At 46.1% G+C, this 72089-nt stretch overlaps 1 protein-coding gene and 1 long non-coding RNA gene across 2 annotated transcripts; both read left to right on the top strand.

Annotated features, from left to right (window-relative positions):
* Positions 1 to 39642: 39642 nt before the first annotated feature.
* Positions 39643 to 45088, top strand: LOC125556474 (homeobox-leucine zipper protein ROC6-like). Its single transcript, XM_087523066.1, has 9 exons — positions 39643 to 39713; positions 39979 to 40256; positions 40349 to 40466; positions 42256 to 42834; positions 42932 to 43027; positions 43105 to 43335; positions 43744 to 43921; positions 44020 to 44417; positions 44573 to 45088. The coding sequence occupies exons 2-9, from the start codon at positions 39985 to 39987 to the stop codon at positions 44972 to 44974; spliced, it is 2274 nt and encodes a 757-aa protein (XP_087379192.1). The 5' UTR covers positions 39643 to 39713; positions 39979 to 39984; the 3' UTR covers positions 44975 to 45088.
* A 4528-nt stretch (positions 45089 to 49616) lies between these two features.
* LOC147972441 (uncharacterized) lies at positions 49617 to 50284 on the top strand. The gene is made up of 2 exons (XR_015603415.1): positions 49617 to 49808; positions 49947 to 50284. It is a non-coding gene; the product is annotated as an uncharacterized LOC147972441 (long non-coding RNA).
* The last annotated feature ends 21805 nt before the right edge of the window (positions 50285 to 72089 follow it).

Below are 72089 nucleotides of genomic sequence, written 5' to 3'. Positions count from 1 at the left end.
CACTAGACAGCAGTCAAAATTATCCTTAGTGGAATAAGGATATGTTTCTCGATTATGGAGGTGACAAAAGGTTTGTCATATTTTTCATCCAATGAGCTCACAGTTCCATCACTTTCTTCTTCCATATACTCCTGCAAAATGTTAATCTCTTCTTGGACAATGGAGATATTCTCAATAAATGCATCAATATCACAATTGTATTTATAATTATAATAGCAATATTTAAGAATAGCAAGATTTTCAGGTCTATAGTCAGCATCATCATCATCATCATCATCTTCATACTTTAAAAACACAGATTCAATTTAAGAAGCACCCTTAAAAGCAACAAATTCTTCTATTCGTTCCACATCATAGTAATCATATATACCATTAGCATAAGAAGCTAAGGTTTCATTATCATTAAATTTGTATGAAAAGGCACTACTACAGGATGCTGCTAACGCAACACTACGATCAGAGACCCTTTGAGAAACTGTGTGCGATGCAACGATCGCAAATGGTGGTGTAGGAAAACAGTCAGAAATGTATAAAATGTTTGCGATGACGGATGCATCAAACACGGTACGGGTTTTAGTTCCGTGTGCAATGAAGGGCATATGATTCAGTTCAATTAACTGTTTGTGATGAGGAGGAACAAAAGAAACGGGCAGCCAAATGAAGGTGTGTGCGATGTACAACATACAGTTCACTCGGATGGACTATTTGTGATTAGGCAACACAAAAGAAACGGATAGCCCGATCAAGGTCTGTGCGATGTACAACATACAGTTCACTCAGATGAACTGTTTGTGATTAGGCAAGAGAACAGAAACGGTTCAATATAACAAGATGTGTGTGATACGCGGCAAACGGGTCTGTAATTAGAAATGTGTGCGAAGACCGATAATAACGCAGACAATTGCTTCTAATAAGACGTAGATATGCTCTGTCTACACAACATCTATTGGCCATTGTGGGACGGGCGGTCATCTGGATACGTGGCATACAGTTGATCCATCCGACCTATTTGTGATGGAATAGGCCGTGTGTGTTGTGGGTAAACGCTTGCTAGTATTCAACTGCTTGGGATTGATGAATTCATCACCAACGGGATCCCTAGTGTGGTCCGTGTTCATCTGATCATCATCTACTTCTTGTGCTAGCTCGATGCTAAGTTTCCATTAATTGATGGAGTTTTATGAACACGCCACCGTTTCCTGCCATTTCCTCACCTGTTTCCCGCCACCCTGCTATATTGCGCATAGGGGGCATGTGACGCACGGAGGCGACAAGAGCAGCCTGTAGGACACCCACCTTTTCCAAGCATGCCAACCCACCAAAGCGCCGCCTCTGCGATCAACCTTGTCGACAAGGAAAATGAGTAGGCGCCATGGCCCGTCGAGGCGAGGCGCTCCCCAGCAACGCGATGGACGACGCTGTGATGCGTGTCATTGTCGGGGTTGAGCAGACCTTTGCCGCATGGCGCTTGAGCGCCGCAGATCAAGATAGGCATGTCAGCGCCGACAGGCTGCAGCTCGCTGCACAACATGATCAATGGCGCGCTACAGAGCAAGCTAGGCGCGTCTGCGCCGATAGGCTACGGCTCGCTGCACGGTGAGACCGTTGGAGCGCCGTAGAGCGAGAGGCGCGGGGCGCCGCACATCAAGAGTGGATCCATCGGCACTTGCCTGCTGTCGACACGGCGTTGCAGCTGGGTACACGTCCTGTCAGTACCCCCATTCCTTGCCAGGAGTAGGCAGAGGCCCTCAGCGCCGTACTTGCACCACACGCCCACCGCGCCGTTCCCATGGGTGCCGTCGTTCGCCTTGTCTGCGACCCGCTAGATGCCAACGCGCTGGTCCGTAGGCTTGACCGCCTCCTTGGCCCAGGTGTCCACCTGGGCACAGTAGAGGAACATGGCCGTCGCATCCTCGAGCTGGTGATCTCCGATGAAATAGCCAACTTGGAGCTTGAGGTCGCGCTCCAGATGTACCGCGAGCATGTCGACCGCTTAGACGAACGCCTACACGAGTTCAGGCAGAGCCAAGAGCTACCCTAGGCAAGGGCTGCTGGTCATGGTCTCATGGACGTATTTTATTTTGAAAAGTTGTTTCGACGTGGATAGCTTTGTATTCACAGCAATCATAGTATTGCTCTATTTATTGCTCTGTTTCAATGTGTGTACTCTGTTTTCCATTCTTATATGTTCTGTTTCAATGTGTGTATATACGCTTTCCATTTTGTATATGTGGATGATAACAGCTAGATTCAAATTAGTATACAAAAATAGATATAAAATGGAATTCATAATATATATATATATATTAATTGTTCATTAGATCATCACAGAATATATATATATATATATAATATCATCACATATACGTATGATACTTAACTACTAGATACAGTTCATAAAATTGAAAATGAACAATACTAAAACTAATAATCCCTCCTGGGGCCAGTATTCCAGCAGCCCCTCGCCAGTAGCTCCCTGGTGTGCGGCGTCTTCCCTGATCGGAGGCAGTACTCCAACTCCTCCGCCTCGCAGCGCCTGACGTGCTGATCTGCCTCTTGCTAGCGGACGCGCGCGGTCGATCTTGCTATTTCGTTGGGCGCCCAACGGAGCTCCTCGTCGATGGTACGCTGGAGCTTATCGGCCCACCTCCACGCAGCGACGAGGCACCCAACGCCTATGACCTTCCTCGCGAAGTACCCGTCTCCGTACACCTCATCGGCACGATGACGCGCCCGCCCCCAAAGCTCCGCCGCCTCCTTTTTCCAGGCGGTATCACAGGCTTCACAGGCCGCCTGGTACCTGGCTTCCTCCTCCGTCATCTCCTTCTTGAACGCCACTTTCCTGGCTTTCTCAGCCGACGGCAGCGACTTCCATAGACAAAGATTGTACTGGCCCCAAAATCAATCCAAAGTTGGGGGGTCCGGCACAACCTCGTCAGCGGCGCATAGGGGTCCTCGTCACTGCTAATCGAGTGAGCATCCTCGTGGGCAGACCAGCGGCGCCATGGCTGAGATTTGAGAGAGAGAGGGCGAGCGAGGGGAGGATGTAGATGAGAATGCAGGCGGGACGACATGAGCAAGGTACTATTAATTAGCGGCCGGAATATAGATCGACGGGGACAGTACAAACGCCGGTCGCCGGAATTTATGAGTATTGTAGTTTGAATTACACACTATTCCCGCAGCAAAATCCATATGTGAACATAATAGCCAAAATTCGTGTGTGAACATAATAGCTGACGGTTTCCAATGCAGAACCGTGTCTGATTAAAGATCCTCGCCATTCACCTACCAAACTCGAGCCGCGAGATGGACTGCCAATCGTGTGGGGGCTGGTTGTCTTGTCAGATCTTTATATTTTCTTTTTTGAACACGAGATATTTACATCATCTGATGATTTCTAACTCGCACACAATTACACAAAAATATGATTTTTCAAACCATTTAGGTTAGGCGTTGCATGTAGATGTAGTTCAAATTTGAATTATGGTCATTAAATAGTTAGAAAATCACTTAAATTTCTTTAAAAGGTCAAATGACCCCTGAAATTTACCAAATTTTCACATGACTGTTGTATTAGTGCATGTTAAACGTAGGAAAAAGATTGAAGGCCGTAAGAGGAAGCTATCTCCCGTTCGTCATCAAACATGCATTATTCCCTCTCGGAACGACGAACCTTCTAGCGAGTTGCTCCGGTTTGTGAGGGGAGCGTGTCCAAACGTTCGTCAAACATGCCAATTGCTTTACCACATCATCTTAGTGGCATGACATTACATCAACCAAGGTTTCATGTGTTTCTCATCATTTTTATTTTATTTTTGAATTAAAATGCCATGTCACTCCATGCATACATATGCATGTGTCCATGTCGTGAGACCAATATGTTTGAAAATTACTTCTAATTTACTGCACATGGAATTAACTCGCACACAAGTACACAAATATGATTTTTCAAAATGTTTTGCTTAGGCCTTCCATGTAGATGTAGTTCAAATTTGAATTACAGTCATTAAATGGTTAGAAAATCACTTAAATGTCTTTAAAAGGTCAAATGACCCCTAGAATTTTCCAAAATTTCACATTACAGTTGTTGTAGTGCACGTTAGACGTAGAAAAAAATTTGAAGGCCGTAAGAGGAAGCTATCTCCCGTACGTCATCAAACATGCATTGTTCCTCTCGGAACCACGAACCTTCTAACGAGTTGCTCCAGTTTGTGAGGGGTGCGTGTCCAAACGTTCACCAAACATGCCAATTTCTTTACCACATCATCTTGGTGGCATGACATTACATCAACCAAGGTTTCATGTGTTTCTCATCATTTTTCCATTTTTTGAATTAAAATGCCATGTCACTCCATGCTTACGTATGCATGTGTCCATGTCCTGAGATCAATATGTTTGAAAATTCCTTCTAATTTACAGCACATGGAATTAACTTGCACACAAGTACACATATATGATTTTTCAAAACATTTTGGTTAAGCGTTGCATGTAGATGTAGTTCAAATTCGAATTACGGTCATTAAATGGTTAGAAAATCACTTAAATGTCTTTAAAAGGTCAAATGACCCCTAGAATTTTCAAAAATTTCACATCACAGTTGTAGTAGTGCACGTTAGACGTAGAAAAAAAATTGAAGGCCGTAAGAGGAAGCTATCTCCCGTTCGTTATCAAACATGCATTGTTCCCTTTCAGAACCACGAACCTTCTAGCGAGTTGCTCCGGTTTGTGAGGGGTGTGTGTCCAAACTTTCGTCAAACATGCCAATTTCTTTACCACATCATCTTGGTGGCATGACATTACATCAACCAAGGTTTCATGTGTTTTTGATTTTTTTTGGAATGAAAATGGCATGCCACTCCATGCATACGTATTCATGCATATGTGCCCATGTCGTGATACAAATATGTTTGAAAATTCCTTCTAGTTTACTGCACATGGAATTAACTTGCACACAAGTACACAAATATAATTTTTCAAACTGTTCGGGTTACGCGTTGCATGTAGATGTAGTTCAACTTTCAATTACGATCATTAAATATCTAGAAAACCACTTAAATGTGTTTAAAAGGTCAAATGACCCCTAGAATGTTCAAAAAATTCACATTATAGTTGTAGTAGTGCACGTTAGACGTAAAAAAAAATTGAAGGCCGTAAGAGGAAGCTATCTCCCGTTTGTCATAAAACATGCATTGTTCCCTCTCAGAACCACGAGCCTTCTAGTGAGTTGCTCTGGTTTGTGAGGGGTGTGTGTCCAAACTTTGGTCAAACATGCCAATTTTTTACTACATCATCTTGGTGGCATGACATTACGTCAACCAAGGTTTCATGTGTTTCTGATGTTTTTAATTTTTTGGAATTAAAATGCCATGTCACACCATGCTTAATTGTGTCATAGCCGTTAGACCAATATGTTTGAAAATTCCTTCCAATTTACTGCACATGGAACTAAATCGCACACAAGTACATGAAATATGAGTTGTCAAACTGTTATGGTTACCTGTTGCATGTACATGTAGTTCAAATTTCAATTACGGTCATTAAATGGCTAGAAAATTACTTAAATGTCTTAGAAGGTGAAATGACCCCTGGAATTTCCCAAAATTTGACATGACAGCTGTATTAGTACTACAAAATTTCTCGTTCATTTAAAACACCATCCGTTGGCACTTTATTCCAAATTCGTCTTTCACAACTAACAAAAAATATCTACAACATCACACACAATTGTTTTCTAGGAACCATTTGCGATGAAAATATCCGGGTCTATTTAAGTCTCCCTCCTTAAGCTTCGCTGGCTCGTCTACTCTAGTGCAGGCAACCCCCGAATCCCCGAATCATGAATCCCGATCCCCATTCCCGCACCCCCTTCTGGTAAAGATGATGCCATGGAAACGCTTCGTGAAGGCCCGCACGATGGCCGCGTCCCCCTCGAGCGCCGCCGCCTGCGCCGAGAGCGCGGCCGCCTACGCTGAGAGTGTCGTCGTATCCGCATTGAGTGCGGCTGCTTCCGTTGAGAGGGCGTCTCCGGCAGCCGACAAGGCAGCTGCAGCAGCCGAGACGGCTGCAGGTACCGTTGCGACGGCGGCTGCAAACGCCGAGAGTGCTCGAGCTGCCGTCCGTGCCGCTGATGTCGCCCTGGCCCGGGTCGAGGCCATCCATGCCAAGATCGAGGATGCACATGCCACGATATTCCAGGCCACCTCGGACTCCATCATGCAACCCACGTCTGAAAAGGCAGCGGCGGCCATGGAGCACCTGCTTCCTCATGAGGTCGCCGAGCGGGAGTTGGCGATGCAGGAGGCGGCGGAGATCGAGGAGCGCCGGGAGGAGGAGTTGCGTGTGGCCGAGGTCGAGGTAGAGAAGAGTCTGTCCGTTGAGGAATCGACAGTGGACTGCCAACGCGAGCTCTGGCGTAGCCACTACTATGAGTACTACAACCTTGAGGACGGCATCGAGGACGAGGACGAGGACGCGGTCGACTTCAGCAGGGGGGCGCGGAGTCCACCAACGGCGGCATGTCGCCAGGACAAGTCATCCACGTCTCATCTCACACCGGCGATGCATAGGCTAGTGCGGCGACGGATTTTTAATTATGTCTACTTAGGCTTTGTTTTTAATGCCGGTCTTTTGTTAGAGCAATGTTTAGGTTAACTGGCTTTGTGTAATTACTGAAATTGCTCGATTCAGTAAGTGTGGTTTGTCTGCTGTACACTCTTTTGTTTGCCCAAATTAGCAAGCGATGCTAAATTATGAAATGAAGTACCTGGGGAAATTTCCACCAAAATTTGAATTATCAAACTCATCCCATGCGCGTAAAGTAGAAGAATCGTTTGTGATGCACACTATCGTTCAAAGTGAATGGTCCGGCGGCACCGCACGCGTTCAAAGTGAATGTGCCCATGCCTTGAGACGAAAATTCGAATTATCAAACTCATCACATGCACGTAAAGCAAAAGAATCATTTGCGATGCACACAATCGTTAAAAGTGAATGGCCCGGCGGAACCGCGCACAAAGTTTCCCTCCACATTTCCAAAATTTTGGCCTACCGTAAAAATATCTACCCCCGCCCCCTTTCCCCCTTCCCCACCCCCTTTTCTCCACGACCACAAGTCACATTTCCCCTGTTTCCTCTTTCCTTCCTTCCTTGTTAAGCTATAGCCGCTTTCTTGCTCTCGCCATCTCGCATCCTACCGCCGTGGTCGCCATGGTGTTCTTCAAAGACATCTCCAGTGGTTCCTCCTCCGGTGACTACTCCTTCGCCACCTGGGTATGGCCTCTCTTCTCTCTCTTGGGCTTTGACTTGAAATGGAGGCTTTTTACCCAGAGGTCGATTTGAGTCATTTCTTCCTCTTGTAGCTCCCTAAGACCATCAATGGCAACGAATGGAGAGGGGTGGCTAAAGATCTATCTTCTTGTTGTCACCATCAATCTCCATGCGTGAAGCTGCTTGTGTTTGATTCTGTGGACACTGGGAGGAAGTTTTCGGCATGTGCAGAGAAGGTTGGACCCTCTTCCGTTGTTACAAATCATTTGTTAGATGTGATTCAGACACTGTCACTGTCCCAACCCATTCATGCCACGCCTTCAACCAAACGAATCCTAAGACAGTGTCACAGTTTGGACCTAGTATCTTAAATTGTTGCCATCTCATCAGCGGTGCCATTAGAAAATTATTTGGCACCTCTTCAGCAGTTTGTGCAGCCAACTTTGGTCCAGACATCAGAGCAGCCAAGCAGTAAAATACTAAATCTTTATGGCACGAAGGAACTAGGCATCGGAGAAACTACGTGCTCCGGAGTCCGGGTCCCTGAATTTTTTTAAGCTGCATCGGCTCGCCAGTTCAGGGCACCGGTGCGAGATGTAGCAATAGTTGTCTTTACACCAGTTTTGGCATACATAGTGGACGGCCTTAGTGCTATTAGTTCTATGTTACTAAATTTGTGCATGCGCAAACCTGTTAGTATCAATTTGCTGTCATCCAAACACTGTCGCTATGCTGTTACAGTTATATTTACCTTCCTCATAAAATGTTCAATTTGTTATTTATTGTACAAGAGTAAGAACTTGTAGCGTCATTGTAGTTAATTATAGCTTCTGATGTTCTAGAATTTGGTTGTTGTCTCAGTACCAATTATTTCATTTGCACATTGATCTTTTTGAGAAGATGTGTCATAATTAATTAACATGTTTCTTCAGTTTTTCAAAATAAGCATTGGTTATTTTCTATGTTTCTATAAACCCATTTCCCCTACAATTGTTACTGATCTAGTTTTAAATATTATAGGATGAACGGAAGTGTTCTTACTTGGATTGGGTTGATCAAGAGTGGCCACAGTCTTTGAAGATGTGCCTAACGAAGCTCTGGAGCATGTATGAGGAAGTGAACACAGCTAGGTTAGAGAAAGTCTTGTCAACGCTAAAGCATATTTCAAGATGCGGGATAAAAAGTTGAAGGTGGAGAATGAGCTCAGAATTTTTTTAAAAGACTTTCCTAAGATGGTGTTGGCGAAGGAGGAGGCACTTTCCCGGTTGGCCAGTGCAAAACGGGTTCTTACTGAACTGAAAGCAGAGGTGGATAAGACGAGCCTGGATGATCTCGATTAGGGAAATGAATATATTGTTCTTATGAAGTTGAACTAGCTATATGGTGTACTGTGTTGTTTTCATGTAGCTACCATACTGTGATGTTATAATATATTTATGTGCCTGATATGAAATTGGCAAACATCTATTCGATATGAAATGTGAATTTGCTCAATACAAGAATTATTAATTGTAAACTAATAAACCTGCTAAATGTGTCTTGGACCTTTGCAAACGGTTCTAGCAGTAAAAGCGGTTGCGATGGATAGCCCAATGCCACACAGTTTTCTTCATCAAATCATGTGTGATATAGTTGATAAAAGCAAACAGTTAACCAAGGAAGGCCATGTGTGATAGTTACACCTTTCACACACGAGCCTACAGATAAAACTGTGTGGGATTTACGTCCGAACGGAAACGTTTTCCCTGGATTGACTGTGTGGGATGTACATAAGAACGGAAACGTATTCCTTGGATTGACGGTGTGTGATATACATACGAAAGGAAATGTTTTTCTGGGATTCACCGTGTGGGATGTACATACCTACGGAAATGATTTCTGGCATTCACTGTGTGGGATGTACATACCTACGGAAATTATTTCTGGGATTCATCGTGTGGGATGTACATACCTACGGAAATGATTGGGTTTTGATGCCTCGCCCGATCATACATGGCCCCAGCCTGGGTCCAGGGAGGGCCTATCCCTGACGATTTCTGGGTCGTGTGGGAAGGACACCCTATCGCACACACTCACTTGATGATGGTTCCAAATGCCGTCACGGAAAGGGGTAAAAAACCGTTTGTTTAGGACCGACACACACCATTGAGGGAAGATGTGGAGCATGCATCCTAGAGCAACAAGTATAATCATATCTCAAGCATAGATTCCAAGCATACCATTTCAACATATGAATTTGTTCCCGTAACAATTTCCCTTTATGAGTCAAGCGACAATCCCTGGTACCTGGCTTCCTCCTCCGCCATCTCCTTCTTGAACGCCACTTCCCTCTATGAGACAAACCAAAAGTTTTAGAGAGTCATTTATTTCTTTTGAGTGCTTTTATATAGTTTAAAAGCAAAAAAATAAAGAGGGGAACCCAAAACTTTTCAAAAAAGGAAAGTGAAAGTGAGAGAGACGAGCATTGTTGAAGTGGGGGAGCTCCTTGAACTTTGTTCATGCTCATGGAAACTTTGTGAATCTTGATTACAGAAACTTTTCAACAAAAATAATTATCCCCTTGTACAATTCCATTGTATTATAAAAATAATGTGCCAAGATTTGCCTTTAGGATGTTTACATTGCTTGTTGGTTTGTGCGGTGCAGAACAGAAACTTTGGCTGTAGTGCGCAATTTTACTTTTTTACTGGAACGTCAAACGGTTCTGAAACTTTTTACACTATATTTATATACAAATTCTTTATTTGTCCTAATTTTTTCAGAATTTTTGGAGTACCGTAAGTATGGTGAATGTTCATATTACTACATATTGTCCTGTTTAAGACATATTCTGTTTTGATGCATAGTTTGCTTGTTTTGATGAAACTATCAATTTCTATCAGTGGATTGAGCCATGGAAAAGTTATATTACAGTAGCTAAAATGCAAAAACAAAATATGAATTGGTTTGCAACAGTACTTAGAGTAGTGATTTGCTTTATTATACTAACAGATCTTACCGAACATTCTGTTAAGTTTTGTGTGATTGAAGATTTCAAGTTTTGGGAGAGATCACGATGGATGAAGGAATAAGGAGTGGCAAAAGCCTAAGCTTGGGGATACCCGAGGCACCCCAAGGAAATATTCAAGTACTCCCAAGCAACCAAGCTTGGGGATGCCCCGGAAGGCATCCCCTCTTTCTTCTAACAATCATCGGTAATTTCACTTGGAGCTATATTTTTATTCATCACAGGATATGCGTAAATCTTGGAGCGTCTTTTGCATTTAGTTTTCACTTTTCTTTGATGCACCATGCTGGTATGAGATAGTCCTTGGTTGATTTATAGAATTCTCATTGCACTTCACTTCTATCTTTTGAGTATGGCTTTATAGAATGCTTCATGTGCTTCACTTATATATTTTGAAGTTTGGATTGCCTGTTTCTCTTCACATAGAAAACCGCCATTTGTAGAATGCTCTTTTGCTTCACTTATATTTGTTAGAGTGTGGGCATATCTTTTGTAGAAAGGATTAAACTCTTTTGCTCCACTTATATCTATTTAGAGAGATGACAGGAACTAGTCATTCGCATGGTTAGTCATAAAATCCTACATAAAACTTGTGGATCACTGAATAAGATATGTTTGATTCCTTGCAATAGTTTTGCGATATAAAGATGGTGATATTAGAGTCATGCTAGTGCATAGTTGTGGATTTTAGAAATATTTGTGTTGAAGTTTGTGATTCCCGTAGCATGCACGTATGGTGAACCGTTATGTAACGAAGTTGGAGCATGAGGTATTTATTGATTGTCTTCCTTATGAGTGGCGGTCGGGGACGAGCGATGGTCTTTTCCTACCAATCTATCCCCCAAGGATCATGCGTGCAGTACTTTGTTTTGATGAATAATAGATTTTTGCAATAACTATGTGAGTTCTTTATGACTAATGTTGAGTCCATGGATTATACGCACTCTCACCCTTCCATCATTGCTAGCCACTTCGGTATTGTGGATTGCCCTATCTCACCTCAAGAGTTGGTGCAAACTTCTCCGGTGCTTCCAAACCCCGTGATACGATACGCTCTATCACACATGAGCCTCCTTATATCTTCCTCAAAACAACCAACATACCTACCTATCATGGAATTTCCATAGCCATTCTGAGATATATTGCCATGCAACTTCCATCATCATCATATACATGACTTGAGCATCATTGCCATATAGCTTCGCATGATCGTAAGATAGCTAGCATGATGTTTTCATGGCTTGTCCCTTTTTTGATGTCATTGCTACGCTAGATCATTGCACATCCCGGTACACCGCCGGAGGCATTCATATAGACTCATATTTTGTTGTAGTATCGAGTTGTAATATTGAGTTGTAAGTAAATAAAAGTGTGATGATCATCATTATTAGAACATTGTCCCATGTGAGGTTATCAAAATAAAAGTGGCCAAAGAAGCCCGCAAAAAAGAGAGAGAGGCCAAAGAAGCCTACAAAAAAAGAAAAAAAAGAAAAATGAAATAAAATGAAAGAAAAGAGAGAAGGGACAATGTTACTATCCTTTTGCCATACTTGTGCTTCAGAGTAGTACCATGTTCTTCATATAGAGAGTCTCTTGAGTTATCACTTTCATATACTAGCGGGAATTTTCATTATAGAACTTGGCTTGTATATTCCAACGATGGCCTTCCTCAAATGCCCTAGGTCTTCATGAGCAAGCGAGTTGGATGCACAACCACTTAGTTTCAGTTTGAGCTTTCATACACGCATAGCTCTTAGTGCATCCGTTGCATGGCAATACCTACTCCTCTCATTGACATCAATTGATGGGCATCTCCATAGCCCGTTGATTAGCCGCATCGATGTGAGACTTTCTCCTTTTCGTCTTCTCCACACAACCTCCACCATCATATTATATTCCACCTATAGTGTTATGTCCATGGCTCACGCTCATGTATTGCGTGAAAGTTGAAAAGGTTTGAGAACATCAAAAGTATGTAACAATTACTTGGCTTGTCATCGGGGTTGTGCATGATTTGAGTGCTTTGTGTGGTGAAGATGGAGCATAGCCAGACCATATAATTTTGTAGGGATAACTTTCTTTGGCCATGTTATTTTGAAAAGACATGATTGCTTTATTAGTATGCTTGAAGTATTATTGTCTTAATGTCAAATGATAGACTATTGCTTTGAATCACTCGTGTCTTAATATTCATGCCATGATTAGATTACATGATCAAGATTATGCTAGGTAGCATTACACATCAAAAGTTATCTTTTTAATCATTTACCTACTCGAGGATGAGCAAGAATTAAGCTTGGGGATGCTGATACGTCTCCATCGTATCTATAATTTTTGATTGTTCCATGCCAATATTCTACATCTTTCATGTACTTTTGGCAACTTTTTATACTATTTTTGGGACTAACATATTGATCCAGTGCCCAGTGCCAGTTCCTATTTGTTGCATGTTTTTTGTTTCGCATAAAATCCATATCAAACGGAGTCCAAACGGGATAAAAATTGATGGAGATTTTTTTGGAATATATGTGATTTTTTGGGAAGAAGAGTCAACGTGAGACGATGCCCGAGGGGGCCATGAGGCAGGGGGGCGCCCCAGGGGGTCAGGCACGGCCTGGGCTAACGTGGCCACCCTGTAAGGCGGTTGGTGCCCTTCTTTCGCCACAAGAAAGCCAATATCCGGATAAAAATCGTGTCCAAATTTCAGCCTAATCGGAGTTAGGATCTCCGGGAATTTAAGAAACGGTGAAAGGGGCAGAATCTAAAACGCAGAAACAGAGAGAGACAGAGAGACAGATCCAATCTCGGAGGGGCTCTCGCTCCTCCGCCACCATGGAGGCCATGGACCAGAGGGGAAACCCTTCTCCCATCAAGGGAGAAGGTCAAGGAAGAAGAAGAACAAGGAGGAGGGGGCCCTCTCCCCTTCTCTCCCGGTGGCGCCGGAACGCCGTCGGGGCCATCATTGTGTGACGGCGATCTACACCAACACCTCTGTCATCTTCACCAACATCCTCATCACCTTCCACCATCTATCTAAAGCGGTCCACTCTCCCGCAACCCGCTGTACCCTCTACTTGAACATGGTGCTTTATGCTTCATATTATTATCCAATGATGTGTTGCCATCCTGTGATGTCTGAGTAGATTTTTGTTGTCCTATCGGCAATGGGTGAATTGCTATGATTGTTCTAATTTGCTTGTGGTTATGTTGTTGTCCTTTGGTGCCCATCATATGAGAGCACGCGTGGATCACACCATAGGGTTAGTTGTATGTTGATAGGACTATGTATTGGAGGGCAAGAGTGACAAAAGCTTCAACCTAGCATAGAAATTGATGCATACGGGGTTGAAGGGGGGCCAATATATCTTAATGCTATGGTTGGGTTTTACCTTAGTGAACTTTAGTAGTTGCGAATGCTTACTAATAGTTCCAATCATAAGTGCATAGAATTCCAAGTCAGGGATGACATGCTAGCAGTGGCCTCTCCCACATAAAACTTGCTATCGGTCTAGTAAAGTAGTCAATTGCTTATGGACAATTTCGCAACTCCTACCACCACTTTTCCACACTCGCTAAACTAAATTTATTGCTTCTTTACCTAAACAGCCCCTACTTTTTATTTACGCGCTCTTTATTATCTTGCAAACCTATCCCGTTACACCTACAAAGTACTTCTAGTTTTATACTTGTTTTAGGTAAAGCGAACATTAAGCGTGCGTAGAGTTGTATCGGTGGTCAATAGAACTTGAGGGAATATTTGTTCTACCTTTAGCTCCTCGTTGGGTTTGACACTCTTACTTATCGAAAGAGGCTACAATTGATCCCCTATTGTCGGTGTCAAAACCGGTAGATCTCGGGTAGGGGTCCCGAACTGTGCGTCTAAGGCGGATGGAGGTAATAGCCTACTTCCTGCTTGATTGATCTTGATGATATGAGTATTACAAGAGTTGATCTACCACGAGATCGTAGAGGCTAAACCCTAGAATCTAGCCTATGATTATGATTGTCCTTGTCCTACGGACTAAACCCTCCGGTTTATATAGACACCGGAGGGGGCTAGGGTTACACAGAGTCGGTTACAAGGGAGGAGATCTACATATCCGAATTGCCAAGCTTGGCTTCCACGCAAAGGAGAGTCCCACCCGGACACGGGATGAAGTCTTCAATCTTGTATCTTCATAGTCCTACAGTCCGGCCAAAGTATATAGTCCGGCAGTCCGAGGACCCCCTAATCCAGGACTCCCTCACCTATACTTGTGGGTTATCAACTCCCTACAGGAATCAGGCACATTGCCGTCAGCCATGGCTGAAGGCAAAGGCATGGATGGCTGACAGCAAAGACCTTTGTCGTCAGCTGGCAGACGGCAACAGGTCCGGCTGAGTAGGCTATGACAAAGGCCTCTTTGTCGTCTGCTGGCTGACGGCAAAGCTGCAAAGGGATTTGTCGTCTGCTGACCGACGGCAAAGAGCATGGATGGCACACGTGGCAGTTCAGGTCCGTTAAGTGGTTAACGGCGTGCTTTGCCGTCAGCCAGCAGACGGCAAAGATGCAAAGGCCTTTGCTGTCTGCTGGCTGATGGCAAATCTGCCAAATAGGCCAGCCCCTACACCCCAGGTTGCACGGGTAGCTGCCACATGGAATATTTGATGTCAGCCAGCTGACGGCGAAGTGGCTATATAGCCCCTGTTTTTCCTAAATTCATTCAATTTGACAGAATTTCACATATATATATACACATTTCAACATAATTTCAACAATCATACCAACAATAAGTTTAAAACAACATATACACATTTCCAACAACATGAACATATATATACAAGCTTCCAACAAGTTTCCATAAATAAAAAGGAAGCACAAGTAAAAATTTGCAACAAGTTTCCATCAATGCTAGCTGCTTCCTCCTCTCACGCAGATTTGCAAATTAGGAAAGATGAAAGTTAGAAGAAGAAGAAGAAGGCTAGCTCGAAGAAGAAGAAGAAGAAGAAGAAGAACAAGAAGAACAAGAAGAAGAAGAAGGAAGAAGAAGAAGAAGAAGAAGAAGAAGAAGAAAGAAGTAGATGAAGAAGAATCTTCTTCTTTCTTCTTCTTATTCTTCTTCTAACTAAGGTAGGTAAAAATTCCATTTTTAGCTAAGGTAGGTAAAAATGCTAAGTGTGTAGGTCATTTTAGAGCTAAGCTAGGTAAATAGGTCATTTTGGAGCTAACCTACGTAGTTATGCCATTTTTTAGCTAACTAAGCATATTTATTCATTTTGTAGGACAAAATGGTAAGTGTAGGTCATTTTAGAGCTATCCTAGTTAAAATCAGTCATTTCGGAGCTAGGTAAGGTTATTTTGTCATTTTGGAGGAAAACAAACTAATTATATGATAGTTTGGAGCTAAACCAAGGTTATTATGCCATTTTTACCTAAGCATGCTAATTATGTCATAAATGAAGTATCTAAGCTAATTATAGATCATTATTGAGCTATCCTAGGTTGTTATGCCATTTTTTACCTAAGTGTGCTAATTATGTCATAAATGAAGTAGCTACGCTAATTATAGATAAATATTGAGCTATCCTAGGTTGTTATGCCATTTTTTACCTAAGTGAGCTAATTATGTCATAAATGAACTAGCTAAGCTAGCTATAGATCATTATTGAGCTATCCTAGGATGTTATGCCATTTTCTATCTAACAAAGCATTTGTTAAGAAAAACACTTGGTAAAACTTACCATAATCCGGGAGGTGAAGGACCGGTCGGGGTTGCGCCACCGCAAGAGGGAGAAGGATTGATCTATCCTTTGTGGGAGGCGTGCTGCACGAAAGATCATTTGCAATGTTTAGTTAGCATGATGCAACTGAAATGTGAATACTAGAAACTAATGGCCATTCAAATGAAACTCACCGTGTCCGTTATAGCAATCTAGGGCATCGGCGGAGGGGTCTGGCGGGTTTTCTCACACACGGACTGCACATTTTGTTTTCATGAGTCAGTCATATTAGTTAGTAATCAAACGAGCATTACATGCATGATTTGGCTAGTATGCGGGAGAAACTTACCACGAGGATCTCGTATAGGGCCCGGTGACCCGTGTCATTCCGGTTCCTCTCCTCCAACAGATTAGCCGTTCTCTCCTCCATCTCCCTCACTTTCTCCTCCGCCTGCCTGGTTGCCTCCGCCACAAGCTCCTTGGCCCTAAACTCAATAGTGAGCTCCATTGGCCGTGGTCAAGGCCTTATCTCGGGAAGAGACTTCGTCTGGTGCTTCTTGATCTCCGGGAGACTTCTAGGACAATGTATGAGTCCATCCCCAATGGCTACTGAGCCATGCTTCCTCCCATGACCAGATAACATCATGAGCTCAGGATCAAAAGGACTCTGGCTCGGGTTGAACTCCTCACCTTTCATCTTCTTCCCCCAGTCTCTGTACCTCACAAGCTTGTCGTGGGAGAAGATGTTGGTGAAGCTCTCTGGATGATCGAGTTCATCCTCCGAGAATGCTTTGGCCTTCTTGTATGGGTCACTATGGGACATGGCATAGTGGTCGTAGAGCGGCGGCACCTCCTTCTTGTTGTGTCGTGCCTGAAAGAGAGGAACAGGGTAAATTAGTAATTAAAGCAAGCATGAAGAATGAAATTGCATGAATCGTTAAGGGCTCGAACCACATACCCAGTGATCCCCGTACTCAAACAGGTTGGAGCTCCCTTGATGGTGCGGCACACCTTGCATCTGGGCACGCTTGTCCCTGTTCTTGTTGTGGACGACTAGCCATTGGGGAGAGCACCACTCATCCACAAACCTCTCCCAACAGTCCATCTTATCCGCACACCATCTGGGGGGCACCTAAGTTAGACAAAGAGAAATTTCAGCGCTACACCTACGAATCAAATCAAGGAAACTAGTGCAAGGCCTTAAGAATAGGTAATTACCTTCATGTACTTGTCCTTACTCAGATACTTGGCGCGGCACTTCTTCTTCTCCCTCCTGATGTTAGTCGAGGCGTAGTAGTCTCAGACAGCCTGCCCCCGAGCCTCGTGCCATGTGTTCTAAAGTAGGTGCTTGCACTCAACTTCGAGAATCATAGCCGCATCTGCCTCGTGTTCCTCAAGACACCTGTAGAAGGTCTGCGATCAGACAAGACAACACTGATCATTAGTACAATCACTAGGTACTGTTGATTTTTAATTCTGTAAAGGAGAAATTACCCAAAGCCGTCGTCTCACAATGTCGGCCACCATCTCGCACACGACACCATCGACCATCTCCCCCAGCAGGGCCGGGCTAGCCTCATACAGCTCCCAGGTTAGTGCTAGCTGTGGAAGCTCAACGTCACCGGGCAACGTGACCCACCCCGGGAAGTGGTGCCGGACTAGAGTACCAAGGACCTGGTTGGTCCTGCGGACACCATCTGCGTGTATCCAACCCCTGCAATATGACAAGGCCAACACATTAGATATTAATTTGAACAAACATGAAGGCAAAAAGGTTAAAAAGGAGTAAATGCACTTACTTCTCCCCGTTAGGCTGAATCAACCACCTCTGGTCACAGGTCGCCGACACGGATGGTATCTTAGTACCACCACGCTGGTAGACCTTCTTGCCCTCCTCAACCAGCTCGCCCTTGCTGTAGCTATCCTTAGATAAGGTCTCCTCAACACCATCAGCATGGTCGCTAGTCTCCGGTGTCAAGTGTGAGGAATACTATGGGACCCAAGTCTCCTGGGAGGAAGACACTGGGATCTGAGGCTTGGCGACCAGAGGCTCGTCGACCTGAGGCTCGTGGATCGGAGTCTGACACGGGTCTAGGTCGGATGGGTCCACCTAAGACGGAGCATGCCGGTGGTCCGGAGACTCAGCGGGGAGTGGCGGCGAGGAAGGCAGAACAACCTTCCTACCTCTCCCAGCGCCCCGTCCACCTCTACCTGCACCCCTGTTCTTCCCCCGACATCCTCTCCCGGCCGAAGAAGAAGCGCCTGTCGAAGGTGCTGGGGGTGTATGCATGTTGTCTACCTGCACTCTCCAAAGGTTCTAGGGTGCAATAATAACACCCCTCCCACGCGCCGAGGTAGGAGGCTCGGAGTGCTCTCGGCCCAAGCCCACCATCTGTCAACACCTGCAATGACAAAGAGTAAACGAAATTAGTACAACATAAACATAATAAAAAATTAGCGTGTATCATCATCATGAACATAATAAAAAATTGAATATATAATAACATAAACTAATTAATATCAGGGTGTCGATGTCGGGGGTGCCGTGTCGGGATCGCGGGGTGTCGTGTCGGGGGTCGGGGTGTTGGTGGTGTCGTGTCGGGGTCGGGGTGCCCCTCGGCAACCCTCGACCATTGGCAACCCTCGGGGGTCAGGGTGTCGTGTCGGGGGTCGGGGTGTCGGTGGTGTCATGTCGAGGGTCGAGGGTCGAGGGATCGGGGTGTCGAGGTGTCGTGTCGAGGGTCGAGGGGTCGGGGTGTCGTGTCGAGGGTCGAGGGGTCGGGGTGTCAGGGTGTCGGGGTGTCGTGTTGAGGGTCGAGGGGTCGGGGTGTCGGGGTCAGGGAGTCGTGGTCGGGATGGCAAATCCTCGACCCCTCAACGACCCTCGACACGACACCCCAACCTCTTGACCCTCGACACGACACCCTGACACCTCTTCTTCTTCCTCTTCTTCTTTTACTTGTTTTTTCATCTTTCTTGTTTATTCTTAAAATAACTACCTAAACTAATAGAACTAAATAACCTAAACTAATTAAACCTAAACTAACTAAACTAAAAAACCTAAACTAACTAAACTAAAAAACCTAAACTAATTAAACTAAATAACCTAGACTAATTAAACCTAAACTAACTAAACTAGAAAACCTAAACCAATTAAACCTGAACAAACTAAACTAAACAACCTAAACTAATTAAACTAAAGAACCTAAACTAATTAAAATAAATAACCTAAACCTAAACTAAATAACCTAAACTAATTAAACCTAAAGTAACTAAACTAATTAAACATAAACCTAAACTAAAAAACAGAACAAGAAAAAACAGAAAAACAGGAGATGGGGTGGCAGGGGCTCACTGTGGGGGATGGCAACGGTGACGGGTCGGGGAAGGAGCGGTGATGGGGCGCGGTGGCGACGGGGCGGGGAGGGGGCGGTGACGGGCGGCGCTCCTCGGGTGCGGTCCACCGGCGGCTGCGGCGGGGAGGCGGCAATGGGGAGGCTCGGGAGGGGGGTGGGGAGGCAGAGAGGGGGCGGCGACCGGGCGAGGGGGTGGCGACAAAGAGGTGGTGGGGCGACAGGGCAGTAGCGGAGGAGAGGAGAGGAGAGAGATAGGGCGACAGCAGGGGCGTGGGTCGTTAACTTAGTTTGAATATTTGTCGTCCATGTCGTCTTTGTCGTCTGCAAGCTAAGGGCGACAAACGCTTTGCCGTCCGCTGGCGGACGATAAAGAGGGGGCCCGTTAGGGCTTGACAGCCACTGGGCCAAACACCCTCTTTGCCGTTAGCTAGCGGACGACAAAGAAGATTTGCCATCAGCTAGCAGACGGCAAAATGTTGGCTGATGGCAAAGCCCTCCTTCAACATCTGCTGCCTCTTTGTTGTCCGCTTTCTGCTGGCTGATGGCAAAGCCATTCTTTGTCATCCCCTAGCTGATGGCAAAGAGGGGGCGGATGGAAAATCTTCTGATTCCATTAGTGACTGGGACAATGGATCTGTTGGGGAACGCAGTATTTCAAAAAAAATCCTACGATCACGCAAGATCTATCTAGGAGATGCATAGCAACGAGTGGGGACAGTGTGTCCACGTACCCTCGTAGACCGAAAGCAGAAGCGTTAAGTAACACGGTTGACGTAGTCGAACGTCTTCGTGATCCAACCGATCTAGTACCGAACGCATGACACCTCCGCGATCTGCACACGTTTAGCTCGGTGACGTCCCTCAAACTCTAGATCCAGCTGAGGCCGTGGGAGAGTTTCGTCAGCACGACGGTGTGTTGACGGTGATGATGAAGTTACCGACGCAGGGCTTCGTCTAAGCACTACGACAATATGACCGAGGCGGAAAACTGTGGAGGGGGGCACCACACACGGTTAAAGATCAACTTGTGTGTCTATGGGGTGCCCCCTGCCCCCGTATATAAAGGAGCAAGGGGGAGGCCGGCCGGCCCTCATAGGGTGCGCCCAAGGGGGGCAATCCTACTCCAAGTAGGAGTTGGATCCCCCCTTTCCTAATCCAACTAGGAGAAGAAGGAAGGAGAGGGGAAATGGAAGGAAGGAGGGGGCGCTGCCCCTCCCCTTAGTCCAATTCGGATTAGGCCCATTTGGGGCGCGCGGCCAGCCCTTGGCTGCCCCTCTCTCTCTCCCCCTAGGCTCAATAAGGCCCATAACTTCTTCGGTGGTTCCGATAACACTTCCGGCACTCCGATATTTATCCAGTGTCCGAATAACATCATCCAATATATCATTCTTTATGTCTCGACCATTTCAAGACTCCTCGTCATTTCTGTGATCACATCCGGGACTCCGAACACCCTTCGGTACATCAAATCATAAAACTCATAATATATATCGGCATCGAACGTTAAGCATGCGGACCCTACAGGTTCGATAGCTATGTAGACATGACCGAGACTCATCTCCGGTCAATAACCAATAGCGTAACCTGGATGCTCATATTGGTTCCTACATATTCTATGAAGATCTTTATCTGTCAAACCGCATAACAACATATGTTGTTCCCTTTGTCGTCGGTATGTTACTTGCCTGAGATTCAATCATCGGTATCATCATACCTAGTTCAATCTTATTACCGGCAAGTCTCTTTACTCGTTCCGTAATGCAACATCCTGCAACTAACTCATTAGTCACATTGCTTGCAAGGCTTATAGTGATGTACATTACCGAGAGGGCCCAGAGATACCTCTCCGACAATCGGAGTGACAAATCCTAACCTCGATCTATGCCAACTCAACAAACACCATCGGAGACACCTGTAGAGCATCTTTATAATCACCTAGTTACGTTGTGACGTTTGATAGCACACTAAGTGCTCCCCCGGTATTCGGGAGTTGCATAATCTCATAGTCATAGGAACATGTATAAATCATGAAGAAAGCAATAGCAATAAACTAAACGATCAAAGTGCTAGGCTAACGGTTGGGTCATGTCAATCACATCATTCTCTAATGATGTGATCCCGTTCATCAAATGATAACTCATGTCTATGGCTAGGAAACTTAACCATCTTTGATTAACGAGCTAGTCAAGTAGAGGCATACTAGTGACACTATGTTTGTCTATGTATTCACACATGTACTAAGTTTCCGGTTAATACAATTCTAGCATGAATAATAAATATTTATCATGATATAAGGAAATATAAATAACAACTTTATTATTGCCTCTAGGGCATATTTCCTTTAGGATCACCCTGCCGTAAACCTCTAGTGGGGAAAAATTCTTCTGTCTCAGTGTTGTTAAATCTCACCTTATGGTTGAAAGAAGATACACACTCCATTATCATTTGGACCCACTGCTCATGAAAACCCATTTTCGAATTATTCTCTCTAGGAAACTCCATTCAACCCTGTCATAGGCCTTGCTCATGTGCAGTTTGACAACAAATAAGCTCCTAGACCATGGGTTTTCTTCTTTATTGTGTGAAAACATTCATATGCCACCAACACATTGCCTGTGATGAGCCTTCCTGGAACAAAACCACTCTTTGTTGGGGAAATAATCTCTGGCAAAATTCTCTTCGGTCTTATAGCCATCATCTTTGAGATAATTTTATATACCACATTACATAGGCTAATGGGTCTATACCATGTAATGACCTCCAGGTTGTCAACTTTTGGAATCGGCACTATGTTTGTAGAGTTCCAACCAAAGGGTATTTTCCTCTGACTAATAGCTTCAAGAACTTCATTAGTTAATTCAACTCCCAGGATATGCCAAAAACGTTTGAAAAATATTGCATGCAAACCATCTGGCCCCGGGGCTTTAATATCCCCTATCTGGAAGAGAGCCTTCCGTACATCATCACACGTATACAGTGAAATAAGAAATTCATTCATCTCAGGAGTAACAAGAGGTTTAATAGAAGACATCAGTCCTTCATCTATCTCTCCCAAACCATAAGTAAAAAGGTTCCGAGAATAGTCGGTATCAAGAGGCTTGAGATTATTGTCACCTCCTTGCCGAAGAGAACTGTTGGAAATAAGATGAATTCCTATCTCCACGTCAAAGCCAATTAACTCGCCCCCTCTGAGCCCAATATATCTCATCTAGCTCAAGTAAATTTTCAATAAGAATTGACAGCTCCTTCTGTTTCATTTTGGCTTCAGTGGTATATGGTTCTCGCATCGATGCCTCAAGTTTGTTCTGCGCCTTCCGGAGCCTCACTTTAGGTGCCTTCAAGACACGGCTATCCCATGTATGCAAGTCCCGGTGCACTGAGTTCAGCTTGTCCCTCACCGTAGGATAAAGGCCAAGGTGTACAGATTTTTGTCAAGCAGTGACAATTTCCTCCGTAGATTCTTCAGCAAGCCACCTTGCCTCAAACTTCATCTCACGCCTCGACCGAGTTTCTGCCACACAAGCAAGATGTTCAATGTCTAGCAATATGGCATGTGGTCAGACTTCCCCATCTCTAAATTACATAGTGCGGCGTAGGGGTGGGCTTGCGACCATGTAGCATTGGCCACTACCTTGTCGAGTCTTTCCTGTAATCCGCCATGAAACCAAGTTAATATATCCTCTTCATATCCAACATCATCAAGTGAGCACTCTGACAGTGCATCCTGAAATGCCTTGAGGCGTGAGTGGTGCCGGGGAGCCCCTCCGTACTTTTCCAATGAGTAGAATTCCGTTAAAACCTCCTATGACGATCCACGGCAGTGCCGACTAGGCATAAAGATCACGCAAGTTTCGGTAGGTCTGATCCTTATGTTCCTAGCTGGGCTCGCCATATATCCCTGTCATCCTCCACATTTTCCCATCTGATTCCTCAACCGACACATCAATGAATTCCAAAGTGGTAGCTCGGGAGTATATCCTAACCTCCTTCTTTCAAGCTAACAGGAGCCCACCTTTTCGTCCATCCAAACATGGTACCACCAATTTGTGATCCATATTTAGCTTTCTCCTCAAATCATCTGCCCTAGCTTCATCCAGGTGCGTGTCGGATAAAAAAACACATCTGGGTTATAACGCCTCTGGAAATCAAAAAGTGACTGAACTGCCGAGGAGTTGAGAAGGCCTCGGCAGTTCCAGCTCAGAAGTTTCATTGCTCCCGGCGACCCTCCAGATCGGAGGGTGCCGATAACATGTTAACATCTTTATTCTGAGAAGCAGACCCTATCTGAATTCTGCCCGCCACAAGCCCATCAGCAACAGATGTGAGGGTTGGTTCCATCAGTACCAAGTTGGAGATGTTGTCAGATTTCGGGTTCCGCAGACCCTTGAGAGGTTCAAACTCTGGGGTGCATGCGAAGAACTCAACCCCTCCCCAGTCTGCCTACTCAAATCTCACGGCCTAGCTTGATGAACTGGAAGGAAACGGGACACAACAGTTGACCTAGGTTCGGGCCACCTTGCGGTGTAAAACCCTACTCCTGCTTTGTGGTGGATTGGCCTCGAGGGGCTGAGGGTGAACTAGTACAGTGGGAGAACAACCTCAGGAGGAGGTGTGTTCTTGTGCTCGAGAGAGCTGGTGAGCGGGTGAGGATGAATGGATCCGATCCGGTCTCCCTCTCTATGGTGGTGGCTAGGTCCTACTTATAGTGGCCTTGGTCCTCTTCCCAAATGAAGGTGGGAAGGGATCCCACAACGGCCAAATTCAAAGGGAGACAACTAGTACATGCTATCCTCACAAAAGTAGTCTTTGCCTGCAAAAAGCCTCTGGTCATGACGCCGCGGTGGGCTCGGCGATGACCTCCGTCCTGCCGTCCTGGCGGTCTTGGTCTTGTTGCACGAGAATGGAAACCTTTGGCTAATGTCGTGGTTCTAAGTTTGACGGTAATGTAGGGGGGTAAGTATGGAGAGGCAAGATCTTAGCTATGGAGAAGTTGTAAGCACGTGGGGTTTACGAGTTCAGGCCCTTCTCAGAGGAAGTAATAGCCCTACGTCTCGGAGCCCGGAGGCGGTCGACTGAATTATGCGTGTATGGTTTACAGGGGTGCGAACCCTTTACACTGAGGAGGGGGGTGGCTTATATAGAGTTCGCTGGACCCCTCCGGCCCTCAGTTATGCAGGGTTTTAAATACATTAAGGTCGGGCGTTACTGGTAACGGCCTTAATAAAGTGCTATGATGACCATAAAGGCTACTTAATAACCGACGGTTAGCATGCGGAGTGCCTTTAGGTCTCCTGGCCGTCGAGTGGTTTGGTCTTGGTCGAGTGATCGCTTCTTGGTCGAGTGCCTTCGAGTCTGCCGAGTGGAACACCTCCAAGTCGATTGAAAGGTGATTTCTTCTAGAGATGTCCTTGGGTAGGGCAGTTTGGATAGGTCCATGACCCTACCCTAGGTACATAGCTTCGTAATTAGCCCCCGAATGGATCGAGGTTTGAGCGGGGAAGGAGTTGAGAATTTTCCCCGACTCATTTTTCATGCCATGAGTATATCTGGTTTCGGGTCAATGAATCCTGTGTGATGACAGCAACTTCCTTTTCAGTTGCCTTGATCCATTCTTAGCTTTTTTTCGAGTGAGTTCCTTTACTTGAAAGGTTCCGAGTTACGGTGCGGAGGAGATCTTTGGTCTGACAATTTGTTCTGCTGCCCACAGATTTCGTGGGATCCGAATTTTGGAAAGCGCACGGGACGGGGGAAGCCGCAGTAATCGGATGGGATAGAGCGGAGCCGCCTCGATCCCCGTGCCACCTTTTTCGCCACATATCATGCGCGTGATCGTTACGGGATTTGACAGGGCCGCCCGGGCCTACCAGTTAGCCACTCGGAAGCGGCCTCATATAAGGCGTCGGACCGGGGACTCTTCGAACTATGCGTCCTCATTATCTCTTCTCCTCTTCTCGCTCCCTCGCCGCGCTCGCTCTCGCCCCAGCGCCACCGCTCCGTACGTATTTCGCTGGCGACGATGGGGAAGGAGAAGACGGCGGCTCTAGAGCGGGCGAAGAAGGCGACGGCGAGGTCGAAGGGGAAGGCGACCAGTCGGGGCGGATCCTCCTCGCGAACCGGCCTGCCGAAGGGCTGGATCCAGGGGACTGGATCCGCTCAACGATCACCCAAGAAGACCTCGACGACCTAGCCGAAGGAGGGATGATCCCCTATGAATCGGCGCGGCTTCCGGGGAAGGAATCCGAGCCGCAACCTCGGGAGGGTGAGCGCGTTCTCCTTGCCACCCATGTCGACCGTGGATTCTCCTTGCCTCCTCACCCTTTCTTTCGGGGATTTCTGAACTTCTTTGGGGCACAACTTCACCACTTCACTCCCAACACAATCGTTTATCTCGCCGCTTTTGTTTCTTTGTGTGAGAATTTCCTGGGTTGTCGGCCTCACTGGGGCCTTTTCAAGCACATTTTCACTTGTCGCTCCCAGATGGTGAAAAAAGCTAATCTGAGTGACGAGAGGACTCAAGTGATTCAGATGTGTGGGGGTCTTGGTGTCCAGATGAGAGGGAAAAGCTCCTTTCCGGCCATGATTCTTCCCGACTCAGTTTGTGGATGGCAGTCGACCTGGTTTTACTGCAAAGACCAGTCGACGCCAGGGCAGTCGACTGGCCTCCCTCCTTTCCCCATGGACCGAGTGAGGAAACCCTCCCCTTTGAAGGTGCTCCTAGAGGAGAAGGCGCAGGTGAGGGTGCTGGTAGAGCGAGTGGTCCAGCTTATCTGTGACGGGGTCACTGGTATGGATCTCTTGGAGGTCTTCCTTCAGCGGCGCATCCAGCCTCTTCAAGCCCGAGACCATCCGATGTGGATGTATTCGGGTCTCGAAGACTCCACTCGGATTCACCCGGAGGAGGTCGATGACGACACACTGGAGAAGTGGCTGTCGGCCATGACCGAAAACAAGGACAACCCCAGGGGAGCCAGGAGAGTTCCTCCACTCGACCAGTCTCATGTACCAGAGAAGGTCCGATTTTGAGTTTTTGTTTGTAATCTGAATTCACTCGTGCAGCGGCCTATACTGAGTCGACTGACTTTGTTCTTCCTGCTTTCTTTCAGGCCATTATTGAAATGTATTCAATGCCCAACGGAGAGCAAGAGCAGGACCCGGAAGGAGAAGCGAGCGGCGGCGACAGTGGCGAATGGGAGTCTGATGGTAGACGAGATGAAGAAAGTGACGATCCAAGTGACGAAGAAGAAGTCGAGTCGCCTCCTCGCAGGGAGAGGCGGTCAAAACTTGATCAAGAACGACCGAGCGCCCGTGAAAAGGCGATTGCTCAAACTGGTCAGTCTTCGAAGTGTCCTCGGACCTCTTCGCCCACTCCGACTGAAAAAGTGTCAAAGCATCCCAAAGTCGCAGAGCCGAAGCTTCGGAAGGCGTTGCCGAAGATTAAGATTGACATCCCCATCGCTTCCGCGTGAGTGTCTCCCTTCATATTTACTCGACGCTCTGTGTTGTTTGTTTTTCTTGTTTTAACCGGACGAACTTTGGATCTGTCAGCCCTGCTACTTCTGAGACATCAGCTTACAGGGACGATGATGAGGTGATGGAGGATGCGGACACTTCTAATCTGGGTATGATTTCTGCCATACTGTCTTTATTTTGGTCGATTCAACTACAATGTGTACCATTGGGTGATGTGATTTTGTCGACTGAACTTTGAACAGCCCCTAACATTATTGACCTCTCTGACGACGATGATGAAGAGCCCGAGAGGCCTTTGGCGAGAAGAAATAGGCAAGCTCCCGCGAGCGAGGTGCCACAATCGACGCCGAGGGCAGAGCCAGTCGTTCAGGACGCTGGCGATGCTAATCGGGGTTCTGTTACCTTCGCCATGCCATTGTCGAGTACCTTGCCTTCCTCGTCGACTGCTCAGGCCCCTGTCGACCCGCCTTCAGTTTTTGTGACCCATCATGTCCCAGAGGACGAGGTGAATGCTGCCAGGGAAGCCATACGCCAGGCGAGCATTATGATGGAGAAGATGAAGACGGTGCGGGACGCCAGCCAAGCTGCCTACGATGCCAGCTCGGCTCTCCAGAGCAACATCCAGGTTAGTTGGTCGCCGCTTGTTCTGTTAGGATATGCTATCTGAAGACTCTTTCTGAAAATCTTTGCATCTGTACACCCACTAGGTGCGTCGATTGAATTTTTGAACTAGTGGGGGCACGCTGAGTGCACCCACTGGGTGTAGTCCCCGAGACTACGGTGGACTGCTGGCAGTCGACTGTAGTCTTTGCATTTTGTCGAGTGTAAACCGAACTGGTAGTTTGTCTCTTCCACTCGATCTGGTCGAGTGGGATCAGAACCGGTGGGGGCACGCCAAGTGCACCCCACTGGGTGTAGTCCCCGAGACCGCGGTCGACTGCTGGCAGTCAACTGTGGTTTGAGTTCTACTTTCTCTCTTTTTTTTACTCCCTGCACTCGACTCCGGTGGGCCGGTCGAGTGGGATCAGAACCGGTGGGGGCACACAAAGTGCACCCACTGGGTGTAGTCCCCGAGACTATGGTGGACTGCGGGCAGTCGACCGTAGTCTTAGTACTTATTGTCTTTGTCGTTTTTTGCTGTAAAATAACTTCTCCCCTTTGATTTCAGAAATCTTGTGATCTTGGAGCTCGCTTTGCTGACTTGGAGAAACAGCAGATTCAGCTGAACCTTGACTTGGAGCTGGCCAAGACAGAGCTGCAAAAGGTCAAGGACGGCGCCACTGGTAAGACGAGTTTGTCGACTGGTCTGTCTTAGGCTTGAATACCCTTCTGCTATTTTTGAATCAATCATCGTTTCTTTGCAGAAAAACTGAGAGAAGCTCTGGCGAAGAAGGATCAGGATTTGGCTGCTGCTCGAAAGGAGGCTGACGACAGGACCGCTCTGGCTGAACAGAAATTGGCTTCGGTCGGCCAGTTGGAAGAAGAGAATACCAAGCTGAAATCTGCTCTGAACGAAGCCAACAAGGAGTTCTCGCGCTGGAAGAAGGAGAACCTCAACCTGGGCGAGAAGATGGAAGGCATCGCTCGCAGGAGGGACGATCTGGAGAGCTACCTGAGGAGCCTTGCCAAGAAGTTGTTCATCAAGCTTGAAGGTGCACATTTTGTTCCGACTGATTTTTTTTGTGTCGACTCAGCGTATGAAAATTGACTAATTCTTGGATCGTGAATGCAGAGTTTTTCAGAACTTCGAGGAGGAGACTGGGCGGATCGAACCAGGTTTGGATCCAATCAATTCTCCCGTGAAAGATGAAACTGCCATGAATCTGCTCCGACTGGAATCCCGCATCGACGGTGCCGTGGACTACTTGGCTCGACTGAAGGTCGCCATGTCGCGGATCGACCCGGCACTTTGGCCAGAGGCCACGCTCCAAAATGATCTTGAGTCCCTGATGACTCGACTCAACGAAATCCCTGATCGAGTGCGGGAGTGGAAGAAGTCTTCTGCCCGGTGTGGCGCTGATGTGGCTCTGTCTTTGGTTCGCGTCCATTGTAAGGAGGTGCGACAAGATAAGCTGGCAGCAATCAAGGTCGCCAACAGCCAGAATCATGACTTTCGATCTTTTATGGAGACCTTCATCGCCACAGCCACTCGGATCACCGACGGCGTCGACTTAGACGAGTTCGTCGAGCCTGCTAGTCCTCCTCCCACGGAGTGAACAAACTTTTATGCCTCACCTTAAATTTGCCTCGGAATGCCGAGTGGTCTTTGTAACCGTTCAACTCTTTCGGGCTGAATGCCTGAGCACTTCGATCCGTGGTCCGGAACCTTTAGGATTTTATCAGAACTTGGTTTATCGTTGAATACCTTCATGAATCCCCTGCTGAGTGAACCCGTTCTTTATTCGAGACAACTTTTGTATTTGTAGCGCAGCTCCAAAGGAGAAGGAAGCAGTTGACCCACGCCTTGTTGCCCTTGCGGGTCGGCGATGGAGTGCCCATTGTATTTGTGACGAAGCTCCTCAAGAGAAGGTGGCAGTCGACCCGCACCTTGTTACTGCAGAGCAGGACTGAGCGCACATTGTATTTGTGGCGAAGCTCCCTAGGAGAAGGTGGCAGTCGACCCGCACCTCGTTACTGCAGAGCAGGATGGAGCGCACATTGTATTTGTGGCGAAGCTCCCCAGGAGAAGGTGGAAGTCGACCTGCACCTCGTCGTCCTTGAGGATTGAGATGTGTTTCATACTTAGGCGAGCACTGGACTGCAGCTAAGCCCCCGAGTGGGAGGTCTGCTCACCACTCGGTTAGATTTTCAAATACTTAGGTGAGTATCGGACTGCAGCTAAGTCTCCGAGTGAGAAAACTTAGGCGAGCACTGGACTGCAGCTAAGCCCCCGAGTAGGAGGATTGCTCTCCACTCGGTAGGATTTTTTCAAACTTAGGCGAGTGCCGGACTGTAGCTAAGTCTCCGAGTGAGAAGACTTAGGCAAGTACTGGACTGCAGCTAAGCCCCCGAGTGGGAGGATTGCTCTCCACTCGGTAGGATTTTTTTCAAACACTTAGGCGAGTACTGGACTGCAGCTAAGCCCCCGAGTGGGAGGATTGCTCTCCACTCGGTAGGATTTTTTCAAACACTTAGGCGAGTACTGGACTGTAGCTAAGCCCCCGAGTGGGAGGATTGCTCTCCACTCGGGAGGATTTTTTCAAACTTAGGCGAGTGCCGGACTGCAGCTAAGTCTCCGAGTGAGACAACTTAGGCGGGTACTGGACTGCAGCTAAGCCTCCGAGTGGGAGGATTGCTCTCCACTCGGTAGGATTTTTTCAAACTTAGGCGAGTGTCGGACTGCAGCTAAGTCTCCGAGTGAGAAAACTTAGGCGAGTACTGGATTGCAGCTAAGCCTCCGAGTGGGAGGATTGCTCTCCACTCGGTAGGATTTTTTCAAACTTAGGCGAGTGCCGGACTGCAGCTAAGTCTCTGAGTGAGAAAAATTAGGCGAGTACTGGACTGCAGCTAAGCCTCCGAGTGGGAGGATTGCTCTCCACTCGGTAGGATTTTTAAATACTTAGGCGAAACGGGTTCGCAGCTAAGCCCCCGAGTGGGAGGCTGACTCACCACTCGGTAGGAAATTATTTTTACAAACTTAGGCGAAGCGGATTCGCAGCTAAGCCACCCACTGGGGGATTTCTTACGCAAACAAAAACAATAACAATCGCTGAGAAAATTATAACGCTCTTGTCTTTGATAAATATACTACAGGAGTTTTTTCTTATTACATCTCATCCGAGTGAGAATTCATGTATAAAAGGGGCGGAGTAGCTCCGCATTCCAGGCTCGTGGCTCATCAATCTGGCGATCGACATTGTAGAGGTGGTACACTCCATTGTGGAGGACTCTGGTGATTATGAAGGGGCCTTCCCAAGTAGGAGCAAGTTTGTGTGGTTTTTGCTGATCCACGCGGAGGACTAAGTCTCCTTCTTGGAAGGCTCGACTCTTCACATTTCTGGCATGGAATCGACGCAAGTCTTGCTTATAGATGGTCGATCGGATCATGGCCATTTCTCTTTATTCTTCCAGGAGGTCGACTGCGTCCTGCCGGGCTTGTTCTGCTTCTTCTTTAGAGTAGAGCTCGACTCGAGGGGCGTTGTGAAGCATGTCACTCGGCAAGACTGCTTCGGCTTCCTCAATCCCCAAAGAACTGATGGAAGCTCATCGACCCATGCACCTACTGCGTGCTTGAGATCGCGCATCAATCGAGGTTTCAGTCCTTTGAGAATTAGGCCGTTTGCTCTTTCCGCCTGTCCATTCGACTGAGGGTGAGCGACCGAAGCATAGTCGACTCGTGTGCCCTGAGAGGCGCAAAAGGCCCTGAATTTGTCGGAATCGAAGTTTGACCCATTTGTCAGTGATGATGCTGTGCGGAACTCCATATCTGAATATCAACTCTCTGATGAAACTGATAGCAGTGCAAGCATCAAGATTCTTGATAGGCTTAGCTTCAATCCATTTGGTGAACTTGTCGACTGCTACTAGCACATGAGTGAAGCCGCTCCTGCCCGTTTTCAGTGGTCCAACCATGTCCAGCCCCCAAACAGCGAAGGGCCAGACGAGTGGAATGGTTTTCAGAGCTGACGTGGGCTTGTGCGACATATTGGAGTAATACTGACATCCTGCACATTTGTCGACTATCTCTTTTGCCATTTCATTGGCCCTTGGCCAGTAAAATCCCGCTCGGTATGCTTTAGCCACAATGGTCCGAGAGGATGCATGATGACCACAGGTCCCCGAGTGGATATCATCAAGGATCATTTGACCTTCTTCTGGTGTTATACACTTCTGACTGACTCCAGTCGCGCTTTCCCTATACAACTGCCCCTTTATGACTGTGAAGGCCTTGGATCGACGGACGATCTATCGAGCCTCTTCTTCGTCCTCTGGGAGTTCTTTCCTTAGGATGTACGCGATGTAAGGTACTGTCCAGTCGGGAGTGATGACCAAGACTTCCATGATCAGGTTGACCACAGCTGGAACTCCAACTTCAGTCGGATCCGTGGCACTTTTTGGCTGCGGGGCCTCTTCAGTGAAGGGATCCTCCTGAACTGATGGTGTGTGGATGTGTTCTAGAAACACATTGTTGGGAATGGCTTCTCTTTTGGAACCTATTTTTGCCAAATCATCAGCTGCTTGATTTTTCAGTCGGGGTATGTGATGAAGCTCTAACCCCTCGAATTTCTTCTCCAGCTTTCTCACTGCATTGCAATAACCAGTCATGGCTGGACTTCTGACGTCCCACTCCTTCATCACCTGATTAACCACCAAATCTGAGTCGCCATAGACCATGAGGCGACGGACGCCGAGTGAAATGGCCATGCGCAACCCATACAAAAGTGCTTCATATTCCGCCTCGTTATTGGAGGAATCAAAGTGGATTTGAAGAACATATCTGAGCTTATCTCCTCGGGGGGAGACCAACACTAACCCGGCACCGGAACCATTCAGCATTTTGGAGCCGTCGAAGAACATGGTCCAATGCTCCGAGTGAACCTGAGTCGGCAGTTGCTGTTCAATCCACTCGGCGACGAAATCTGCTATTGCCTGGGACTTGATAGCTTTCTTTGCCTCTAACTTGATATCTAGAGGAAGGAGTTCAATCGCCCATTTTGCCACTCAACTAGTTGCATCTCTGTTATGCAGGATCTCTGATAACGGAGCGTCGCTGACGACTGTAATGGAATGATCAGAGAAGTAGTGAGCAACTTTGTTTGTGGTCATATAAATCCCATATACAAGCTTCTGATAATGAGGATATCTTTGCTTCGACGGGGTCAAAACTTCAGAAATATAATATACTGGGCGCTGAACTTTGAAGGCTTTTCCTTCTTCTTCCCGCTCAACCATAAGTACCGTACTGACGACTTGTCCCGAGGCTGAGATGTAAAGCAGCAAAGGCTCCTTGCTGATTGGGGCAGCAAGCACCGGCTGGGTGGAGAGCAGAGCTTTGAGCTCTGCAAACGCTGCATCAGCTTCGGGAGTCCACTCAAACTTGTCGGACTTCTTCATCAATCGGTAAAGAGGCAATGCCTTTTCACCGGGACGGGATATGAATTGACTTAAAGCGGCCAAGCAACCAGTAAGCTTCTGGACGTCGTGCACTCGCACAGGACTTTTCATTCGGAGTATAGTACCGACTTTTTCTGGATTGGCGTCGATTCCCCGTTCGGAAACGAGAAAACCGAGTAATTTTCCGCCAGGAACCCCGAATGTGCACTTTGATGGATTAAGCTTGATATCATACCTCCTGAGGTTGGCAAAGGTTTCAGCAAGGTCAGCCAGCAGGTCGGAACCCTTCCGTGACTTGACCACAATGTCATCCATGTATGCTTCCACATTTCGACTGATTTGAGTGAGCAAACACTTCTGAATCATCCTCATGAATGTGGCTCCAGCATTCTTGAGGCCGAACGGCATGGTAACATAACAGAAGCACCCGAATGGAGTGATGAAAGCTGTTTTAATCTCGTCAGGCCCATACAGACGGATCTGATGGTACCCGGAATAAGCATCAAGACAGTCGCTCACATCCCGCAGTCGAGTCGACTATCTGATCAATGCGGGGGAGAGGAAAATGATATTTCGGGCAGGCCTGATTGATATGTTTAAAGTCAATGCACATGCGAAGTGACTTGTCCTTCTTAGGGACCATGACAACGTTGGCGAGCCACTCGGAGTGGTAGATTTCTCGGATGAACTCCGCTGCTAAGAGCCGAGCCACCTCTTCGCCAATAGCCTTTCTCTTCTGGACGGCGGACCGTCGGAGATGTTCCTTGACAGGTTTTACTTTTGAGTCGACTCTTAGGCGGTGCTCAGCCAGCTCCCTGGGAACACCCGACATGTCAGAAGGCTTCCATGCGAAAATGTCCCAGTTCTCACGGAGGAATTGGATGAGCGCTTCTTCCTATTTGGAGTCGAGTGTTGTTGAGATGTGAGTAGGAGCAGCGCTGGGATCGGTCGGGTGGATGTGAGCTGTCTTCGTTTCACCAGACGACTGAAAAGCTGATTCTATGGCGGGCTTCTTCGCTCGCAATAAATCACTCGGGTCTGTAGTCTTCTGGTATTCCTGCAGCTCCACCACCGCCATCTGAGCATCAGCGATCTTTGAACCTTTCTGAAAACATTCTTCCGCTTTCTTCCGATTGCCCGTAATAGTGATCACACCTTTGGGGCCAGGCATCTTCAACTTGAGATACACATAACATGGTCGGGCCATGAAGCGTGCATAAGCCGGCCTGCCCTGAATAGCGTGATAGGCACTCTGGAAGTCTACAACTTCAAACGTCAACTTTTCTTTGCGGTAATTCTTGGAATCACCGAAAACCACATCAAGAGCAATTTGGCCGAGTGATTCAGCCTTCTTCCCAGGAATGACTCCATGGAAACTCATGTTGCTGGTACTGAGTCTGGACATCGGAATGCCCATCCCTTTCAACGTCTCAGCATATAATATGTTCAAACCGCTGCCACCATCCATCAAGACTTTGGTTAGTCGAGTGCCTTCGACAACTGGGTCGACCACCAAAGCTTGCCTCCCAGGGGTGGCGATGTGCGTTGGGTGATCAGACCGGTCGAATGTTATGGCAGTCTGAGACCACTTCAGATAATTGGGTGTCTCCGGAGCAACCATATTCACCTCTCGGTTGATAACTTTTAGTCGACTTTTGCTTTCAACATCAGCAAAAATCATCAGGGTGGAATTGACCTGGGGGTATCCATCGTCGCTATCATCCTTGTCCTCAACTTTGTCCGACTCCTTTTCCTTATCTTTGGGATGCTTGCCCTGGAAGTGCTGGATCAAGAGTCGACACTGTCGAGTGGTATGTTTCGGGTAAATGAAATTACCCTCTTCATATTTCTTGGTGTGGACGAGACATGGCAAATCCAACACATCATTTTTGTCCTGGTCTTTAACTTTCTTGGCGTTCCAAGGTCCTTTGGGTTTCCCTTTAAACTTTCCTTGGCTTACAGCCAAGGCTTCCCCAGGAGCAGCTGGCTCAGCTTTCCACTTCTGTTTCCGATTGGAGTTTCCTCCGGTTTCTTGGGCGATTGACTTGAGCTTGCCACTTTTGAGTCGATCCTCATCTTCACCATTAGCGTACTTGGTGGCAATCTCCATCATCCGATTCAGAGACATATCTCCGGTCCAACCGAATTTCAGATTCAGCTCTCTCTACTTGACACCTTCTTTGAAGGCACAGACTGCTTGGTGGTCAGGCACATTCTCCACCGTGTGATGTAACGTGATCCATCTCTGGATGTAATCCCTCAAAGTTTCATTCGGTTTCTGCACGCAAGACCGCAGTTTCATCAGCCCTGCCGGTCGCTTGCATGTTCCTTCGAATGTGGTGACAAACACTCGGGTGAGATCTTCCCAAGTGTAAATGTTGCTGGGTGCTAACTGGTTTATCCACGCTCTAGCCGAGCCCTCCAACATGAGAGGCAGGTGCTTCATGGCCACTTCATCATTGCCGCCGCCAATCTGGACGGCCACTCGGTAGCCTTCAAGCCAAGTATCGGGCTTGGACTCATGACTGAACTTGCTGACTCTAGTCGCCAACCTGAAGTTGGGAGGAATCACAGCGGCCATGATGGCTCTACTAAAGCACTCTGGCCCCGAAGCATGTGCTCTGCTGCTGGTAGGTGCATCTCTGTCATGACCTTCTCGGTGAGCTCTGTTCCTGTCGACCAAACCTTGAACGAGAATGGATCTCGCATCAAAACCTGGCTCCCTGGAGTCGACTGGAATCCTTCGCCCAACACTACGAGGGCGCATGTCATCCTGCTATCGAGGCGCATATGACCCGCTCCTCGGGGAGGGGTGGGCACTCAACGTCGATCGTCACGATCGAATCGGTGGTCATATTGCTCACGGTTCCCATACTGATTATGCCGGTCCCCACGTCCCTCATGCCTCGGGGGCGATCTCGGGCTATGAGCCGACTGGACTGTGTCTGCAGCAACGGATCTGCTGTGAATCCTGTTCCGCGACTGAGAAACAGCGGAATTCTGGTCTCCTGGTGCCCGGAGTAACGCTCTGATCTGCAGCAAGCCTCTGCCAGCCTCCGATTGGGAAGGCTGAATCAACTCTGCTATACGGGTTGCAGCTGCTAAATTCTGAATTGGAGTTCGATATACCTGCGGGGGTGGGAAGAGCTGACGTCGACTGGATTCGGGAACCCGTTGTCGCGCACGCTCGTCGAGTGCTCGCTGGAGGTTCTCCAGTCGAGCGCGCTCGGCCAAGTTGCGGAGCCAGTCAACAGATCGAACAGGCCGTAGAGGGATTCGTCGGGCTCGATCGCCGCGACTTGAGGGATGGACGACTGGCGTGCCACCGCGTGTCTCACCCACCGCTGAAGTCTCGACCGACCGGAGCGCTTGCGCCGGCGGGAAACAGGGAGGGATGACAGCACAGGAGCCGACCGATAGTGGGTCGACGGTTGCCGCAAAAGGATGCCGCGGGCGCACGCGCGAAAGTGCGTCGCCCCACGGACAGGGAGCGCGTCCACGTCGAGTGGAGCCTCCTGAAGCCAAGCGGAGTCGTCGGCGATGAACGTGAGCGCGCCGAGACGGATCTCGCGGCCCTCCACCAAAACTCCGCCGGAAACCATGATGATTCGGATCGGAAAAGATCGCAACTCCTCCAACAAATTGCTAAAACACCGGCCCCAAGGTGGGCGCCAACTGTCGTGGTTCTAAGTCTGACAGTAATGTAGGGGGGTAAGTATGGAGAGGCAAGATCTTAGCTATGGAGAAGTTGTAAGCACACGAGGTTTACGAGTTCAGGCCCTTCTCAGAGGAAGTAATAGCCCTACGTCTTGGAGCCCGGAGGCGGTCAACTGGATTATGCGTGTATGGTTTACAGGGGTGTGAACCCTTTACACTAAGGAGGGGGTGGCTTATATAGAGTTCGCCGGACCCCTCCGGCCCTCAGTTATGCAGGGTTTTAAATACATTAAGGTCGGGCGTTACTGGTAACACCCTTAATAAAGTGCTATGATGACCATAAAGGCTACTTAATAACCGACGGTTAGCATGCGGAGTGCCTTTAGGTCTCCTGGCCGTCGAGTGGTTTGGTCTTGGTTGAGTGATCGCTTCTTGGTCGAGTGTCTTCGAGTCTGTCGAGTGGAACACCTCCAAGTCGATTGAAAGGTGATTTCTTCTAGAGATGTCCTTGGGTAGGGCAGTTTGGACAGGTCCATGACCCTACCCTAGGTACATAGCTTCGTCAGCTAATTCCTCGGGACTCCGCGCCTGCGTTTTCCTTCTTAGCACCAAAGAGGAAACGGTTGTCCTGCGCCTGCTTGCGCCCGCCTGGCCTTGGTCTTCATGGCTCACGTCATTTGAACCTCACGAGGTGAGGCTTGCATGGATATCTCTGCTCCTTAGGAGCCAGCCTGAGGAGGCTGCTCCTTCTGGAGGTCTTGGTGTCGTCCTCCTCGCGAGGCTTGACCCCTCGCGAGGGTCTTGATTTGTTGATGCTGAAGGTGGGCCGTACCAGGCTGTCGATAGAGCCACGCCATGGGCCGCAGGCAGGAAAATCTGGGTACCCCCGTTCCTAGACGCCGACAGATGTATACATCACGATTAGGTGGTCTTTTCCTCATATGAGTTGACCTTTCCCCATATGCGTGGTGATCTTTCCAACCCAATGAACTGGGAAGTACAACATCCTCCAACAGTGCTAAGTTCTGGCCAGAAGTATTAACGTTTGTAGACGCACTTGTATATTGTCCATACAAGCCACGACCTTAAGAAACTGAATTTTATGCCATGTGCCCCATGATGTGCACAGGTAGTCATAATACAACGGGCCCCCGTAGATCTCATGGTTGTTCACTCGAGCAATCAGCAACCAGCAGGTTTCAACCATCACCAAGCTCACCCCTGCCAGTTCCGATGCCTCTCTGTCAGCCATCTTTTTCCTAACCCGAAAAACAGATCACCAGGTATTTTGAGAAACCCTAATCCACCTTCTACCCTTGTCGATTTAGCAAAAACTGGGTAGCCATCCAAGGATTGCCCCAAGATTAATCCGAGCCAACTCCTGTGAAGGATCTCCGACGGCAGGGGAGAGAAAAACTCAACGGCGGCGAGATTGCCCCGAGAGGATAAAGAACCCTAAACGAGAGGGTAAGTTTTCTGTATTCATGCAGGTATACCAGAAAGAACTCCTTAGTAGTAGGGGAAGGATAGAAGTGCACCATGGACTTGAAGTGATGATGCACCCAAGCCTCAACCTCAAGTCCAGGGGAGAAATCCCAGTGGAGTAGACCCTCCATGGGCGCCGCCATATTGGAGATCACTAAGAATCGCCATGTGTGGGGGTGGAGAGAGTGGGGGCGGGAGTCGCCATCGTCCCTAGCAGGAGATACAACGATGTTCGGGTTGATGAAACTAGCACATGAATGCTTCTTCCGCTTACAATTCCGAGTCAACAACCATAACTCAATCACTTAGCCCTAGCTCTTGCTCTTTCCTTCCTTGCAACGGGTTGCGTGTGTGCCTACTAATATTTACTTACCTCAATGGTGCGCTAACTTTAGAACGAGGATATGCCAAATTCGTATTGGGGGGGGGGGGCTATGCGGCAATTCGACCACTGTTACTGTACTAGATATCTCTGGCTTATACTGGAGAAATTATGGCTTTACTTCTCTTCTTGCTGGTGATGGATATAGTCTCGATGGCTTTCGTCAAGTATGGCATAAAAGTCAAATAGGATATCCTTCAAAAGGGGATTTCATGTGTGATCACCTTGCCTCTTTTAGGGAAGGCTATTTACCAAGTAAGTCTGCGCAGCATGCTACGAAACATAAGAATCATTTTGAATCCCATTCATGAACATATGTTAATAATATGAACTAGGAACATCGACCAGGAAAATACGAAATTATCTATGACCCAATTGGACACATACCTTGTCTGAGGGAAGACCATCTCTGGTGGATCGGACTCGCGATATGTGAAGCGTCAAGGATTGAGGGGCACAACATGCTGGAGGTAGCACATCCATTCAACCCACGGCATACCGAGGGCATGAAGCATACATGATATCGGTAGGGAAGAGGAGCATGGCGGGGTGGGCTAGCGAGGTGGGCCAGGGTGACGACGAGGTGCTATGAATAGGAAAATGAGGGAGTCGACGATGAGTGCCCTGTGGTTCTGGCATACGGAGAGGTGACAATGAGGGCCGATGCAGGTCTGCGGGCGGGCGCTGTTGCGGTGCTCGTGAGAGGCATCGATGCGGGCTAGCGGGGTGCCATGAATAGGAAAGGGGGGAGTCGGCGATGAGTGTTGTGTGGTTCCGGCGCAGGGAGAGGTGACAGTGAGGGCCGATGCAGGGGCGTGCAGGTCTACGGCGGGCGCTATTGCGGTGCCCGTGACAGGCGTCGATGCGGGCCGGCGGGGTGCTATGAATAGGAAAAGGGGGGTAGTCGACGATGTGTGTCGTGTGGTTCCGGCGTAGGGAGAGGTGACAGTGAGGGCCGACGCAGGGGCGTGCAGGTGTGCGGGCGGGTGCTGTTGCGGGCCCGAGAGAGGTGTCGATGCGGGGCGGTGGGGCGGTGACGTCGTCGGAGAAGACCGGAGCGGGGGACGGTCATGCAGGCTGGTGCCATGTCTTTTCTTTCTAGAAGAATTATGTTTACTCCACAATTAATTATGCCCTATATATACTGGTCCACATCCAGAGCTCTATATTTAGGTATAAATTAATATTTGCCAAACTTAAGCACGGTTCTCCAGCTTTAAATGCGGGTGGTTTCGCTCGGCATGAGATTCAGATCCAAATTAGAATGCAATAGTTGCTTATTCCTTACTCTCACTTACCACAGTGACTTCACGGGGATCTACCGAAGTTGACGGTATCGCTACGTGATAGATCATCTAATAAAAAATTTATCAGCTTTAACACAAATATTTTGCACCTGGTTCGCCCTATCGTGAGAACTGGGGCTGTATTCTCAATTTGTTGACTGCTCATTGATAGAAATTCTTAAGTTGTTTCACGGAGAACATTTATCTATCATGTGTTATACTTCTTTGCACTCATAACAAAGCACATTTTAATACCTCGCTTCTATAATTGGTAGGATTAGTTTCTGTCCTCATGATGTTTTACTGTAACAGGTCACCATGGACGGAGAGTGGCCGGAGCAGTACAATGATCTGTACAATTGGCTTGGCCTCGGGTATCCAGGCGGAGACAACCAGGTTATCCAGCATAACCTTGGTGCTGAGGTGAATGGCCTGCCTCGAGCCGCCGCCAACATGGGCAACAACACTAACGCAGCAGCTGCAGATCAAGGCAACGGCGGTGGACAGGCCAACGGTGACCAGACGGCGGGGACACGGGAACGGCATTTCAGGCGCCGTCACACCGTAGAACAGATCCAAATACTTGAAGCGTACGTACAATTCATAATTTGCAAATCTTGCTTCTTGAAGATAATAGACGTGTACGCATGTACTGATCCATTTTCATTGATGCTACATGCAGTGCTTTCAAAGAAGGCCATCATCCAGATGAGAAGCGCCGGCTGGAGCTTAGCAGGAGGACTGGCCTGAGTCCTGCACAGGTCCAGATCTGGTTCCAGAACCGACGCAACTCGGGGAAGGTAGACATCGTTCTCTTCCACGGTGAACTAGATGAGATTTCGTCATGTGATCACGATATGAAGTTTGGAAAGAGCTGTGCCGTTAGATACTGCTAGTCAATTTATTTTGTTAAATAAATAGAACTAGTAGAGTGGCCCACGCGCGCATCATCCTAGTCTTCTTTTCGCAGATTCACGTCCGTATCGAATTTGTGAGTCATAATTTTTTTCTGAACACACTCATACTTTTAGAGGGTATGTAGTAACAATATACTCCCTCTGTTCAAAAATATAAGACTTCTTAGATCACTAAAGTAGTACTCCCTCCGTCCCAAAATAACAGACTTAGTTACTCGTCCCAAAATAACTGACTCAGTTACTAGTATAAAGTTGAATCAGTTATTTTAGGACGGAGGGAGTATTTTGTAACTGAAAATAGTTATACCAGGCATGCCAGATGCCCTGCCATAAACCACGTCTATGAAAGAGGTAATCGTAGGGTAGTCTGTCAACAACCGTCTATATAAGTATTGCCAACGTTATTAGCAAACGGTTGTCACCGCCAACTATTACTAGTCATCGTTTGTGATGGAGTTCTTACGAGTCGTCTGTGATGACCGATGATGATTTTTGTAGTAGTGCATTTTTTTTGTAGTAGTGCATATTTACTCATACCACTAAGAATTGAAATAATTTTAAAATAATACTATAAAAATTATACAACATATAATCTAATTATGAAAGATGAATAAAACACAATGAAATAAATTAACCATACCATGTCCCTTGATTTAGAAAAATTCTCACTAAGATTTAATCAATTTAGATAATCATATATTTTTGTTTCCAATTTTTTTCTGGCATAAACATTTAATTACTAATAAAAGTAGTCATGCTATGTTAGGAGATCAATTATGAGCGGAAACAATTATATAGGAATAAGAAGTATACTATGTTAGGAGATCTAGTAACAACGCAAAGAATCATTTTTTTTGGAAAAGGGGGACTCTCGGCCTCTGCATCAGAACGATGCATACGGCCACCTTTATAGATAAATAAAGAGGTTCAACAAGGTTTTACAGGATTATGATTTCTATCTTTTTATTTTTGGCATGAGATAAATATACATTTTAGAGAATACAAGTAATTTACTGTATTACTTAAGATATGTTTGTGATCATTATTATAATAACAAATCACATTCTAACAAAGCGAGACAAAATTTGAAAATCCTCTGGTACACAAACAATAGTCTAGAAACACAAACCAAGGTTTAGTATATTGTGTTAGGGGTATGCTGTTCGTGGATGCGAAGGTGGAAAAACCTTGGAAAAATATATATCCACTAGAGCGAAGGTATTACATGACGGATTTTGTTTGAGTACTAAAATAAATTACCTAGGTGTACATCTATGAGCTCAGGTCGTAGTTGTGCAAGCTGATGTCGAATATCAGTTGATCTTCCTTCCGGTATCTAGGATTGTGTTACATATTGGAAAAGTAGTCCACATTCTCTTGGAAATACCAAATGGATTGCAGCCGAGACAAACACAAGTAGAGGAACGCCAACACAGCTGGCATGGCCCCTCAACTTTTAACAAAGCAAGTAACAACAATCATTTATGGACAAAAATAATAACATGATCTATTTTTGTATTTTGGACTAGTCTGCCATGATTTACCACATTGTTGTCATGTTGCCTTCGTAGCTAGGAAAACATTCTTTCATTATTAGTGCCTTTGTACCTATTTGTTCTGTACCTAGTCTCGAGTCTTCTTACATGGGCGTACATGAAACTAATGAATGCAGAGCAAGGCCCAGAAGAAGGAGACCGAGGAATTTCAGCAAGAGAACGACCGGCTCCAAGCTGAAAAACAAGCACTCATGTCGGCTATGCAAAACAAGATTTGCATCATATGCAGAGGGGAGGACACCCCGGAGCGGCAGCGCCTGTACGCCGAGAATATGATGCTCAAGGACGCGCACATGCGTATCGCCGACTTCCTTAAGAATGTCTCCGGTGGAAGGCTACAAGTGATCAACCACACCGTCGTCGACACCCATGCTCCTCTCACGCTCCCGGGTCCAAATCCAGTGACGATTCCTGACCATGGCATTGCCCGCGACAACCCTGAAACCGATGGAAACGCCTTGGCGATTCAACATGTTGCTTGTGCTATGGAAGAGTTGAAGGTGCTTGTGGGCTTGGGTGCGCCAGTGTGGTCGCTAGCGGAAGGTGGCGAGGTGGAGGTGATCAACTACAGGGAGTACCTGAAAATGATGTTCCCGAATGAGCACCACGAGATGGAATTTGGTGCGGACGGCACTAGGAAGACTGGCATTATATCGTGCACCGCCACCGACCTCGTCGGCATCCTCATGAACGCGGTACAGCCCTGTCTCCAACCTCCATCCATCAGTTTTAGTAAAACTTATATTTGAGAAATAGTCATACAGGGCTTTGTGTGTGTTGGGTCTTTTGCAGGACTGGTGGTCTCAGACGTTCCCTGGCATCGTGGCAAGTGCCACCACCAGCAAGGTCATCACTCCCGGTGATTCCGGAGATGGGATGGTTCAACTGGTGAGAAGCAACGCTCTGCTGACTGTTTCAAATTTCAATACGTCATGTACCATGTTAACTATGTAGTCCACATGCAGATGAATGCAGAGCTGAGGGTGCTGTCGCCACGGGTGCCGGTTCGCAAGATCAACTTCATTAGGCATTGCCAGAAGATCACGGAGAACATATGGGCGGTGGTGGATGTGTCTGTTGATGGAATTCGTGACCAGGCGGCGGGCCTCAATGACGGCGCGCCTTCAACATACACGGCCTGCAAGCTTCAGCCGAGCGGTTGCCATATCCAGGAGTTGAGCAATGGCCATTGCCAGGTATTATATCGCTATACAAAATTTAGCAATGTCCATCGTTTTAACATTGGATAACATGGCTAGCAAATTGTGGGTACGAGTGTAAAGCACACAAAACCCCGTCAAGAGTGAAATGGAGCTAGTAACATTTCCCACCTCTGCTTGGCTTATGCACATTCACACAAACCATAAGCTACATAAATTTTCTTTCAGTTTTGCTAAAGCACCGAGTTCTACATTTCTTTGCACACTGAAATAATGTTGTCTTGTAAAACTAATGGTACTGCCTTCATTTCGCTACATTACATAGCGATAGCATAGTTGTCATTCTTCCATTGTCACCAAAGTTGCATTTAACTACGTATCATTCTGCTATAATATGGATCACATGCCAATGTAAACAAACTTGATCGCCCATTGATTTTATAGGTCACATGGATCGTGAACATGGTGCATGATGAGGCCACTGTACCACCGCTGCACCATCCACTCTTCCGCTCCGGCTGGGCACTCGGTGCATGCCGCTGGATTGCATCCCTCCAGAGGCGATGCGAGTACATTGCCTCCCTGCATACCAACCCCGTTCACACCCTCAACAACAGATCTGGTGAGTGACTCATCTCACAACCAAGTAGCAGAGAATAAATAAAACATCAGCATAAGAATCGAAGTTCTAAATGGTTATGTAATCGACGGATCCTAAAGGTGGAGCAGCTGCTATAACGGCCGAGGGGAGGAAGAACGTCCTGGAGGTAGCACATCGGATGACACTGAAGTTCTACGAAGCGATATGCGACCCGGGGAGCCAGCCAGGGAGAAGCGTCGATGAGCGGCGTGGCAGCTGTGGCGTAGGCGCCGAGAGGTATGAGGTGGCTGTGCGCGTGGTGACTTTCCCCGTGGGTAGAGGTGTTGCAGTGCTGAGAGCTACGACCACGGTATGGCTCCCCAGGACACCGGCGCAGCGCGTGTTCAACTACCTCTGTGATGCAGATCGCCGAACCGAGTGGGACATCAGCGCCAAACGTACCTCCACCATTCGCCAGGAGGGCTGTTTTAGCACTGGAGAAGTCCATGGCAACTCCGTCTCTCTCCTGCGCACCATTGTAAGTCCGGTTGGCTACTCTGCTAGTTTCATACTAATATTTTGTTGTTGCTATAGCATCGAAATATTGCAAAGATTGATAGCTAGAAAGTTGTGCTCTTGTGTTGTGTCCCAAACCTCTAATGGTCCTCAAAAAATTTCATCCAATTCTCACAGGCTTCCAACGGAGCATACGGCAAGCTGATCCTGCAAGAGTCGTCCATCGACGCCTCATGCATGGTGTTGGCGTACGCCCCAATTGACGACCAATCCGTGGAGGAAGTCATGAACGGTACCAATACCTCCTTCTCCCTCCTGCCGTCTGGGGTGGTCGTACTCCCTGATGGCAACGCCGAGCCAGGAGCGCCTCCAACTTCTGCCATGTGCTCCTCCAGCTCCTCCAGCAGTCACAGGAGCAACTCTGGATCGCTCGTCTCCACCATGTACCAGACGCTGCTGAGCGGCCAGCCACCGGAGCATCTCTTCAAAGCTGTTGCCGAGAATGTGGGGAACCTGCTCTGTCAAGCCATCGACAAGATCAAATCTGGCGTCCATGCTAACGTCGTTTTATCTGCTTGATGCGTCGTCTACAATTTGGGATTATCGAAATAATTATACTTCTTGCCGTTACTGCAGACTATATGCAATGTGCACTGTTTATTTCCTTGTTACCATCGTACTTTGTCCCGCGCAGTTACCGCGGAAAAGACTTTTATCATCTTTAATAATTTATTAAACACACTTGGTTATGCATTACTATTGTCTTGTTATTTATAAGAATGCCAACTTACTGCTAAATATGTCATCCATATGTGTTGTTAGATTATTACTCAATACTTAGGCCTCTTTTGGTTCATAGGATAGGATAATCATATCAATAAGAAATTTGTAGGAAATGAGATGACATGTATCTCAAATCCTATGAGTATGAATAGGAAAAGAGATGCTATTTGGTTCCCACCAAAGCAATATTTTCATTGACTCTAGGATCATTTTTATTTTTCTATGATATGTGAAGGATAAGAACAAATCCTATGTAGGAATAAAAATCCATTCCTATGAACAGAAGGGCTCTAAAGAAAAAATTCCTATAAGAATCTTATCCTATAGAATTTCTATTAAATTCCTCCAAACCAAGGAGGCCTTAGTGTGTGGGCAGAGGGGATGGGGGAGGGGTGATGTTGAAATCCTTAAGACATATGCTGATATCTTCAACTGCCAAATTGAGCATTTTCCTATGAAGTATTTGGGGTGCCAATTAGTTTCTCCTGTCTTAGAGGAATGGACTGGGATTTTCTGGACTCTAAGTATATTAAGAGTTGTGAATCCTGGATTGGTAATTCTACTTCCAAATTGAGCATTTTCCTATTGGCGGGGGGGGGGGGGGGGGGGGGGGGGGGGGAGGGGGGGGTGATGTTGAAATCCTTAAGACATATGCTGATACTTCAACTGCCAAATTGAGCATTTTCCTATGAAGTATTTGGGGGTGCCAATTAGTTTCTCCTGTCTTAGAGAAATGGATTGGGATTTTCTGGAGTCTAAGTATACTAAGAGTTGAATCCTGGATTGGTAATTCTACTTCCTCTAGGGTAGGCTTACCCTTTTGAATGCTAACCTCTCTAGCATTGCTTATTACTACATGTTCGGTTGGATTCCTCTAGAAGAAGGAAATTGTGCTCTCATACTTTTTGGAGCCCATGCATGTTAAACCATCCATCTTTGCAAATGGAAAGAGAGTAAACAATGCAAAACGTGGGGATAAAATTTTCCAAAAAAAAAATTGTCCACGGAAATACGATCAACGACACATGCGTGAGTGGTCGACGGAGGCCAAAAGAGCACCTAGTGGAGGCGAGACCGCAAGATCGCCTGGTCAAGCCAAGGTCACGAATGCAAGGAGATGTGACTTCCATCTTCCGCATGATCAGAGAATGCCGACGTAGGTGCAGGGAAAATCAGTTACCACCGTGATCTGGAATGTGATCAGATGTCAACCATTTGTACCTGAAATGGAATATATGATAGAATCATGGAAAATAACACATACCTATATATTAGGCATACTTCTGCCATTATTTTCGTGTCATCAATCATCAGGAGTACTATATAGTATAACATAGACAAAATTAGACATAGATAATTTCTAGTTTATATTTAAATAATAGAGAAAACACTATCAGATTGTTTTTTTTAGAGCACGTAAATTACATGCCTTAACTTTATAGAAGGAAGAGGCTAAATTACAAGAACTCAAGTAAGCTCTCATCATAGGCCGGTGAGTAGCAAACACCACTTCAACATGAATACCACAATACAAACTCCAACGCAAAAGGGCTTGTCCTACACTGACCAACAAAACCTCGTCTCGACCAACACCGATCACCTCCAAAGAGCAATAGCTCCAAAAGAGCTCTCCTTGCCGACGAACCAACCATGCATCCTTTGATTGCCTAAAAGAGTTGGTAGATGGGTGGTTTGGCGGGACTCGGACAACCTGAGAAAGTCATCATCTTGGACTCACCGACGATGACGTCAATAGGGCCCTTGGCGAACAATCTAGAACCACGGCGAGCACCAAAGAAACACCAACTAGGACCTCCAAGCCATATTTCCCAAAGCAATGCTCCCAGCAGAGGAACAACATCGAGGACACCGCCATCGCCGATCCTGATCTAAACATAGGCTGTCGTCCAAAGACATCCAGTCAAGTGAGAGGGAGGAAGGTGCCGACACACCACAATGACGCCTCCAAGAAGAGCCATGACACCCACAGGCGCCGTCACCGCTGGCACCGACCAAATACGAGCAAGACTTTTGTCCAAATTGTTGCACACCTACATCCCAGCCCGCCGGAATGGGGCACACCGTCCATGTGGAGTCACTCCGCCACCATCGCAGCACCTCGCATACGGAGTCGCATAACCGTGTATCGAAAGAACGAGACAACACCACCACACCGAGCCACCACCGCAGCCGTCAACACCACCATGATGTCCTGCAGCCCCAGAGGCTCGGGAACTCCATGTCTGCCGGCAGCCACGCCCAACCACCACTCCAGAAAGCGCAACCCACTGCCCTAGACGCCACCAACCTGCCAAATCTGAGCGGAGCCTGAATCCACCCATATCAGGAACCGCCGCCCGCAGCGCGACGGAGCCACCACGCAGCCCAGGACCACCTCGCCGTCGCGGAAGGGACGACCTCTCCATCGTGCTAGCACGCCCGCCGCGACCCTCCCTGCGAGCACACGTCGCCTACTCAGCGTCCGCACACGCGGCCACGCCTAGCCGACCAACCTCATCGTGTGGCACAACCCAGTCGTCCCCCGCGCACACCAAACCAGCCCCCCGAACGAGGCCGCCCGGTGAGCCTAGGCTGGGACCCTCGGTGAGCAACTCCACCGCCTGCACCACCGAGGGGCAAGCCCTAGACCAACGCGAGGGCGCGAGAGCTAGATCCCGCCGCCGCCGGCCGCCAACGGGCTTTGCTCGCTAACGTGAGCCAACGACAACAAGGGGGAATGAGGGAGAGGGGGCGGCGGTGGCGGTGGTTAGGGTTTCCACCCGAGCTGCCCCTAGCGAGCGGCGTGGAGGAGAGGAAAGGGGGCAGTTGTAAAATCACCACGAGATTGTTATTCTTATTTCTCTACCATGATATGTTCGTCGTTAAGGCTTTTTTATTGTTTCCAATATGAAGAATGCTATTCACATCTACAAACATGCACAAACCTATTTAAAATAAAGCATGCACAAACATATTTAATCCGTACCAAAATAAGTGTCTCAACTTTATATTCTGATATGAAAAAAAAAGTTGTAATTTTGCAAAACAGCCCACCCGCACTCCACCTGCTCTGCGCTCCCTCTCTCTGCTCCGCCGCCTCCCTCCCCTCCACCTTTCCTCGGCTGCGAGTCCGGACGCACCGGATCCGGTGTCCGCGAGGCCGGACGCGAGGAGGCAGCGCAGAGGACAGGCCACCAGGACGTCCTCAGGCAGGAGGACATGCCTGCCGCCGGTTGCCACGGGATCCTGCTCCGCCAAGTTCCCCGAGCGCCCGGCCCAGATCCCCGGCGACCGTGATCGTGCCTCTTTCCGCTGGACAAGGCGACAACGACGGCGCCGGGGAGGAAGAACTGCACGTCTACCAGGGGATGTTGCCCAATCTGCTGCTGCTGCGAGGTCCATCTTGCCAAAATTTCAGTCTTTTCACCGAAAAATGGTCGGACAGAGCATGCATGTTTGGATGAACTGACGGATGCAAATCGATGTGGGCACTGCCACTGCATACGTGCAATACTTACAACTACGCCATGGAGTAGTGTTCAGTTTGAAACTGACAGCCAACTACTCCAGTTGAATCTTCTTCATGCAGTAGATGGTGCAGCATAACATGGTGCAGTGGATGATGAATTTATTTTGTTCAGTTTGAAACTGACAGCCAGTTGATGATTTAGTTCCATCTAGTCTTGTATTCATACAGAGCACTGTTTCATCAGTTTCATCAAGTATTCACATACAGAGCACTGTTTTAGCAGTTTCATCAAGTATTCATACAGTTCACTGTTCCTCCAGTTTCTTCAAGTCTTGTATTCTTACAGAGCACTGTTTGTTTAAATTCTGCGGTATCTTGTGCAGGAGGCTGAGGAGGAAGAATGCGCTGCACTTGACGATCCGGAGGTGGAGGAGGATCCGGAGGCCAAAGATGAAGCTGCACTTGAAGATGCATCCATCAATGGCACGAAGGCGCATAGGCACATGAGGAAAAGGAGCTGGCCCGAGGAGTAGCTAGCCCGAGGCGCGGAGGCCGGAGGAGGAGCTGGTGCGGAGGTTGCTGCTCGGAGAAGACGCTCCTCGTCCCGCCAACAGTTGACGTGCCTGGGGATCCGGGCGAGATGCAGATAAGCATGGTGCTGGGCGAGCTAGAGATCTGGGGAGATGTGAGCTGCGCGAAGGGCTAAATTGTAAATTAACATTGTATTAAGCGCTGCGACACTTTTTCAGGATCGGAGGGAGTATTTTTTTTATGGGAGTCACATAGCACTTGAGGTGCATTTCAAAACTTTCTTTTTTTGAGAATAGAATGAGAGATTGCTGACCACCCTCGCCGGGTGGTTATTCAAAACTAATTTTAGGTAGTTACATATATAGGGGTTACTTGTAGGCGCCAAAATTAGCCAATATGTATATATATAGGATCTAGATCCATTTGTCCTCCGCCACATGGCGCTTGTTCCGTCGATGGCGTTTACTCTATGTGTATATAAGAATTATCAGGTGCCATCATTCTCGATCTCAAAGTAACGAGTAGGAGAGTGCTCACAAAAAATGACATCTATTGTGAGAATGGAGTCGCCACGCAAGTTGCGTCCGCTCATCATCATGGCGATGCTACTGCTGCTCGTGATGGCTGCGGGTAAATTCTATTAATCTGCTCTACCTGAAATTACTTCCATCAAAATAGTCAAATTGTTGTTGTTTGCATTTTTAGATTTTTTGAGCGCATGCCTTATTTCCATTTTTTTAATGTTGATGTATGAGTTTTCAAATTCAGAAGGCCATAAACATTGTCCGGAGGACTTGTGTGAAGGACCAAGTGGCAAGTTCAAAGGTGCATGTTCGCAGGACGACGAATGCCAAGAAACATGTGGGGAAGAGGGTTTTCATACTGGCTTTTGTAAAGTTGGGCCTTTTAATGGTGCATGTAAATGCTGTAAGCCATGCGTTTTTTAAATTATTTCCCAATGCTTCATGAAATAATTGCTTCACGTAAAGAATTTACCTATTGAATTTAATAAATTGGAGTCTTCTTTCTTCACTACAACACGCTTGCTTCATGTAAGACTTTACCTATTGAATTTAATAAACTGGAGTCTTGTTTCTTCACTACAACACGTCCGGTTTGCTACTGCTTTGGCCCGTGGTAGAAGTCATATTTCATAGCGACGGTCTTGAGGACCGTTGCCAATCTCCCGTCGTAGATTGGAAGTGCGATGTTTTTACAAGACCGACATGGATCCATGACGAGTTTCGACTGCCTGCCTGGACCCGAGGCCTACCCGGCCCGGTTAGCCATGAAGAAAAAAAAAACATTACTACTAGCTGCCACCGTGTCGGCATGGTGTTGACACGTGTGTTAGGCCAATCATTGCCCTTTCAAGATTGTCGAGTGACGTCAACTTTGCCGCTTAGCGTGACACCATGTGAAACGTCGGATGATGGGCTGCTTCCACGAGGCACCTCGAGAAGTTGACACATGTACCAATAGTAGCTCGACATGTGTGTTGTCAGCTACTTGACATCTGGACCATCAGCACCACAAATAGGCCAACCATAAGACGAGATATGGGCCAATCATAGGATGGCACGTGGACCAATCATAAGATGACACGTGGATGTCGTTGGCTTGACATGTGGCTGCATAAGGTATGTACATGTGCGCTGTCGCTGGCTTGACGTGTGGCCGTGTACGGTGTCGACATGTGCGCCATTGATGCACTACACAAAAAACACTTCCATGATGATACATGTTTGTCATAGTAGGTCACGATTTCTGTTATGCATGTACATCCATGATGATTTTATGACAGAATCAAGATAGTCATACTTGTGCTGTCGTAGAAGTGTTCCATGAGAATACTCAAATTATCATCATGGAAGTGTCCACTTCCATGACGATAAATGGGAGTCATGGAAGTGTTTTCGTCAAGGTTAACAGACACGTGGCATCCATCGTAATGGGTCGTCGTTAAGCTGTCGGGTCCGGTTTTGGATCCTATCACCCATTAACAGCCATGACCAATGACAATTTTCCACATGTAAAATTCTCATTGGCCCAAGGAACCACGTGCCAGCTCCGTGTTGGGATAGATGTCAACCGTGCAATGGACATGAGGCACTTATGATACGTCGACACGTGGCATGACCCAACAGTGGCCCATTCAGGTTAAAAAGGCCGGCCCGTTTGACATGGTCAAAAGTTAACGAGCCGGCCCATGGAAAGCCTGTTAACGGCCTATTCACATATAGCTCAAACGACCCATTAACTCATGACCCGTTATGTCCTTTTCGAATTGGGCCCAATAGCGTCATGAGGGCCGTCCAATATAATTTTAGCCCGTTGTCACCTTCAGCCCATGCATGGCCCATGACGTGTTTCAGCCCATATTAGGCCTTTTTTATCTCTGGGCCCTTTAACGGCCCGTGGTGACTCTAGCCCATAATAAACAGTAAATTGCTTTATACCCATTAATGGCCCATGATTCAGTTGGGCCATTTCTAGCCCGTGTTATCTTTCAGTCTTCTAAGGCCTATATATTCTTGGGCTCATTTCCGGCCCTTGATTACTTATGGTCCATTACTGGCATGTTCCGCTAATGGGCCAAATTCAACCCGTGGTTACAGTCGCCCCGTCTGTGGCCCATTAATCCTTGGGCCTTATTCATCTCATCATGTATTATGGCCCATTAACGACCTGTTATGCCCGTCGATAGAATTAAGCATGTGTTGTCTTACGGCTTGTTAACGGCCCACTATGGCCTGAGCCCATAAATAGACGGTTCTGAATTTTGGCCCGTTTACGGCCTAAATTGCATTTCGACTTTGGTCCACGATTAGTACGACCCATGTGAAAGGATCGAGAAGATGGGTCTAGACGGGGGGGGGGGGAGGGGGGGGATTAGACCCTTAACAAGTAAAAGTGGCAGTTTTTAATTTCTTCAAGTAAGGTTGAGTTTAGCACATGTGAAAGGGCATCCAATATATCTCAAGCAAGCATGACAAGAGTATAGGCAGCGGAAAGATTAACACATGCAATTTGCAAGAATGTAATTAAAGGGGTGGGATGAAGTGTGCAAACGCAATGAAGACACGGAGAATTTTTGGCGTGGTTCCGATAGGTGGTGCTATCGTACGTCCACGTTGATGGAGACTTCAACCCACAAAGGGTAACAATTGCGTGAGTCCGTGGAGGGCTCCACCCATGAAGGGTCCACGAAGAAGCAACCTTGTCTATCTCACCATGGCCATTGCCCATGAAGGACTTGCCTCACTCGGGTAGATCTTCACGAACTAGGCGATCTCCTTGCCCTTACAAACTTCTTGGTTCAACTCCACATCATGACGGAGGTTCCCAAACGACACCTAACCAATCTAGGAGACATCACTCTCCAAAAGGTAATAAATGGTGTGTTGATGTTAAACTCCTTGCTCTTGTGCTTCAAATGATAGTCTCCCCAGCACTCAACTCTCTCTCTCTCTCTCAGATTTGGCTATGGTGGAAGAAGGATTTGAGTGGAAAGCAACTTGGGGAAGGCTAGAAATCAAGGTTCAAATGGTTGGAATGGAATCTCTTGATCTCAACACATGAGTAGGTGGTTCTCTCTCAAAAAATGGATGGTGGAAGTGTAGGCACGTTCTGATGGCTCTCTTCTATGAGAAGAAGGGGGTGGAGAGATTTATAGCCTCCACACAAAATCTAATCGTTACACACTTTGTTGCATATCGGTGGAACCGATTAGTAAACTCGGTAGCACCGATCTGTACAAAAATATGAATGTTTGGATTCTCGGTGGGACCGACTAGAACAAATCGGTGGGACCGATGTACTAGGGCTTAGGGAAAACTTCATCTCAGTGGCACCGATTGCACCATCTCTGTGGGACCGAATTGAGTGCAACGGGCAATAGAGAATCTGTGAAGCCAACTCGGTGGGACTGATTGCATAAACCCAGTGGGACCGAAGTGAATGCAACAAGTCATAGATTGCCGGCAAGGCCATCTTGGTGAGATAGAGATCTATATTAGTGTGACCGAACTGTTAGGGTTTCTAGTAGTGGCTATGTCAAGATGAACTCGGTGGCTCCGGATAGAAAGTATCGGTAGGGCCGAGTTGGACTTTAGGGTTTTGACATATTTGGATGGAGAAAGTGGCTGAGGGTTTTGGAGCAATATCACTAAGCATTTGAGCAACTAGACCATTAAGCAACACCTCATCCCCTTTTAATAGTATTGTCTTTCCTATGCGCTCATTGTGATGTTGGATCACCAAAATAGAAATGAAGAGTTTTGAGATTTTGCCAATCCTTATCCTTAGCATTTGGAAGGGGTTCCACATCCTCTTGTCCTTGCCACTCCACTATTGAACTTATCTGAAATATTCTCTATAAAACTATTAGTCCAACAAATGATATGTTGACATTAATTACTAAAATCACCCAGGTAGCACTTGTGCTTTCAATCTCCCCCTTTTTGGGAATTGATGACAACATACATCAAAGCTTCAAGTAAATGATATGAGGAGCAGTAAGTAAAGCTTTGGAAGACCATGTAACATGCATAAGCTCCCCCTACATATGTGCAATCATGTAATGATAGAATTGAAACAACATGTGAATGCACATCAAGACAGAGCAAGCAATGAGTTACATGTATCTTGGCTATATGCATCAGAGCAGAAAGTGAAGTGAGGTGTACCTTCATGTTTATGACTCTCTCTTGCAAACAGTATGTTCAAAAGTAGTAGATCATCATGCACATGAGTGTGATGCACAAACTTACCTTGTGGTTCTTGATCTGACTCTTGAAGAAGTAGACTTGAGAAAACATGGTTAAATAACAAAAGAGAACTTCAAGCAAGAAAGATTTCAAGGTCCACAAGAGTTCCAAGACTGGGATGATATCTAATATATGAGTACCACAGAGTGAGTACTTCGTTTGAATGTAGACATGTCCCCAAAGGTTTAAAGATTTACAATAAATTCCAAGGATTTTTCTTCCCAAAACATAAGTTTTCCTCTCCCCCTGAATTTAACATTTGATAATGGGAGTAGGTAGGGTAAGATAAAATCAGAGCAAAAGGATATTATAGTAAAGTATGCTCAGAGCAAATTAAGGATTAAAATATGACGGGCATATCTTTCCCCTCTTAAAGATATGTGAATTCTCCCCTCTTATGAAAATGCATCTCTCTTAGAAGAGCTTTGATGTTCTCTCTCTTGTTATATACATAAGCTTTGATGTGCTCTCCCCCCTTTGATGTCAATTTCCAATAAGGGTAGTGTTCATGGATATGAGTTAAGTGAGTGTGGTTCTTGAGAGTCACAACTAAGAAGAATGTAGCTTAAGATGTAGGTAGAGGGAAAGAAACATTGAGTGGATCTGATAAGAGATAGATACTTTAAGATGGTAAAAGACTTTCTCAGTAGTGAAATCGGTGGCACTGGTCCAGTTTAATCGGTGACTCCGAGATAACAAAGTCACTGAAGGTGCATACCGGTGAGACCGAGGTAGTCTGTTTCAGTACAATCGATGAACTGTTGCTCAAGTAGACCTTGTGCTTTGGTCTGGCCAATAGGCTTGAATCGGTGGAACCGAGTTCAATGCAGAGGAAAGATTTTGTCAACTTAGCTCACTTGCAGGAGAACTTTCACAAAGATTTTCAAGGAATTTGATAGGATTTGCAATGAATTTACAAAATGCAAAACAGAAAGAGAAATGAAATAAGAAGAATCTAGATGAAGTTTTTTTTTGTTTTAGAAGGGAAACACAATAGTAAGAAGAAATGCAAAAGAAATGTATCTACCAGAAAAGAACACTAGAGAACTTCATCTAGGGGTGGTCGGCGACATAGTCACCTATGTTAGGGTATATTGACTTAGGAGTCAAGTGAGATCACTTGATCATAGGTCATACTCATCGTTAAGATCAAAATGGGGTTACCATTTTTCATTTAAGCATCTTGATGTATTCTCATCTTGTTGAGTTACTTTGGCTCATGTCTTGGAGCAAAGCTTCTGTATGATGGAATGACTTACCTTGGGTTGTGGTGTTGAACTTGATCATGTAGCTGAACTTGTGGTAGATGCTCAATGTTGATGTAGTCCATCAAGAGTTAGAGTCATCCTTTGGATTTTGAAGCTCATATTCCTACATGGGCCAGTCTTGCAAGGAATAGCACTTGTGTATCCAAATTGACAAGAGCGAAATTTATTATATTGAAATTGTCAAAGGATATGTTGAATGAGTTCATGCTTCCTTGATTTCAACAAGCAAAGTATATATACTTGGTGATGTAGAGATTGCTCAAGATGTGAGTGATTTTCAATCTCATGGATTGAGGCTCATCCAAGCACCTACAAGGGTTAGACAACATGCAAGGGCGCAAATGTATCCAAGATAAATGATCATCATCATAATAGAAATATCAAGGATTAGTCATATGGGCTTATGCCTTGCATGTATCCAAGGAGTCTCTACTCCAAATTTGAGGCATCCATGATGTTCAACTCGCTCCTCAAACAACAAAATATCTTGTTTAGTGAAGATATCCGCCAATTGCTTATCAGAACAAACGTGTTTAAGATTAATATCTCCTTTAGCAACATGATCATGAATAAAATGATGAAGAACTTCAATGTGCTTAGTTCGAGAATGTTGCACGGGATTGTGTGCAATATTAATAGCACTCTCACTGTCACAAAGCAATGGAACATGTCTCACATGTATCCCAAAAACTTTAAGAGTTTGGGTCATTGCTACCTCTTGAGCACTGCGTTGGATTTCCTTGAAGAGGAAAGGATGATGCAGCAAAGTAGCGTAAGTATTTCCCTCAGTTTTTGAGAACCAAGGTATCAATCTAGTAGGAGGCTATGCGCGAGTCCCTCGTACCTGCACAAAACAAATAACTCCTCGCAGCCAACACGAAAAGGGGGTGTCAATCCCTTCACAGTCACTCACGAGAGTGAGATCTTATAGATATGATAAGATAATATTTTTGGTAATTTTGTGATAAAGATGCAAAGTAAAATAAAAGAAAAGTAAATAAATAGATATTGGAAGATTAATATGATGAAGATAGACCTGGGGGCCATAGGTTTCACTAGCGGCTTCTCTCAAGAGCATAAGTATTTTACGGTGGGTGAACGAATTACTGTTGAGCAATTGACAGAATTGAGCATAGTTATGAGAGTATCTAGGTATGATCATGTATATAGGCATCACGTCCGAGACAAGTAGACCAACTCCTGCCTGCATCTACTACTATTACTCCACTCACCGACCGCTATCCAACATGCATCTAGAGTATTAAGTTTATGGAAATAGAGTAACGCCTTAAGCAAGATGACATGATGTAGAGGGATAAATTCATGCAATATGATAAAAAACCCCATCTTGTTATCCTTGATGGCAACAATACAATACGTGCCTTGCTGGCCCTACTATCACTGGGAAAGGACACCGCAAGATTGAACCCAAAGCTAAGAAAGATCAATCTAGTAGGCCAAACCAAACTGATAATTCAAAGAGACTTGCAAAGATAACCAATCATACATAAAAGAATTCAAAGAAGATTCAAATATTGTTCATAGATAATCTTGATCATAAACCCACAATTCATTGGTCTCAACAAACACACCGCAAAAAGAAGATTACATCGAATAGATCTCCACAAGAGAGGGGGAGAACTTTGTATTGAGATCCAAAAAGAGAGAAGAAGCCATCTAGCTAATAACTATGGACCCGTAGGTCTGAAGAAAACTACTCACACTTCATCGAAGAGGCTATGGTGTTGATGTAGAAGCCCTCCGTGATGGATGCCCCCTCCGGCGGAGCTCCGGAACAGGCCCCAAGATGGGATCTCATGGATACAGAAAGTTGCGGCGGTGGAATTAGGTTTTTGGCTCCGTATCTGATCGTTTGGGGGTACGTAGGTATATATATAGGAGGAAGGAGTACGTCGGTGGAGCAACAGGGGGCCCACGAGGGTGGAGGGCGCGCCTGGGGGGGGGGGGTAGGCGCGCCCCCTACCTCGTGGCCTCCTCCTTTGTTTCTTGACGTAGGGTCCAAGTCTCCTGGATCACGTTTGTTGAGAAAATCACGTTCCCGAAGGTTTCATTCCGTTTGGACTCCGTTTGTTATTCCTTTTCTTCGAAACCCTAAAATAAGCAAAAAAACAACAATTCTGGGCTGGGCATCCGGTTAATAGGTTAGTCCCAAAAATAATATAAAAGTGGATAATAAAGCCCAATAATGTCCAAAACAGTAGCTAATATAGCATGGAGCAATCAAAAATTATAGATACATTGGAGATGTATCAAGCATCCCCAAGCTTTATTCCTGCTCGTCCTCGAGTAGGTAAATGATAAAAAAGATAATTTTTGATGTGGAGTGCTACTTGGCATATTTTCAATTTAATTCTTATTATTTGTGGTATGAATATTCAGATCCGAAAGATTGAAGATAAAAGTTCATATTGACATAAAAATAATAATACTTCAAGCATACTAACAAAGCAATCATGTCTTCTCAAAATAACATGGCTAAAGAAAGTTATCCCTACAAAATCATATAGTCCGGCTATGCTCTATCTTCATCACACAAAGTATTTAAATCATGCACAACCCCGATGACAAGCCAATCAATTGTTTCATACATTTGACATTCTCAAACTTTTTCAATCTTCATGCAATACATGAGCGTGAGCCATGGATATAGCACTATAGGTGGAATAGAATGGTGGTTGTGGAGAAGACAAAAGGGAGAAGATAGTCTCACATCAACTAGGTGTATCAACGGGCTATGGAGATGCCCATCAATAGATATCAATGTGAGTGAGTAGGGATTGCCATGCAACAGATGCACTAGAGCTATAAGTGTATGAAAGCTCAACAAAAGAAACTAGTGGGTGTGCATCTAACTCGCTTGCTCACGAATACCTAGGGAATTTTGAGGAAGCCCATCATTAGAATATACAATCCAAGTTCTATAATGTAAAATTCCCACTAGTATATGAAAGTGACAACATAGGAGACTCTCTATTATGAAGACCATGGTGCTACTTTGAAGCACAAGTATGGTAAAAGGATAGTAGCATTGCCCCTTCTCTCTTTTTCTCTCATTTTTTTATTTGGGCTTCTTTGGCCTCTTTTATTTATTTATTTTCGTCCGGAGTCTCATCCCGACTTATGGGGGAATCATAGTCTCCATCATCCTTTCCTCACTAGGACAATGCTCTAATAATGATGATCATCACACTTTTATTTACTTACAACTCAAGAATTACAACTCAATACTTAGAACACGATATGACTCTATATGAATGCCTCCGGCGGTGTACCGGGATGTGCAATGACTCATGGGTGATTTGTATGAAAGAATTATGAACGGTGGCTTTGCCACAAATACGATGTCAAGTACATGATCATGCTAAGCAATATGACAATGATGAAGTGTGTCATAATAAACGGAACGGTGGAAAGTTGCATGGCAATATATCTTGGAATGGCTATGGAAATGCCATAATAGGTCGGTATGGTGGCTGTTTTGAGGAAGGTATATGGTGGGTGTATGATACCGACGAAAGGTGCGCGGTATTAGAGAGGCTAGCAATGGTGGAAGGAAGAAAGGTGCATATAATCCATGGACTCAATATTAGTCATAAAGAACTCATATACTTATTGCAAAAATCTACAAGTCATCAAAGCAAAGTATTACACGCATGCTCCTAGGGGGATAGATTGGTAGGAAAAGACCATTGCTCGTCCCCGACCGCCACTCATAAGGAAGACAATCAAAAAATAAATCATGCTCCGACTTCATCACATAACGGTTCACCATATGTGCATGCTACGGGAATCACAAACTTTAACACAAGTATTTATCAAATTCACAACTACTCACCTAGCACAACTTTAATATCATTGAGGGAGTCCTGGATTAGGGGGTATCCGGACAGCCAAACTATATCCTTTGGCTGGACTGTTGGACTATGAAGATACAAGATTGAAGACTTCGCCCCATGTCCGGATGGGATTCTCCTTGGCGTGGAAGGCAAGCTAGGCAATACATATATATATATATATATATATATATATATATATATATATATCTCCTCCTTTGTAACCGACCTTGTGTAACCCTAGCCCCCTCCGGTGTCTATATAAACCGGAGGGTTTAGTCCGTAGGACAAGATACAATCATACCATAGGCTTGCTTCTAGGGTTAGCCTCTACGATCTCGTGGTGGATCAACTCTTGTAATACTCATATCATCAAGAACAATCAAGCAGGAATGTAACACCCACGATGCGGCTATATCTCCTACGTGTCAGAGCACGACTTAGAGGCATAACCGCATTGTAGGCATGTCGCAAGAGGGGTAATCTTTACACACCCCATGTACTGAATAAGATAGAGATACAGAGTTGGCTTACAATCGCCACTTCACACAATACATAAATATATCATTACATCATCCAGATACAATCAAGGTCCGACTATGGAACCAAAATAAAGACAACCCCAAATGCATAATATCCCCGGTCGCCCCGACTGGGCTCCACTACTGATCAACTGGAAACGAAACAACACAACAAACAAGATCTTCCTCGAGCTCCTCCTTGAGCTGGGTTGCGTCACCTGCACGGTATCATCGGCACCTGCAACTGGTTTTGGAAGTAATCTGTGAGTCACGGGGACTCAGCAATCTCACACCCTCGCGATCAAGACTATTTAAGCTTATGGGTAGGAAAAGGTATGAGGTGGAGCTGCAGCAAGCACTAGCATATATGGTGGCTAACATACGCAAAAGAGAGCGAGAAGAGAAGGCAAGGCACGGTCGAGAACTAATAATGATCAAGAAGTGATCCTGAAACTACTTACGCGCAAGCATAACTCCAACACCGTGTTCACTTCCCGGACTCCGCCGAAAAGAGACCATCACGGCTACACACGCGATTGATGTATTTTAATTAAGTCAAGTGTCAAGTTCTCTACATCCGGACATTAACAAATTCCATCTACCCATAATCGCGGGCACGGCTTTCGAAAGTTCAAATCCCTGCAGGGGCGTCCCAACTTAGCCTATCACAAGCTCTCACGGTCAACGAAGGATATTCCTTCTCCCAGGCAGACCCGATCAGACTCGGAATCCCGGTTACAAGACATTTCGACAAAGGTAAAACAAGACCAACAAAGCCGCCCGATGTGCCGACAAATCCCAATAGGAGTCGCATGTATCTCGTTCTTAGGGCACACCGGATGAGCGCTCCGTACAGCTAAAACCAAACCTCGAGTTTCCCCGAGGGGGCGCTGCAAAGGACTCTAGTTTGGACCAACACTCAGAGGAGCACTGGCCCGGGGGGGGGGGGTTATATAATGATAAATGTTTATTATTCATGCTAGAATTGTATTAACCGGAAACTTACAACATGTGTGAATACATAGACAAACAGAGTGTCACTAGTATTGCCTCTACTTGACTAGATCGTTGAATCAATGATGGTTATGTTTCCTAACCATAGACATGAGTTTTCATTTTATTAATGGGATCACATCATTAGAGAATGATGTGATTGACTTGAGCCATCCGTTAGCTTAGCACAATGATCGTTTAGTTTCTTCCTATTGCTTTCTCCATAACTATACATGTTCCTATGACTATGAGATCATGCGACTCCCGAATACCCGAGGAACACTTTGTGTGCTACCAACAGGTGTCTCTGATGGTGTTTGTTGAGTTGGCATGGATCAAGATTGGGATTTGTCACTCCGATTGTCGGAGAGGTATCTCTGGGCCCTCTCGGTAATTTAGATCACAATAAGCCTTGCAAGCAATGTAGCTAATGAGTTAGGTATGGGATGTATCATTACGGAACGAGTAAAGAGACTTGACGGTAACGAGATTGAACTAGGTATTGAGATACCGACGATCGAATCTCGGGCAAGTAACGTACCGATGACAAAGGGAACAACGTATACCGTTATGCGGTTTGACCGATAAAGATCTTCGTAGAATATGTAGGAACAAATATGAGCATCTAGGTTCCACTATTGGTTATTGACCAGAGAGACATGTCTCGGTCATGTCTACATAGTTCTCGAACCCATAGGGTCCGCACGCTTAACGTTCGGTGACGATCGGTATTACGAGTTTATGTGTTTTGATGTACCAAAGGTACTTCGGAGTCCCGGATTTGATCAGGGACATAACTAGGAGTCTCGAAATGGTCGAGACGTAAAGATTGATATATTGGAAGCCTATGTTTGGACATCGGAATGGTTCCGGGTGAAAACGGGAGTATATCGGAGCACCGGGAGGTTACCGGAACCCCCCGGGAAGTATATGGGCCTTATTGGGCCTTAGTGGGAGAGAGGGGAAAGGAGCAAAGGAGGGGGCGCGCCCCCCCAAGCCCAATCCGAATTGGGAAGGGGGTCGCCCCCCTTTCCTTCCTCCTCCCTCCTCCTTCCTTCTCTCCTAAATCCAACAAGGCAAGGGGGAAATCCTACTCCCGGTGGGAGTAGGACTCCCCTTGGGGCGCGCCTAGGAGGTCGGTCCCCTCCCCCTCCTCCACTCCTTTATATACGGGGGAGGGGGGCACCCCATAGACACACAAGTTGATCATTGATCTTTAGCCGTGTGCGGTGCCCCCCTCCACCATAATCCACCTCGGTCATATCGTAGCGGTGCTTAGGCGAAGCCCTATTCCGGTAGCATCATCATCACCGTCATCACGCCGTCGTGCTGACGAAGCTATTCCTCGACACTCTGCTGGATCATGAGTTCGTGGGACGTCACCGAGCCGAACGTGTGCAGATCGCGGAGGTGTCGTACCTTCGGTGCTAGGATCGGTCGACCATGAAGACGTACGACTAAATCAATCGCATTGTCATAGCACTTCCTCTTACGGTCTACGAGGGTACATAGACGATACTCTCCCCTCTTGTTGCTATGCATCACCATGATCTTGCGTGTGCGTAGGAAATGTTTTGAAATTACTGCGTTCCCCAATAGTGGTATCAGAGCCCGGTTTATGCGTAGATGTTATATGCACGAGTAGAACACAACAGAGTTGTGGGCGTGGGTATATACATATTGCTTGCCATCACTAGTTGATTCTTGATTCAGCGGCATTGTTGGATGAAGCGGCCCAGACCGACATTAGCGTACGTTTACGCGAGACTGGTTTTACCGACGTGCTTCGCACACAGGTGGCTGGTGGGTGTCGGTTTCTTCAACTTTAGTTGAATCGGATTCAATGAACATGGTTCTTTCTGAAGATCAAAAAGCAATCACTATACCGCGTTGTGGTTTTTGATGCGTAGGTAAGAACAATTCTTGCTCAGCCCGTAGCAGCCACGTAAAACATGCAACAACAAAGTAGAGGAAGTCTAACTTGTTTTTGCAGGGCATGCTGTGATGTGATATGGTCAATACATGATGCTAAATTTTATTGTATGAGATGATCATGTTTTGTAACAGAGTTATCGGCAACTGGCAGAAGGCTGATGGTTGTCTCTTCATTGCATAAGATGCAAGCACCATACAATTGCTTTACTTTATCGTTATGCGATAGCAATAGTTGCAAAAGCAATAGTTGGTGAGACGACCATGTGAAGACACGTTGATAGAGATCAAGATGATGGAGATCATGGTGTCATGCCGGTGACGATGGAGATCATGACGATACTTTGGAGATGGAGAACAAAGGCACAAGATGATGATGGCCATATCATGTCACATATTTTGATTAAATGTGATGTTTATCTTTTATGCTTCTTATTTTGCTTAGTACGACGGTAGCATTATAAGATGATCTCTCACTAAATTTCAAGGTATAAGTGTTCTCCCCGAGTATGCACCATTGCGACAGTTCCTCGTGCGGAGACACCATGTGATGATCGGGTGTGATAAGCTCTACGTTCACATACAACGGGTGCAAGCCAGTTTTGCACACGCGGAATACTCAGGTTAAACTTGACGAGCCTAGCATATGCAGATATGGCCTCGGAACACTGGAGACTGAAAGGTCGAGCATGAATCATATAGTAGATATGATCAACATAGTGATGTTCACCATTGAAAACTACTCCATCTCACATGATGATCGGACATGGTTTAGTTGATTGGATCACGTGATCATTTAGATGACTAGAGGGATGTCTATCTAAGTGGGAGTTCTTAAGTAATATGATTAATTGAACTTTAATTTATCATGAACTTAGTCCTGATAGTATTTACATATCTATGTTGTAGATCAATTGCTCGTGTATAGCTTCCCCGTTTTATTTATGATATGTTCCTAGGGAAAAACTATGTTGAAAGATGATAGTAGCAATGATGCAGACTAGGTCCGTGATCTGAGGATTATCCTCATTGCTGCATAGAAGAATTATGTCATTGATGCACCGCTAGGTGACAGACCTATTGCAGGAGAAGATGCAGACGTTATGAATGTTTCACAAGCTCGGTATGATGACTACTTGATAGTTTAGTGCACCATGCTTTACGGCTTAGAACTGGGACTTCAAAAACGTTTTGAACGCCATGGAGCATATAAGATGTTCCATGAGTTGAAATTGGTATTTCATAACCATGCCCGTGTCAAGAGGTATGAGACCTCTGACAGTACTTTGCCTACAAGATGGAGGAGAATAGCTCAACCAATGAGCATGTGCTCAGATTGTCTGGGTACTACAATTGCTTGAATCAAGTGGGAGTTAATCTTCGAGATGACATAGTAATTGACAAATTTGTCTAGTCATTATCACCAAGTTACTAGAACTTCGTGATGAACTATAATATGCAAGGGATAACGAAAACAATTCCCAAGCTCTTCGCGATGCTAAAGTCGGCGAAGGTAGAAATCAAGAAAAGCATCAAGTGTTGATGGTTAACAAGACCACTAGTTTCAAGAAAAGGGCAAAGGGATAGAAAGGGAACTTCAAGAAGAATGACAAACAAGTTGTCACTCCCGTGAAGAAGCCCAAAGCTAGACCCAAGCCTGAAACTGAGTGCTTCTACTGCAAAGGAAATGGTCAATGGAAGTGGAACTGCCCTAGGTACTTGGCGGATAAGAAGGATGGCATAGTGAACAAAGGTATATTGGATATACATGGTATTGATGTGTACTTTACTAGTGTTTATAGCAACCCCTGGGTATTTGATACTGGTTCATTTGCTAAGAGTAGTAACTCGAAATGGGAGTTGCAAAATAAATAGAGACTAGTTAAGGGCGAGGTGATCATGTGTGTTGGAAGTGATTCCAAGGTTGATAAGATCACCGTCGCACACTCCCTTTACCTTCGGGATTAGTGTTGAACCTAAAATAAATGTTATTTGGTGTTTGCATTGAGCATGAATATGATTGGATCATGTTTGTTGCAATACGGTTATTCATTTATGTCAAAGAATAATTGTTGTTCTATTTACATGAATAAAACCTTCTATGGTCGTACACTCAATATAAATGGTTTATTAAATCTCGATCATAGTGATACACATATTCATAATATTAAAGAAAAAAAAGCAAAGTTAATAATGATAGTGCAACTTATTTGTGGCATTGCCGTTTAGGTCATATTGGTGTAAAGCGCAGGAAGAAACTCCATGCTGCTCAGCTTTTGGAATCACTTGATGCTTGCGAACCATGCCTCATGGGAAAAATGACTAAGACTCCGTTCTCCGGAACAATGGAGCGAGCAACTAACTTGTTGGAAATAATACATACTGATGTATGCGGTCCAATGAGTGTTGAGGCTCGTGGCGGGTATCGTTATTTTCTGACCTTCACAGATGATTTTGCAAATATGGGTATATCTACTTGATAAAACATAAGTCTAAAACATTTGAAAAGTTCAAAGGATTTCAGAGTGAAGTGGAAAATCATCATGACAAGAAAATAAAGTTTCTACGATCTTATCACGGAGACGAATATTTGAGTTATGAGTTTGGTCTTCAATTAAAACAATGTGGAACAGTTTCACAAATTCGTACCACCTGGAACACCACAGCATAATGGTGTGTCCGAACATCATAACCGTAATTTATTGGTTATAGTGCAATCTATGATGTCTCTTACTAGGAAAAGGCTAATTAGTGGCGCACCTGTTTTGGCCATTAATGGCGCACTACAGGTGCGCCACTATTAACACGCCACTAGCAACAAGTACTAATGGCGCACCCCTGGTGCGCCACTAGTATCCCAGATAATAGTAGCGCACCTGGCAGTGCGCCATTAGTATGTCCCCTGGTGCGCCATTACTATGCCTCCCAGGGGGCCATATTTACCTTGTGCTCTGGGTTACTAATGGCGCACTACTAGATAATGCGCCACTAGTATGTTTATTGCAGTGCGCCACTAAAGTGTAGTATGGTGCGCCACTAGTATGAATATTAGGAATTTTTTCTTTTTTCTTTTCTGATATTTGCACATGTTACAAAATATATTATTGCACAGAATATAGACAGCAGAACATATAAACATCAGATTTATGGAATACAAATAGAAGATTAGTCTCCGAATACAATTCATCATATTAGTCTCCGAATTCAAAAGACCGAACAAAGTTAGAACATTACAAGTCTCGAGACCGCAATTAGCGACTTTGTCTTCACATTACAAGTTGATATCGATCATCTAAACTACCATCACATATAAGAGAGTTGTGGTCATCATGATGAGCATCATCGTGATGAAACTGGTCTTCATCCGGTTCCTCCTCCGCTCCCTCCTCTCTCCCACTAGATAGCCCGTGTATCTAGCTTCCGCCTCCTCCCTAGTGGTGTACCCTTTCTAACTGTTACCGCTGAAACGGTGAACCAGTCTCTGACACTCCTCCCAGTCATCGTAGACTCCGGGAACCTGACCCTTGTACACGACATACGACGGCATCTCTGTGCACTAGACAAACAAAATGTTAGTAGCAATTCACAGAAAATACATAAGCAATATATAATTATGCAACAAAAGGATCTGAATATAAAAGCAACACATTAATAACATGATTCATGGTCCTACTAATAAATAGCATCGATTACATATAAGTTGAACGACTGTCCAAACCAAAGAGACATACAAGTTCATTAAAGTTTAATTACAACATGAGCTAATCGATATTTTAGAACTACATAGCATCCCTACTTTCCACTTGACTCAGGGACCGGAGTGTGGATGAAGCCGCCGTCTTTTGTGATGGTCATGAAATCGCGATCGTTGTCAGCCTGCATTTGTAGCGTTGTTTCTATTTCACTGTTGGACGGTTGATATCTGAGGTAGAACTGCCCCGAGGTACGAAGGACATCTTGATGGATGATTTCCGCAAACTCTGACTGGATGCGAAAGAATTCTTGTCTGAGGTCCGCGTCCTGGATTGCCGACAAGCGTGCGGCCCAATTTTTGAGACTATTTGGTACTAGAAGTTGATTATGGTCCCGTACGATCGCTCGCATGTGATGGAGGGCGTAGTAGGCATCCTTCTGACCGCCAGGCGGTTGCTTGATGCAGGTGAACATCGTTACGTGGGTGAACACGTGCTTGCCGTACCTAAGAATTGGCCTCCTGAAGGTGCTTCTAGATTTGGCGTAGCCAGGGAGAACATCATCAAGAACTTTCTTGATATTTGTGTAGTCTTTATTCGACTGACGGTCCGAGTCGAAATACGTGGCCATGGAATAGTTCGGTCTTAAGAGGATGAGTGTGCAATGTGTGTCACTGCACAAAACATGGAATGTTAGAAAAAAAAGAACGATTGAAAACTAAGAAATCATATATTACGGGGCGGTGAGGGGATGCCTTACTCGGGAAAGTAAGGCACGAGGAAGTTATCCTTATCTGGGTTCGCCAGAATGACGCCTTCGAGGTATGAACTCGCGACTTGCCGGTCCCCAGCGCTGCCCAAGATCTTGGCATGCATGTAGAATGGGTCGACTATCACGATTTCTGGGGTCTTGTCTATAATGATCCGCATCTTCATACTCAGCGAAAATAGCCGAACAAAGGTGTAGTGCAGCGGATGAAGGTTAAACATAGCGAAGATGTCATCAAACTACAGGACAATCATACCCTCGATGGCACTATCGACAAAGCCCTTGCCCTCTGGCACCTTGGCCACGAAAACCGGGTATGCCACATCATTCTCAGAGAGACGCTGCTTCTCTAAAGAAAGAACATTGTCATGCAGACTCCGCATAGCACCGGTTGCAGCATTGAGCAGATTAGTCGGTAGCATCGGCCTACCCGCCACATGCACCATCCTCGAGATATCCTTAGATGAAGGTGGCCCGTCCTGAGCACGGATCATACTCGATGCCGACTGGCTCGCACCCTTCTATTCTTTCTTTTTCGTCCCTTCTTCTTCTACTGTAATGGGATATAGTTCTGCTCAGAGACCACCTTCTTGAGTGTGTTGGGGTTGATAATATTTTGCACCTCGGCTATCTGAGGCTCGGTGAAGGCGACAGCTGGAGGCGTCTCCTGAGAACTGAACGCCAGACGACGCCTGTTGCAATTGGGTTTCTCCGTGGTACCAGCTAGATCGCGATCGTCTTTTGTAGGGTTGGGTTCTTGAGAAGGAGGCCCCAAGAATTCATCACCGTACCCATGTTCGTTGAAGTACTTATTGACCCTGGTAAATGTACCGTCGTTGTCGTCTGGATCCTGTGCCATATGCATGTCTGGATCGGCCATATGTTCGTCGTCGTCGTCCGGTAGCGTTGCAGCGGTCTTGCCATGGCTTGGCGCCAGCATGACTGGTGGTGTTGTCTGTGGGGTGGTGTCCCCCGCCCCTAAACGAATCAGGGTCTTCGGCCAAAGCATGGACCAGCCTATGCAGGCGCTGAGGGTCATCACATCATCTTCGTCGGCCCTAGGGGGTCGATACGGAGGTAATAAGTCGTCGCAGCCCCGCAGCACCCGAACCAGTTGAACCCTATACACGTTGGGTGGCATCGGATTACCGTGGAACAGGCGGTTGCCTGGTTGATTGATTTTGGCCTTGGTGACATCGATCAACTCGCCGTTCACGAAGTGCAAGAGAGTGCATGGAACGTCGGCGGCGCCCTGCGAAAACATGTAGGGCGTCAGGGATGCCCAGTCAAAGGCAAGGAGATGAAGTCATCGCCCGAGAGGCTTAGTTACCGTGATGGTGTCGATCTCGGCTAATGTCGAGGCACCGCCAACGGCGGGCGTGCAAGTGACGGAGGGGCCGCTTGCTGCCGAGGTGCCGGCCGACGTATTCTTCCCACACCCGGGTGCATTAAGCTCCAATGCCGGCACCGACGCCGGAGACACCAATGCCGCCTCCGCCGGAGACACCAATGGCGCCGCCGGCGCGTTGTGCGAGTTGCTGCCCATGAAGCTGGGAATCGGGGGCGGCCCCTGTTGGCCGCCCGTAATCCACGCCTGCAGCCCCTCAAGCAAGGTAGGCATAATGGCGGTGATCGTTGCTCCTAGTTGGTCTCGCACTTGCTCTTCGACTATCTCCAGAATCCGCGCCACTTGTGACTTGAGTTCTTGAACCTCGCGCTCCTGGATTTCCGAGCTGGTTGATGACCCACAAGTGTAGGGGATCTATCGTAGTCCTTTCGATAAGTAAGAGTGTCGAACCCAACGAGGAGCTGAAGGAAATGATAAGCGGTTTCCAGCAAGGTATTCTCTGCAAGTACTGAAATAAGTAGTAACAAATAGTTTTGTGATAGGATAATTTCTAACGAGCAACAAGTAATAAAAGTAAATAAGGTGCAGCAAGGTGGCCCAATCCTTTTTGTAGCAAAGGACAAGCCTGGACAAACTCTTATATGATGTGAAGCGCTCCCGAGGACACATGGGAATATTGTCAAGCTAGTTTTCATCACGTTCATATGATTCGCGTTCGGTACTTTGATAATTTGGTATGTGGGTGGACCGGTGCTTGGGTGCCGCCCTTACTTGGACAAACATCCCACTTAGGATTAACCTCTATTGCAAGCATCCGCAACTACAACAAAAGTATTAAGGTAAACGTAACCATAGCATGAAACATATGGATCCAAACCAGCCCCTTACGAAGCAACACATAAAGTAGGGTTTAAGCTTCTGTCACTCTACCAACCCATCATCTACTTATTACTTCCCAATGCCTTCCTCTAGGCCAAAACAATGGTGAAGTGTCATGTAGTCGACGTTCAAATAACACCACTAGAGGAGACACAACATACATCTCATCAAAATATCGAACGAATACCAAATTCACATGACTACTAATAGCAAGACTTCTCCCATGTCCTCAGGAACAAACATAACTACTCACAAAGCATAAACATGTTCATAATCAGAGGGGTATTAATATGCATATAGGATCTGAACATATGATCTTCCAGCAATTAAACCAACTAGCATCAACTACAAGGAGTAATTAACACTACTAGCAACCTACTAGCACCAATCCCGGACTTGAAGACAAGAATTGGATACAAGAGATGAACTAGGGTTTTGAGAGGAGATGGTGCTGATGAAGATGTTGATGGAGATTGCCCTCTCCCGATGAGAGGAGCATTGGTGATGATGATGGCGATGATTTCCCCCTCCTAGAGGGAAGTTTCCCCGGCAGAACAGCTCTGCCGGAGCCCTAGATTGGATCCGCCAAGGTTCCGCCTCGTGGCGGCGGAGTTTCACCCGAGGAGATGGCTTATTATTTTTTCCCATCGAAAGACTTCATATAGCAGAAGATGGCCACCGGAGGGCCACCAGGGGGCCCACGAGGTAGGGGGCGCGCCCAGGGAGGTAGGGCGCGTCCCCACCCTCGTGAGCAGGGTGTGCCCCCCTGGTGAATTTCTAAAAACTTCTTCCGTGAAGTTTCAGGACTTTTGGAGCTGTGTAGAATAGGTCTCTAATATTTGCTCCTTTTCCAGCCCATAATCCCAGCTGCCGGCATTCTCCCTCTTTATGAAAACCATGTAAAATAAGAGAGGATAGGCATAAGTATTGTGACATAATGTGTAACAACAGCCCATAATGCAATAAATATCGATATAAAAGCATGATGCAAAATGGACGTATCAACTCCCCCAAGCTTAGACCTCGCTTGTCCTCAAGCGAAAGCCAAAATCGAAAAATATGTCCACATGTTTAGAGATAGAGGTGTCGATAAAAATAATATACGGACATGAGGGCATCATGATCATTCTTAGAACAACAACTTATATAATCCCTGTCATATAATCTCTTATCCTAGAGTAATAATTCAATCACAATATCAAGTATGAATCGTAAACTTCATTGAAAACTAACAAACTATAATCTCAGTCACTGAAACAATTGCAATTTATCATAACATAGGAAAGAGTCAATGTATAAGAGCTTTTCAGCAAGTCCACATACTCAACTATCATATAGTCTTTCACAATTGCTGACACTCATGCAATATTTATGGGTATGGAGTTTTAATCGGACACAGAGAAAGATAGGGGCTTATTGTTTTGCCTCCCAACGTTTTACCTCAAGGGTAATGTCAACAATAATAGTTCATGAAGACTCACATCCAATTAGCCATATATACCAGGATCGTTCCAACATACTGTGCTTGCCAAAGGATAAAATATAGAAAGGAGGGGTGAAGATCACCATGACTCTTATGCAAGGTAGGAGATAAAAGTAAAAGATAGGCCCTTCGCAGAGGGAAGAAGAGGTTGTCATGCGCTTTTATGGTTGGATGCACAAAATCTTAATGCGATAGAACGTCACTTTATATTTCCACTTGTGATATGGACCTTTATTATGCAGTTTGTCGCTTTTATTTCTTCCATATCACACGACGTATAAACCTTATTTTCTCCCACACTAATAAGTCATACATATTTAGAGGGCAATTTTTATTGCTTACATTGCACCGATGACAACTTACTTGGAGGATCTTACTCAATCCATAGGTAGGTACGGTGGACTATTATGGCAAAACTGGTTTAAGGGTATTTGGAAGCACAAGTAGTATCTCTACTTGGTGCAGTGAATTTGGCTAGCATGAGGGGAAAGGCCAGCTCAACATGTTGGAGGATCCAAGGCAATATAATTTATCTCATATGTAAGAAAACATAACCCATTACGTTGTCTTCCTTGTCCAACGTCAACTTTTTAGTATGTCATACTTTAATGAGTGCTCACAATCATAAAAGATGTCCAAGATAGTATATTTATATGTGAAGACCTCTCTTTCTTTATTACTTCCTATTAATTGCAATGATGACCAAAACTATGTTTGTCAACCCTCAACAACTTTTATTCATCATACTTTTTCTATGTGAGCTGATTACTCTCCATAAGATCCATATGATCTCTTTGTTTCTTTTTATTCTTTCTCTTTTCTTTTATTCACTTAGGATCATGGCAAAATAATCAAGCCCTTGACTCAACACTAATCTTTATTATATAGCTCACTGTCTCGATTACATAGAAGGATAATAAAGCAAAACTCACAACTAGATCATACTAAAACTTATATTCTACTAGATCAATATATTTCCAAAAGGATCGAACTAAGAAAACAGTAGAGATAAAAGTGATGGTGATACGATACCGGGGCACTCCCCCAAGCTTGGCAGTTGCCAAGGGGAGTGTCCATACCCATGTGATTTTGTCTCCTTTGTTTATGAAGAAGGTGGAGTTGTTGATGATGGAGTGGGCTTCTTCTTTAATTTGCGCTTGAGGACAGAATTTTGGTCCCTTAGGTACTCGATCTCCTGCTCCAGGCTCAGTATCTTTTTGCATAGTTCCTGTTTGTTTTCCTACAAGAGGCGAAAATGGATAAACTCGATCTTAGGTTTCTTTATTCTGTCAGGGAGGCTTGACTTTTTGATCTCCACATGCATGTCCCCAGGTTGAGGTAGTGGGACTTCATCTTCATCTGAGCTCGTCTCCTCCTTTCCCTTGGGTTCATAGTCCTCTTCT

This window comes from Triticum urartu, chromosome 5A (assembly GCF_056163025.1).
Source record: "Triticum urartu cultivar PI428250 chromosome 5A, HENAU_Tu73, whole genome shotgun sequence".
In the NCBI taxonomy this organism is placed as follows: domain Eukaryota; kingdom Viridiplantae; phylum Streptophyta; class Magnoliopsida; order Poales; family Poaceae; genus Triticum; species Triticum urartu.
The sequence above is the reverse complement of the archived record's forward strand: the minus strand, read 5'-3'. Positions and strand labels throughout refer to the sequence as shown.

Excerpts from the sequence above, each read along its gene's own strand:
- LOC125556474 (XM_087523066.1), top strand. The coding sequence starts at position 39,985 with ATGGACGGAGAGTGGCCGGAGCAGTACAATGATCTGTACAATTGGCTT. Across the intron at positions 43,028-43,104 it reads GAGATGGGATGGTTCAACTG|ATGAATGCAGAGCTGAGGGT; the intron begins GTGAGAAGCAAC and ends GTCCACATGCAG. Across the intron at positions 43,922-44,019 it reads CACCCTCAACAACAGATCTG|GTGGAGCAGCTGCTATAACG; the intron begins GTGAGTGACTCA and ends CGGATCCTAAAG.